The sequence below is a fragment of the Podarcis muralis genome, chromosome 6, assembly GCF_964188315.1.
Source record: "Podarcis muralis chromosome 6, rPodMur119.hap1.1, whole genome shotgun sequence".
Lineage (NCBI taxonomy): Eukaryota > Metazoa > Chordata > Lepidosauria > Squamata > Lacertidae > Podarcis > Podarcis muralis.
Window position 1 is genome coordinate 61,289,222 of NC_135660.1, and position 72,089 is coordinate 61,361,310.

The 72,089-nt window shown below is 43.3% G+C and overlaps 1 protein-coding gene across 1 annotated transcript; it reads left to right on the forward strand.

Moving 5' to 3' along the window:
* Nucleotides 1–10,052: 10,052 nt before the first annotated feature.
* On the forward strand, nucleotides 10,053–53,151 carry LOC114597355 (gamma-aminobutyric acid receptor subunit pi-like). The gene is made up of 10 exons (XM_028729854.2): nucleotides 10,053–10,242; nucleotides 22,616–22,706; nucleotides 26,117–26,220; nucleotides 30,765–30,832; nucleotides 31,228–31,445; nucleotides 33,129–33,211; nucleotides 42,901–43,038; nucleotides 46,259–46,411; nucleotides 48,614–48,807; nucleotides 52,425–53,151. The coding sequence occupies exons 2-10, from the start codon at nucleotides 22,651–22,653 to the stop codon at nucleotides 52,731–52,733; spliced, it is 1,323 nt and encodes a 440-aa protein (XP_028585687.1). The 5' UTR covers nucleotides 10,053–10,242; nucleotides 22,616–22,650; the 3' UTR covers nucleotides 52,734–53,151.
* The last annotated feature ends 18,938 nt before the right edge of the window (nucleotides 53,152–72,089 follow it).

Here is a 72,089-nt window from a genome sequence, read left to right on the forward strand (position 1 = left end):
GGTATCTGGTTGGCCACTGTGAGAACAGGACACTGGATTAAGTGCACCAAAGTGCAATTGCCTTCTGGCATTCTTATTTATATTATATTACTGTCTCCGTGCCACTTTGCTACCTTTAGGCTATATATATGTATTTGTGTGTTTATTTTACAAATGGTAACTCAAAGAAAATTACAACAATAAAATGATAAAATACACAGGTTAATTCTTCTGTTATTTAAAAAACCGCAGAACCTTTTGTACCGGCAGAACAAAACGAATATTTCAGCACAACATGCCATTCATGAAAATCCACCTGCTAGCTATTCTGTCCTGTTTTACAGGCCTTGTAAACCTGATGCCTGTTATCCGCAAAGATAGACGTTTCCGGGCTGAGCGGGGACTATTTTATAGTAAACGTAATTAAATGTAATGACTTCATTTCAGCTTAAGTTTCCCTCCCCGCTAACACACAGCTATATATAATCAAATAAGAGTCTTATTTAGTTGCAGCATCGATACAGACCATTGAGCAGACTCTTGCTAGTAAATGCCTCCCTAGCTGGCGCCTCTAGATTTGTTTCTGTATAAAAAGGATGTGCTCTATGGGGAGCTGGCTTCATACACCAGGCCTGTCGGCAGACCAACTCTGCATTACAAAGATGTCTGCAAATGTGCCAAGAAGGTGGCAAAATTAACCATGCCATGTTAGAATCCTTTGCAGAAGATGGCAGGGCCTGGGGACAGAAAGTCAGGTTGTGTATCCCTAGCAGTGACCAGAGGAGAAATAACCGCTGGAAGGAGTGCAGAAAGAAGAAATATCATGGTGCATCTGCAGCAGCACAACTGGACACCATCCTCTGCCCCAGCTGCAACAAAACATGTCTGTCCTGTATTGGTTTATACAGCCATATCTGATACTGTAACTCTCCAATAGTTTGACTTCACCAATGAACACACCACCCCATTATTCACAAGTGGTATGAGATTTCAGGGGTTGTAGGCGCACTATACCTGTGTTTCCTTCAGACAATGAGGCACAGCAGAGACTGTGGTGTCTGTATGATATATGGTTTATTTGCACATATATACAACACAGTATATTCCAAGAGAGGAACTTGCTTCTCGCAGAGGCATAACAAGTTTGGGTCTAAGAACAGAGAAATCAGCTATGCTCTCTGTCTCTTTGTTACAGCCTGTCACAGTCAGCCCACATGATACTCTTTGCCCTCCTTCCACTTCCTTGTCTACAATGGCCTCTGTCCACTGACACAAAACTAGAGGAGTTCTTCTACCAGAGGCAGATTTAGGACAGGGCAAGCAGTGCAGTCGCACTGGGCACATAGCTGAGGAGGGTGCCTTCTCAAAGCCCAATAAACATTTGCCTGACTTCAGGAAGGAGCCATGAGAAAGAAAAACAAGGGAGGCACGAGGGCTCTGACAGGCTCCTGGAGTCCTCCTGTCTCCTTCCCAAAGCCCAGCGCCTTGTTTACCAGGCTTGAGCCAGCGCTGGGAGGGCATCAAATAGCCTCACACAGGACCACATGTTACCAAGGCCGGCCCCTGCTTCTACCAACCAGTGTTTACAAACATGCATACATTAGGGGAAATGTGCATGAAAATGAATATATTAGTGAAAATGCCATAGAAAAAGGTATTGCTTGCAAAATGGCTTGCAAAATCTGGACATTAGTCAAGACTGCGCAATAAAAAGTGTGCTTATTGGAATAAATTTGCCCTAAAATACTGGTTGATTTTCATAAGGATTTTCATTCTACGTAGTGTAAGGTACACAGAACATTGCCAATACATCCAGCTCTACAGGCATATTTTAAAAAATTCAGGACTGTCAGTTTGGACCTAATCTTTGCTTGCGTAACAGAAATTGTTCAAGCAAACATCTATGAAAGCACCCTAATTATATATTTATAGCTCTTGGCCACCACAGGAATGTTGGCAGGGCAAGATTTTAGTAATTTCATCTTGGCAACTACCGTGCTTTTAATTGACAGGCATTATAGACATAAAATGTTAACTTTTCTGGTTAAAAATAAATAAAACACTTGTAATTTTCTGGGCACTTTGAAGCATTTGCAGTACTCTGGGGCCTTTAGATTGCATCCAGGATCCTATATATGTGGCTAGTAGAGACACTGTACTAGCAATGTGTTTCAAGCTGCTCTTCCCATGCACTATATAAGGCACACAGCACATACCACAAGATGCAGCAATTAGCACCAGCTTGGAAGGCTTTAAAAGTGCCAGTTGCTTGTTTGTCAAATTCAGCAACTTCTTCTTCAGCACCTGACATCCATCTTTGGACACTTGCGTCTTCAAGCAGAGGCGGGTTTAGGGTAGCAAGACCGGTTCAGCGGTACTGGGCATCGTGCTGCAGGGGGCACCACAACAATGCTGTAGAACGGAGCACAACAGGTGGGGCAGGGGCATATTTTAGCATTGCACAGGGTGCCACTGAAATTTGAGAGCCCAAAGTCCACCACTGCCTCAGGTTCTCTCCAGCATTCTCTGTTGTTATAAACCCTCCTGTTAGTTTTCGATCATCCATGCATCACGTGGGTGATCATTTATTTCATCAGCCTGAGTCATCTCTTGCCGCATGGTCTGTGTATGTCCATTTTAACTTAGCGGCCTTTCCCTACTGCATCCGTAACTTTTGATCTTCGTTGTCTCCAATGATTCGTCTTTCTGTCTTTTCAGGGTATTCCTAACATTAATTAATTAGTTAACCAGCAACAAATTAATAGAGAATAAAGCTATCAAGGGCTTGCTGTCATGACAGCTATATTACCTCCAATATCAGTGCTAGTGTTCCTTACTGGTTGCTGGGGAAACACAGAGTGTTATAGGCCTCAGGCCTGGGCTTTGGGCTCCCTATAGGCATCAATTTGGCCACTATGAGAACAGAAGTTTGGACTAGATGGGCCTTTCATCTGTTGCAGCAGGACTCTTCTTATGTTTTTAAGGCTCTTTTCAGGCAGTATGTGTTTGCTTGATTTATTTTCAGAAGCTCAAGGCACTAGAACAAAGTTGCAATTACTTTCTTTCTCCTCAGTAGTCATATTACCGTTTGTACACATACTTCAAAATCAGCAAGATAAATATTTTCTGCTCAGGCTGGCGGCATTCATCTCTCTTCAGAGTTCTCCCTTTGAAATTTGTAGCCTTCAGCAAGAGAGCTCTTTGCTTTTGCAACACTCCTGGCCTCAACAATAAATGGTTCATTCCTAAATTGAAACATAACTCAGGACTGTATTTCTACCCAAAGCGAAAGAAGTGGGAGGTTTATAAAAACAAGTCAGCAGGGATGCAATCCCATGCACACTTACCTGAGAGTAAATCCCATGACAATAGGATTTATATATCTGAGGGGGCATGTATAGAAAATCCTGTAGAAACCTTGTTGATCTTATAGTATATGCATAGCAAGGTCTTTATTCTACAGTATATAGCCACAAGTGCAAATAAAATGTTCTAACAGTGTGCAGAAGAGAGATGAGTGCAGTGTCTTTATTTTTAATGAATGCTGGGGAGAAAAAGTCTGCTTTGTTTTTAATTTATGACCAAGAATCAAGGTTCCACACAATGTAGGAATTGGGTCTTTATGCTGTCGCCTCTTCAGCACCTATTGAAGACCTTCCTCTTTCAACAAGCCTTTGATGTCAAGATCTTTCCCAGTTTGCATCTGTTCTAGAATTGTTTTTAAGAAGTTCAGTTAGAGGCCTTTCCAGACTGGTGATTTATTTTATTTTTTGCAGATAATTTCTGCAACATGTAATTGACTGAATCATTGTGCACCAGCAGTGGATTTATACTTGACTGTCCACATACCATTCCACTTTATTAGTTTCCTCAATGTTAGTGTATCAATGCCACCTGGAGGAGCACTCTATAGCCCAACAAAAGCAGGACAAGTTACTACCACTGCCCCATGTTTGTATAAGAGTTACAGGATTTCGGCAGAAACCTATGGGACACGTGCAGATTGGAAACAAAGCATTATGTCCACCCCAAAGTTTTTGCAGGTACAAAAAGTGTTGAAAATCTGATTCATGACCACAAGTCAAATGCACACAAAAGAGACACTTGGAGGGATTCTTAGTGAAACGCTGCACCTAGTGTTTTATGTGAGTAAGTGCCTTGATTTCAGTAGAAATGAAATATGACTAACTGGGTTCAGAATTACAACCACAATTAAGAATTCTTCACTCCTCAAGTAGCAAGTGACAGATAATTACTCTGTGGCATTGTTCACCCAGTGAGTGAGAATTCTTTACATATTTCATTCAGACAGACACTGAGAATAATACATTTTATTTCATCAGTTATTATGTGACTATAAATCAAATCAGCATGACATTGAAGACCACTGCAGACATTGATTTGCATTAACTTTTACTGGGGACTTTGGAAACTGGCTGTATCTATATCCAATCCTCTAGATGCCTTGTGTTTGGAGGATTATTTTTTTATTCAAGGTTAATCAGTCTGACTATCTTTTATCTTTATACCCTTGATTCTTTTTCTGGAAGGATATTAAATAAGGTTTCAGAATAATGGCGTATTTTAAATGAAGCCAAACAAAAATGTGAAGGCCCTTGGACTACTGCAACACACTCTACGTGGGGCTACCTTTGAAGGTGACCCGGAAACTACAACTAATCCAGAATGAGGCAGCTAGACTGGTGACTGGGAGTGGCTGCCAAGACCATATAACACCGGTTCTGAAAGACCTACATCGGCTTCCAGTATGTTTCTGAGCACAATTCAAAGTGTTGGTGCTGACCTTTAAAGCCGTAAACGGCCTCGGCCCAGTATACCTGAAGGAGCGTCTCCACCCCCATCGCTCAGCCCAGATGCTGAGGTCCAGTGTCAAGGGCCTTCTGGCAGCTCCCTCACTGTGAGATGTGAGGTTACAGGGAACCAGGCAGAGGGCCTTGTCGGTAGTGGTACCCTCCCTGTGGAATGCCCTCCCATCAGATGTCAAGGAAATAAACAACTATCTGACTTTTAGAAGACATCTGAAGGCAGCCCTGTTTAGGAAAGCTTTTAATGTTTGATGTTTTATTCTGTTTTTAATCTGTTGGGAGTTGCCCAGGGTGGCTGGGAAACCCAGCCAGATGGGTGTGGTATAAATAATATATCATATCATATCATATCATCATCATCAGAATAAGGTATATGATCTGATGGCCAAATTATATCTGCACACATTCTAGGTACCCTTTGTGACTGTCTGAAATTTGCTAATCACTAGGAACAAAGAAAGTTGCCTTATAGTCAGACTATTAATAGTGGGATAGGAGAGCTGAAGATAATGCCAATATATTCCGCACCTGGCAACCAAAGCACCCCTTTGGTTTCAGATAGTACATGAGTTGTTGTTGTTTAATCATTTAGTCATGTCCTACTCTTCGTGATCCCATGGACCAGAGCACGCCAGGCACTCCTGTCTTCCACTGCCTCCCGCAGTTTGGTCAAACTCATGTTGATGAGTCTAAAAAGCCCGGGACCAAATTTCCATGGCCCTCTGGGGCTATTGTGGCTCATTTACCAGAAATAATGTACCGTATTTTTTGCTCTATAAGACACACCAGACCACAAGACGCACCTAGTTTTTGGAGGAGGAAAACAAGAAAAAAAATATTCTGAATCTCAGAAGCCAGAACAGCAAGAGGGATCATTGTGCAGTGAAAGCAGCAATCCCTCTTGCTGTTCTGGCTTCTGTGATAGCTGCGCAGCCTGAATTCGCTCCATAAGACGCACACACATTTCCCCTTACTTTTTAGGAGAGAAAAAGTGAGTCTTATAGAGCAAAAAATATGGTATTTAACATTAACTCTGGAAGTGTATACTCGATTCTGACCAAACTAAGCCTTCTAGGGCAAAATATACATCATAAGATACTGTATGGTTCAATTCCAAGGGAAGTGGGATTCAGGTAGCAACCTCCCAACATCACGAATGTCTCATTCCTCAGGAAGCTATTCAAGAAAGTGACTATTTCAGACATTTTTATTATCTATTTTAATAATATTTCTGGTTCAGTATCCTACAGATTGTTACTGAAGGATGTAGCTTTCAGGCTACTGAATATTGTAATCATTCTCCAAAAGCAACTAATAATATAGACTGCGCTGCATATAAGAAAAAGAGCGTAGTTCAGGGATGAACAATCATATTGGAATATAAATCTTGTTAAGTACTAGAGCCTTCAGGAACCAGACTTTCATTTCCCTTACAATCTGCTATAACTTAAAATGAGGCTATACCAGCGCTTTTCTTCTTCTTCAGAAGTCTAAAAGCAGCACATCCCTTCAGTGCTGGGTTAGTTATGGTGGTGAAAGTTGGTAAATGATTGGTATAAGAACTCAAGAGTGGCTTATAAGAGCCATGTGGTCTGAGCTGCAGCAATCAGTTCAGACCTCCTCATGCATTGCAGTCCTCTGGTAGACTTGAAGGTGAACAAAGGCTTGATTTACTTAGTTTACTCAAGGTGAGGTGAGCCTGGCAGGACAGCTTACTCCATGGTCTTAACCCCTTCATGTATTAATTAGACCTGAGCATGCTGGTTATATGAGGCAGGCTATGCCATAGTTGTGAGCAGCAATCTGACCCACCGGAGAAAGTATGTTGTTTGATCCCCACCCCACCCTCATGCCTGCATCACTGCTAGGAGTTGTCTAGGAATGAACCAGTAAACACCAGTATCAGAATGGCTCCACCAATACACTCTTTCATATTCTCTCTCTCTCTCTTCTGCCCTATGTAAGTGTGATACATAGATGGATTAGGGAGTCAAAGGAACAGGTGAAGCTCCCCCCTACCCCCATAGACCACCCCAGAGGGCTAAAGGAAGCCATATTTCAATGGTGTCGAGCCTTTCTCCTCTCCTGCATCCAACATCCAACCTTTGTGAGGTTCCAAGAGAAAAAAAGACGCAAACACAGAATCATAGATAATCCATCGATAAACAAGTTAATCCACCCAGGACTGCAAGTGGGTCAGGGAGGGGATGCTAGTTGGTAATGCATTTTTTTTTAATGCTACTTTTGAAAAATGACATGACATACAGCTTTGCTCTATTTTGCTGGTAGCTGGGCCAAGCTCAATATCACTGGAGGGCTTTCTCCCCCCCTCCCAACCAGGGGGTGTCACAGCTGTCTTTTTCCTTGATGAATGACATGAACTTAGAGAGAGAGGAAAAGAGACTGTGCTGCAAGAACAAGCTCTTCCATGCACAGATAGAGCATACAATGTTTCATTCTGTTTATAATCGGATCAGCTGCAGCACGTATGGGATTTTACAGTTCTTAAATTTCTTCTGTTCACAGATGCAGCAGCAGCAACAACAAGGCTTTAGGCCAGCCTTCCCCAACCTGGTGCCTTCCAGATGTTTAGGACTACATTTCCCATGAGCCTCAGCAGACACAATCAATGGTCAGGCTGGTGGGAGTTGTAGTCTAAAACATCTGGGGGGGCACCAGCTTGGGAAAGCAGTTCTAGGAAGTGAAACCTAACACCATGTACAACAAGGGTACAGAACCTGTTACTCCAGGTGTTCTTGGACTTTTATTAGGGTACATTTGCATGTGGTGAATATTGCATTACTTTCCCGGATTATAATGCTAGCATGTCTGCCACGTTTTCTAACATTACTTTCACAGGACCTGTTGCAGTGGCTCTTTCACTGATGCCATTGAAAACATTGAGTGTGGCACAGCACCACAATGAACATCACTGGACAACGTCACTAATCAACCACGCTTTCTGCATGTGCGAGCTTCTGTTTCCTCACAAATCATCCACAAAAATGGCAGGAAAGAACTGTATGTCAACATAGCTCCCTAAATTTTGTCACTTTCATGATTTTCTGAGTTGGTAGGGTTGCAAATATATTATTTCTAGAACCAATTAACATGGAACCGAGCCCTAAACTTGCACTAGATTTTCAAAAGTGGCTTTTGCACCATGTGAGAGCTCAGATATAATACAGAAATTAACAGTGAAACACTGGGGAAATGAAATAAACTGTCATGTGAATGGAGCCTTAGCCCTAACCAGAAAGGCTAATGGTGAGGGAAGACAGGATTTGGGAGACCAGCAAAAACATCTTGAAGGTACCACAATTGGTACAAAAAGAATAATGTAAAAAAGCAGTGAATGAAATCTGTTCTGGAGAACTATTAAAGGGAAGGAGGAACCTATGGGAGTTGCTACCTCTAGAGCAGTGTTTCCCAACCGGTGTTCCGCGGCACACTACTGTGCCGTGAGACATCGGCTGGTGTGCCGTGGGAGGGAGGCGGGCGAGTCGGGCGGCGAGACGCGGGGCGGCGGCGGCGAGCAGCGGCTGCCCAGCGCGGGGCTCTCGCCGTCTGCCTGCCTGGCTGCCTGCCTGACGCGCAAACCCCCGGCGCAGGCGCCCCGCTTGTTGACACAGGAGGGGAGGGGGGAGAGGAAACGCTGCTGGTGTCGCTGCTCCTCGGCGGCGGCTCCTCCTCTCAGCCCGCCCTGCCTATATTTGCACCAATCCCCGCCCACTAAAGCATTCGCGCCTCCCAATGGGAAGCCTTGCCGGGCGGCGGGTGCTGCTGCCTGAGAGTTCTGAAGCCACGCCCACTTTCCCAGAGACTGGCGGTTCTGAGGGATCCAGGGCAGGGCCGGCGCGCGCGCGCTTCTTGCTGCCCGGGCGCTTGCTCTAATCCCGCCTTCCCTGGGAGGGAGGGATGGCGGTGGCCGCGAGCGTCCGGGGTGGGGCGCGCGCTGGCTCTCCCTGGCGGCCCCCGTGCCTGGCGTTCTATCAGTGCGCCTCCTCTCTCTTTCCCCACCCATCCTCCACGTGCTGCGCTCTAACCCGGAGTTAGAAGCAAATTAGAACACGCCCCCCGTGTGTGGTGTGTTTTTTGTGCTGCTCCTCTTTTTTTAGGGCTTTTTGGCGGCTTTTGGGACGGCGTCGAGGGGTGGCCGCCTCAGCTGCCGCCGTCCCTCAGTCCCTCGCTCTGCTGCCTCCTCCCACCCCGGCAAGGGGGAGGGAAAAAACTTTCACTTTTGTGCGTCCCTCCCGGCGTGACGCTGCGCGCTGACGTCACGGGGCGGGGCTTTAATGGTGGTGTGCCGCGAGATTTTTTTCCGGTAAACAGGTGTGCCGTTGCCCAAAAACGTTTGGGAAACACTGCTCTAGAGATCTGCATACGGGAGTAACTGGCATGCTGAATAGGGCAGCAATCAGCACCTAGCATCCATGGACAGCTCCCAGGGTCTCAGCAGGGTTCATTATTAATACCTGCCCCGGGCTCTCCTTACAAGCATTTTCTTCCAGCAGAGTGATCCACATCCTAAACCCTCTTCCCTACCTTTGGAATACAGGCGCCCAAATTGTGGAGGGTGTTTTTTTTGGGGGGGTGGTCCCTTCAGACCCCCCCAAATCATTGTTTGATTGCTTCCATAGATCCCCACTGCGGTTTATTTATTTTAAAACATTTATAAACCGCCTAAAATGTTTCAAATATCTAGGCGGTGTGCAAAGTAAAAGCAACAAACAATGCATTTAAATCTAAACACAGCATAAAACTAGCAGCGTATAAAAAAGCAAGGATTCAGGGAATTCATAGGGGGTTTTAAAAATGGTACTGTGTTGTGCGACAGTGTATACAAATATATCTTTACAAGAGGTCTCGCAGGGCTCCATGGGGCTCCTTCCGGGCGTTCAGGGGGGAGACCACAGGACAAGGACTGCAAGGGGGCGACGCCTCCACACTGAGGGAACCGGTCCCGGCCTGATCCTCTAAGAAAAGAGAGGGGGACTGTAGCACGGAGAACCACCAGCGAACTCCACGTCGTGCGCCTGTGCGCGTTCGCCGCTTGGCCGTCGGAGCACCCCGACCCCCCAAGTCTCCTCGCCTCTGTCCTCCGTCAGTTCCCAAGAGCTTGTGGCGCTGCTGCTGCTGCTGCTGCGTCCCAGCGGCGAGGTGGGACGAACAGAGCAGATGGACGGCGCGGTGTCCGTCCTCCTGCCTGGACGGCGCGGTGCCGCCCCTTGCCCGCCCCTTCCGCCATCTCCGCTCGCTCGCTGCGCGCACAGCGACACGAGGCGCTGGCCAGAGGCAGATCCCCGCGCGCGGAGCTGGCGCCGCTCCGTCGGAAAGTCGAAAGCGAAGCACCTGGAGCCGGATTCTCGCGGGCTGGGATTGTCCTGACTGTCCTTGCGGCAACAGCGCCAAGATGCCCAGGGCGTCCCTTCTGTAGGTGAGTGTGTCTCCCCCTCAACTCATCTCATCAACAGCGCATTCCTGCTGATGTTTGACTGGGTTGCTTGCCCCACTTTGCCATTAGTCGCCGATAAGTGCAGCCTAAATGCAACCTAAAAATACTTTCTGAACGCTTCCAGAGTTTGGAATTGTTTGCATGTTTGCTGTGGGCTCCCTCTCTTTGGTGGGGAAGGGAAAGAAGCGGGTTATGAAATAGGATCGCAACTTAATCCATTGCATTGAGTCCCACTGATTTCAGTGGGTAGGAATTGTAGCCTTACTTTCAATTAGCTGCAGGCAGAGCTCCATCCGTAGTAAGTTTGTAATTACCACGTTGCAGTTTTGTGATGGGGGTTATGTTTTCAGAAGAATAAAACAGCCAATTTAGAGACTGAGCTTTTTTAAAAATATAAAAACAACATGAAGCAGTATTGACGTTTCTTTTGAAAAGGGTGTAAGAAGGAATCCTTCTTCCAGAAATGCCCAATTGCTTTTTAAAACATAAATGCAGGTAGAAATTAGTGGCATGACAGTAGATCTAAAGAATATGCCAAATATATAAAATTATAAAATCTGATTATGAAGGTACATTAATGCCTTAAAAAAAGATTTTTGGTACCTTGAAAGAGGGGGAAAGTGGTGTCAATGTTCCTAGAGATCTTTAAATTTAAAAAATACTGTTAATGTATGTAGACATTATAAGCATTATACTACAATTAGAATTACGTATTGCAGTTTTGTTGTAGCTTTATCATAAGAATTTTGGCAAAGTTTGAATTCTGCAGCAGGAGTTTTGTCACTGATGTTGGATGAACTGCGACTTATACAGCATCGTTATATTACTTTCAAATACTCCAGGGGAGAGAAACCTAACCTAAATGAATAGATTCATTTACTTTTTTTTTAAAGAAAGAAGATACAATGTAGGAGTTTTGTTACACAAATACAACATAGTTTAAATGGAGTTCTGAAGCTGGTGAAACATTCATTTTTGTATTTTATGTTTTTATGTTTTTTTCTGCTAAAGTAGTTATTGTGGCTTTGATGGAAACAGTTGCTCATGTTGGCCAGGCGTGTAGAACCCTTTCTAATATTTAAAAGTTATCTCTTACAACAAAAGTGTATGCATGCCTACTGAGAAGTAAGCCCCACTGACTTCAGGGGGATCACTTCAGTGTGCACACCTTGATTTGCCACCATGAGAAGCCTTCAAGCTTTTGCTTATTTTTGGATGCTGCAGCATGTGTCTTCCAGTTCTTCCTTTTCATTCCAATGTACATAAAGTGTTGTTGCTGATAATAAATAGCAGTTGCTTGTGCTGTGCAGAGAAAGTAGAATCACACAGCTTAAAAATATAGTGGTACCTCTGGTTACGTACTTAATTCGTTCTGGAGGTCCGTTCTCAACCTGAAACTGTTCTTAACCTGAAGCACCACTTTAGCTAATGGGGCCTCCCGCTGCTGCTGCGTCACTGCTGCACAATTTCTGTTCTCATCCTGAAGCAAAGTTCTTAACCTGAGGTACTATTTCTGGGTTAGCGGAGTCTGTAACCTGAAGCGTATGTAACCTGAGGTACCACTGTAAATAGCAGTCACTTGTGCTGCATAGAGAAAGTAGAATCACACAGCTTAAAAAGTGGATTGGAGCCACTGTCCTCTGCCACATTGACTACATTAGTGCCTCGCCCCAAAGAAATGATCCACATGCAGTAATGCTGCATCTCCAACCAGGCCTCAAAGCAGCATATAAGATGGTGCAGAAAAGCAGTACAGAGACAAGGCTGAGGATACTCTGCATGCAAATAACATAATAAAACAAATCTATGCCAAAGTAGCTGCTAAACTCTTCGGTCTAAATACGTTATCTAAATAATAAAGTGCACCTGTAACCTTTTTTAGGTGTTCAAAAACGATCACTGATAATTGTGTGAGACGGGGAGGAACCTCACTGACTCCCCCACTCTTGTTGTGCTCCATGCTGGCCCCTCCCTGAGACTGCCAACAAATTGAGAGCTTGCTTACATTGGGGCTCAAACAGGCTTTCCCCATTGGCTGAAAACCTGAGCCTACTCTCCTCCCACACGTGCTCATTGTGTTTGTTTCTGAATGCCCAAATAGGGCTTTAATTTGTTTATTTTCAATAACTCATTCTGCTTCTGCTCGTCATGGGTTGGGTCAAAGAGTTATTCAAAGCACTGAATTGCCTTTGATAGAGTGTGAGGCTCTTAATCTCAGGGTCATGGGTTCGAGCCCAACGATTGGCAAAAAGATTCCTGCATCAAAGGACTAGATGACCCTCGTGGTCCCTTCCAACTCTACAATTCTATGACTCTAACCCTCATTGGTTGAGAACATAGCAACTGGACTACTCACAAAGGCTGGCTGCTCAGGACACATCTTGCCAGTCTTGCCATCAGCACTTCCTGTCTGTTCCTTGGCACAATTCAAAGTGCTGATTTTAACCATTAGGAGCCCATACAGCTCAGGAACTGGGTAAATATGCACCCAGATACAGTGGTACCTCGGGTTAAGAACTTAATTCATTCCGGAGGTCCGTTCTTAACCTGAAGCACCACTTTAGTTAATGGGGCCTCCTGCTGCTGCCGCGCCGCCGGAGCACAATTTCTGTTCTCATCCTGAAGCAAAGTTCTTAACCTGAAGCACTATTTCTGGGTTAGCGGAGTCTGTAACCTGAAGCGTATGTAACCTGAGGTACCACTGTAATATGCTTATCAGCTGAGATCAGCAGCAGAGGGTGGTCTCTGATTCAACACAACCCGCCACCCAAGATTAAGTGAATGGTGACTAGGGACAGGGACTTTTCTGTGGTGACAACACAACTTTGAAATGCTTTCCCCAACCCTGCTTGTTTGTTCTCTACCTTAGTGATGAGTTGCCACAGCAGCGTTGAGAACAGATAGTGTCCCTTCCAAAAATTATTTGCATTGGTGGTGGTGGTGGTATTCTTTTCATAAGCTTGTGTCTCACTCTTCTTTCAAAAAACTTGGGGTAGCATACACAAGGTTATCCCATGCTATATTCTAGACCAGTGGTTCTCATCCTGTAGGTCCCCAGATGTTGTTGGACTACAACTCCCATCATCCCTGAGCTCTGGCCTTACTAGCTAGAGGTGGCGGGAGTTGTAGTTTAACAACATGTGGGGACCCACAGGTTGAGAAAGGCTGCTCTAGACGGTGCTGTGAGGCAGTCTAGCCTCAGAGACAGTGACAGATCTGAGTGCCAGCTTCCTTAGGTGACAGGCACAACCACCAGCTTGCAAACCAGATGCAGCCTACCAAGCCCTTCCCATTCTGTTACCAGCCTCTTCTAACATCCTAGACCCCCTGCCTCACCCCGTAGTCCTTGCTTCTCAGCTATTTCTCATAGATCAGCTGAACAGTGTGTGTGTGTGAGAGAGAGAGAGAGAGGAGAGAGAGAGAGAGAGAGAGATTGCAAGGAAGTGTGGTTCCAAACCCATGCACTGTGGGCTGTGATTGGCTGGATTGGTCTTGCCCTGCTTTCCACCCACTGTGGATGTATGGGTGTGTGTGAATGGATCTTTATGAATGAGCAGTGTGGGGGATGTATGTGAATGGAAATTTTATGTAGTAGGGTAGGAGAAATGGAAAAAAACCCAACACAAATCTGGCAACCAATGTGCTCCTTTGGTTTCAGATAGTATATCAGTAGATAAATTATTATTATTATTATTATTATTATTATTATTATTATTAATACCCCGCCCTCCCCAGCCAAGGCCGGGCTCAGGGCAGCTAACAAGCAATAATAAAAACAAGTTGAATGAATACAACTTAAAAACAAGATTAAAATACAACAATTAAAATATTGAAACATTAAAATATTAAAATGCAGCCTCATCACAGGAGTAGAAAGGAAAAAGGAAAAAGAAAGACGGGGAGGGAATCAAATTGGCTCCAAGCCAAAGGCCAGGCGGAACAACTCTGTCTTACAGGCCCTGTGGAAAGAAATCAGATCCTGCAGGGCCCTGGTCTCATGAGGCAGAGCGTTCCCCCAGGCTAATTTAATTTGAAGCTAATTTAACTTCCTTAGGGCCTGGGACCACTAGGGTGTTGCTATTTATGGACCTTGAGGCTCTCCGTGGGGCATACCAGGAGAGGCGATCCCATAGGTACGAGGGTCCTAGGCCGTGAAGGGCTTTCTAGATGAATCTAGAAAGCCCGGACACAAATTTTCACGGCCCTCTAGCAGCTATGGTGACTCATTTACCAGATGTAATATATTTAGAGTTAACTCTGGAAATATATACTTGATTCTGACCAAACTAAGCAACCTTGAGCAAAATATACACCAGGAGGCTTAGTTTGTGCTGCGTTGATCATGCACGGTTCCTGACTATAGGGAGGGTGTGAATACACATACAAGCCCCTTTCAGAGTGACCGGGTCATCAAGGTCCTGCACCTTCAACCTGCTTAGAACTTAAAAAACAACAACCTCAAGACAAGTAGGGATACAAAGTAACAATTTACACATTGATGTATGATCCATATAAATAAAATACCAGGAAGAACCATGTACATAAATAATATATGGAAAAAACAGCCATTTGTGATTTTGCAATAGACTAAATTAATAATAATAATAATTTATACCCTGCCCATCTGGCTGGGTTTCCCCAGCCACTCTGGGCGGCTTCCAACAAAAGACTAAAAATACATTAAAACATCAGTTATTAAAAACTTCCCAAAAGTAAAATAACTGCAAACAACATGCAGTAGCATGCTGGCTATATAAAGAATATGATCTAAAGCAGATGTCCCCAGTCTTTTTGTGCCCAGGGACACATTGGTATAATCAAGAGAGACTCTTGTAGGCAACACAGAATACCCATTTTATAGCAGAAAAACTGGCGATGCTCAGAACTCAGAACTCCCCACAAACCAGAAAAAACACCTGCAACTCTCTCCACCAGAAAAAGCACAGAAAAAAAATCAGGTAACACTTCTTCCACTAACAGACAAATCTTTCCAACCAACTCCTCCCTGCCCAAAACCACCAAAATATCAATTTAAAAATAAAGTCAAATATTTGGGAAGGACAGGGGGACCTTGGCTGGGCCCCAAATCAGGTATTAATGCCCAGATGTGCCACTCTGGGGACCATAGAACTAAACAATGGTTAGATTACTACCAGCAGTAAAGCAACTAATTCTATATGTCTCTACTTCAAGCTATCTCCAAATAATACACAGTCAATCCATCAGATCCATCTCAGGACAGAATAGGAGTGCACTATATGGCGCTGTGGGTTAAACCACAGAGCCTAGACTTGCCGATCAGGAGGTCGGCGGTTCGAATCCCCATAACGGGGTGAGCTCCCGTTGCTCGGTCCCTGCTCCTGCCAACCTAGCAGTTTGAAAGCACGTCAAAGTGCAAATAGATAAATAGGTACTGCTCCAGCAGGAAGGTAAACGGCGTTTCTGTGCACTGCTCTGGTTCACCAGAAGCAGCTTAGTCATGCTGGCCACATGACCTGGAAGCTGTACGCCTTCTCCCTCAGCCAATAAAGTGAGATGAGTGCCGCAACCCCAGAGTTGGTCACGACTGGACCTAATGGTCAGGGGTCCCTTTCCCTTTACCTATACCATGTATTCTATCATGGTATGGATATGATGCATCATTCTGATATTGAGGAAGAAAGCTCAATTTCTCATTAAATGCATCATTGTTGCCTCCTTTTTAAACTCTTTTCTTTAAGCTCCTTTCTTAAGCCCCACCCCTTAAAGATTTTTTTTCTGCAAACCTTGGGATTTCTTCCCAAATCCTCTTGTGTGGGGATGATGCCATTTTGCCTACTGGCATTCGGAGAATGAGTCTGCTGTTGATATCGATGTAAAGATGTGAAGCTGTTGTAACACAAACCATGAGGGCTTAAAATATTCCAATCAACAAGGTTGTAAACGAAAATGCACCATTGCCATGTTGCCCGATCAGCTGGTGTGTGCTAGCGGATACACAGAATGTCGGCTTTTGAGACTTTCACCGGGGAGGTTTCTGCTCAAATTGTACCTCACCCATGAAAACACACTGGCAGGCCTTGGGCAAGTTATGTCTCTCAACAACAGCTCCTCATCTTCTCCTTTAGGCTGTCAAACATCTGTTTTGGAGACACATTTATGACACAGTTTAGCCAAGCCTTCATCTGGCTTCTAGCACATATCAGTATGAGTCAATATTGCAATATACAAACATATACAAGGTTTCCTTAAAATTACTCTTTGATTGAGAACATAAGATTTTATTAATAGATGCAAGCTGAATGTGAGGCTGCTTTGCTTTTTTTTTAATTGCTTCATTAGGGTTTGCAGTGTGAAGCTAAAACCTATAGCCCAAAATGCTAATCCACCTTACAAATACCTCTCCATTTTCTTTTCCATCAGCTACAGTCAGATGTTAACATAAACAGCGTAGGCGTTTGAAAGCAATATAATCTTCCTAAGTGGAAAATGCCAACACAGTGGTTGCATTTGCATGACACAGTAAACCACAAACCATGGTTTACAGTAGACAAGCAATTCACACCCACTTCGCTCCTTGTTGGGTCAAGCCAGCATCCTGTTTTCACAGTGGCAGACTGGATGCCTATGGGAAATAGTCTTCATTGCAAAAAATGAAAAAAAAGATGGCCCACTGACTGCAAAATTAAGGCATCCCACACCCAAATACCGCATTTTTTCGCTCCATAAACTGCATCTTTTTCTTCCTAAAAAGTAAGGGGAAATGTCTCTGCGTCTTATGGAGTGCATGTGTGGTCCCTGGAGCTGAATTGCCCAGGGACAAAAAGCAGATCATGCTCTTTTTTTGAAAGAGGGAAGTGGGTGTTGAAACAAAGCCACTAATCATCAAGCGATTGGGAGCAAGATAAGGGACGCTAGCAATAAAGGAGGCTGCCTGGGAGGGGGGAGGTAAAGAACGAACTTGCAAGGAGAGAAGACAAGAAGACTAAAGCAATAATGAGAGAAATTAGAAGAAAAGGAGGAGCAAAAAACTTCTACAGCTAAGGAAAAGACACTAATGCAAACGAGGGAAGGGAGTGTTGAAAGGAAGCAGCTGATCGGTAAGCAATCGGGGAGGGAGATAAGGGATACTAGTGATAAAGGAGGCTGCCTGGGAGGGGGAGGTAAAAGCCCATGGATCCTCAGGATTTTTACATTGGGTCACCCCAAATTCATCATCAGATCACATAGCATGTCCATGGCTACAGCCTGCACCAAAAACATCATGCACCCACTGTTGCCTGGGGCTGCAATGGCACAAAAATGTGCTTACAAAGCACAGATCCACATGGATTCTCAGGATTTTTGCATTGGGCTATCCAAAACTCACCGTCAAATCACATGTCTGTGGCCACAGCATGAACCACAAAAATCATACATACACTGTTTCTAAAACTAGGTGCGTCTTATGGTCAGGCGCGTCTTATGGAGTGAAAAATACGGTACCTAGGAATAAGCTCCATTGACCTCTATTGGACTTGCTTCTGAGTAGGCATGCATTATCAAGGAAATAGGAGGAAAACCATGTTAAGAATTGCAATGGATGGACAATGATGGAGATGCATCCCTAATAAATAGACCACAACAGATTCCACCAGCCTCTGCTTTCCCTGGCTGGACCAAAAGAGTGCACGATTTGCTTTGTATTGTTCAGATGGTTTTCTGAAATGTCATAGGATTATTATCTCTCTAGGACCCAGCTTCTAGGTAATGTTGCATACAACAGAGCACTGGAGTGTGCTTAAAACCCGATAAAAAAATAAATAAAACAAAAACCCTTTATTTTATTCATTTATTTATTACTATACCACCCTTCATCCAAGGATCACAGGGTGGTTTACAGTAGAAAAGCACAAAAATATGTAACATAGTAACAAACAAAAACAATACCCCTCACCCCAGTTTAAAAAGCCATAGATTATTTAATTAGCTAGAGGACTGGGAGAAGAGGAATATTTTCCCCCAGGTGCCGAAGATATGTAATGAAGGTGCCAGGTGAGCCTTACTGGGGGAGAGCATTCTGCAAATGAGGAGTCACCACAGAAAATGCCCTTCTGTTGCCACCCTCTGGATCTCTAATGGAGGAGGCACATGGAGGGCCTCAGGTGATGATTGCAGGGTCCAGGTCTGTTCATTTTAAGTAGTAATATTACAAGTAGTAGTAAAACAAAGTGCCTGGTGCTCTAGTAATATATGCTAGCTTTTGAAGGCTTAGGAAGTAATCAAATCCCATGAACCCTCTCACTGACCAGAGTTTTGAATAAGTGGATCTCCAGTGGAGATGGGGCTCTGTTGGCGCAAGTCCTCCATCCCAGCTAAGTCAGGGCTCAGGCAGCTGAGGCAAAGGTGGCCGAGCCAAGGCCAGCATAAGTCCCCAAAATGTGGTGTTCCTGAAGAGTGGTGACACCAGGATGGGACAGAGGGAAACTTACCTCTATTCCAAACTCCATTCAGCAATAGCTTGTGACCTAGCAACCCAAGGGAAGTTATAATGACCAAAATGGTGGTGTAAGTCAGATTCTATTGCAAAGCCTTATTTTCCCTCTGCCAGGCTAGCCCCACTCCTGAACAGAGTTTGGAATAGGGATAAATTACATAATTTAGCCCAGCATAAATTGCAGTGGCTTCCTGTAGCTTAGATTGCTGTGTTAACTACACATTATATACACCTGTAACAAAGGTTTGATGGTTCCTTCTGTATGTGAAGGAGCCATCAAACCTTTGTGTGAATGGGTTCCATCCTTGCCTCAGGATTCAAAAAGCCTTGTGCCATCCATGTTACACACACACATTTCCGTTCTATGCTATGGTAGTGGAGGCAGAAGCATTCATTTAAGTCCAATAACTTCATATTTCTTCAGAGGGAAGCATGAATATTTTTGTTCTCTGGAAATAGCACAGCAACTGTTGCCGAGGACAGACATTCCTTTCTAAAGGACCATCCAGTATTTTGAATTCATCAAACATTCAGCAAGCTCTAGCCTAGATCCTTTTGGTCAAGCGCGCAGGTCACAAGGGATACCATTCTATCCCAGAGGAGATGCTTAAGGATGTGGCAAGCGCTCTCTGGACATAACAAGGAATTATACAAGCTGGGCCTCCATCTAAACAGAACTGCTCCGTCTTCTCCCCCTCCCCCCATTTATGTCTCAGCTGTCTTCCTGTGCTGTGCTTTTGATAGGCAAGATCTCAAATGCTGTTGGAAATTAGAAGTTGGCTGAGTGGCATGCCAGGAGCAAACTTGTCAGCCAAATGAAGGCAGGAAAACTACAGCTAATAACTGAAAGCGGACATGACCCCTGGCTTGCTCTCATCAATTGGTTATCTTCAAAGAGTGAATCCGGCAGCTGGACCTGGAAGTCCCGTAGCATTAGCCTCCTGGGCTTATTTCCCATCTCTTCAAATAAGTGCTCTTAGTTTTGCTACAGCAGAGATAACCCACATGCCGCCGCCCTCCAGAGGTTATTGGACTACAACTCCCATCTCCCCTGGCTATTAGCTATGCTGGCTGGGGCTGATAGGAGTTGTAGCCCACTGCATCTAAACTGCTCCATGTTGGCTACCCCTGTGCTAGACACTCCAAGCCCTATCTGTCTGTATTATCTGAATTATCTATGGTAAGTAGATAATTCAGATAGGGGTCTGTAATTCTGCTGAACTGGCTGTATGGGACTCCGCCCTCTGCCCATTAGCTGATGCCACTGAGTGATGCCGGGTGATAGGCAGGTGGGTGTGGTTTGTTGGGAATTGGCCTCATGGGCCAAACTGGACCCCCTAGCAGACCAAGATTGGCACACAGGCTGGAGATTCCTCACCCCGATTAAGATGTTGCTCCCAACATCCTTACATTAGCTATGCTAGTCTGCTGTAGAGCTGTGGCAGACTTTGGGCTCTCAAATTTCAGCAGCACCTTGTGCGATGCTTAAATTCTGTGCCCTCCACCTCTTGCACTCCACTCTACAACATTGTTGTGGTGCCCTCTGTGAATCCAGGGACTAGGGCAGCTGAACTGGTCATGGTACCCTAAAACCGCCTCTGTGTAGAGGAAATGGAGGCAGTGCTCCAAACACCTCATAATCACCTGCTTTTTTATTTTTTTTGGAGAACTCTAGATTTTTAGAATAAAAAATAAAACCTACATGAAAATAAGACGGCATGGACCTGTTTTTGCATGAAAGAGAAGCTGAAATGGGATGGAAGTAGGCTGTTTTGTTCATCTCTATTCAACAACACTATTCACAAAAGCTGTTACTTGCTTGAAAAATCTTGCTCTGATATTCTGGTGCTTTTCCTTTTAACACTTTTGGTTGCTTGAACTTCACCATGTCCATGAGGTAATTTTTTTAAAAAAAATTAAATGGTCTCAGGAAGTGACCACACATCATAACATGCTGTGCCTTTCTGGGGAATCGTATGGTGTGTGTGTGTGTGAATGCCTCCCCCCCCCCCCAATGATGAAGAACAATTTATGAATTGTTCTGAATAAAATAAACTTGTAGAAAGCTGACAGGAGCTGGAGAACACCAGGACAACTCCTCCCTCAGGGTAATTATTTCATAGCTCAGAGTGGGGACAGGGCCTAGGTTGCCAGCAAGCACACAGAAAATTATGGCAGCTGATCAGTTGGACTAGGGATGCACACACATCATACATTTAAAGCGAACTCCCCCCCCCCCCCCCAGAGAATCCTGGGGACTCTAGTTTATTAAGGGAAGTGGTTACTGTTAGGCAACAAAGGTGTTCAAGGAGTATTGGTGAAGGATTAGGGAGAGAAGGTAAATAAATGCTTCGTATTGTGTTTCCACTGGTCCCCATATCTGCCCCCTCCCTTGGGAAGAGTTTGTGAAGAACTAAATTTGCTATTCCATGCATGTTTTCTTCAGAGCAAGCCCCATTAAACTGAACACAGCTTACTTCTGACTGAAAATGCATAGGATTAGCTCCTTGTCAAATAGACAATGTTCTTTGGCTAGCTAATAAGGCAAAAATGTAAAAGTGGCTAGAACAGGGACTTCTTACACCTGAGGGTGAAATTGTTGGTCTTCCGATGAAAAAGGCAATTGTCAGTAAAATCAAGTCCTTATCTGGAGGACTGCAAGTTAATCAAGGTCACACTAGGGCTTTTTTATTTTTTTATTTAAAGAAAGAAGCTATTGAGGTAGAGCTATAGATGTTGGTCAAGTAGCTTCCGTGGCTCCAAAAGGGAATTAGACAAATTTATGAAGCATAGATCTATTGGAAGGCATTATCTAGGATAGGGAAATTAAAGCTTCATGTACAGAGGCAGCATATACCTGCAAAACAGACGTTGTGGACAAATGAGAGGTCTGTTGCCTAACTAACCAAGTGGGGGATTTTGGACTAGATCAGGGAAGGAATCTGACACTCCAGGTGCTATTGGACTATTCTGTGTTACATTTTATTGCTTATCATCTGAAAAGATGGTGTTTCAGGTTTTTGGGTGTTTTTTTTAAGTTGCCCTGAGGATATTTCATTAAGGGACAACAGAGAATCAGCCTGGAGTCTCCCAACTGCAGGAGTGTCAGGGCGGTTAGAGTCCAGGGGTCAGCAAACTTTTTCAGCAGGGGGCTGGTCCACTGTCCCTCAGACCCTGTGGGGGGCCAGACTATATTTTTTTTTTGGGGGGGGGGAAGAACAAATTCCTTTGCCCCACAAATAACCCAGAGATGCATTTTAAATAAAAGCACACATTCTACTCATGTAAAAACACGGTGATTCCCGGACCGTCCGTGGGCCGGATTTAGAAGGCGATTGGGCCGGATCCAGCCCCCGGGCCTTAGTTTGCCTACCCATGGGTTAGACAAAACAGCAGCCATTCTCACTACTATTGGTGGAGAAAGGAAGAAAGAGAGAAAGAGAGAAAGAGAGAAAGAGAGAGAGAGAGAGAGAGAGAGAGAAAGAGAGAGAGAGAAGCCTACTAGAGAGGGAAAGCTGTGACTCCAGTAGAAAACTTTTTTCAAGCCTAGTTGCAGTGAGAGGAGAGAGCAAGGAGGGGATAATGCATTTCAGGTGGGGAGGGCCACATATGGCCAACATTCCAGCTGTTTCCCACCCCTGCTTTAAAGTTCAACTTAAATAAAAGGGAATTGCTTTCGTTTAGGACCGAAGTGTAAAACACAAACCTGCAAAATTGGATTAAGCTAATCCCCTCTGAACTCTGTCAGGATTAAGTAATGTTACTATCTGCAATTTCCCCAGTGATCCTTTTTTATTTTCTTTTTTGAAGTCACCCTTGGTAGCCTCATGTAACCTGTTAAGACTCTCTGTGTTCTTCACAGTGCTCTGCGAGTAAGGCTTTTGCTTCGTTTGCTTTTAGGAAAGAAAAAGATTTTATTTTTGGAGCCAGCTCCAATGATGTACACCTCGAGCTGGGGTTTCAAAGCCCTTTCCCTAATGATATTATGCAGGTAAGAGACGGCGCTTGTTGCATTCTTCCTCTGTGCATGCAGAATCATTTGGGGTGGGAGCAAAAGGTTATTGGGGCATTTCAAGACAATGAAACTTGCTGCCTGTCTCTACAGCTTCTTTGATCAGGCCTGCCCCCTCAGATTCTCTTGCTCCTCCTTTGACTCCCATTACCCACCTGCCCCTCCCATCAAGATCCTCATTTTCACCCACTACAGGCAGATGCGGAGGTGGGGAAGCAGAGGAAGAGAAGTCATGTCAGGATCCTCCCTTGGGGCTTTCCAAGAGAGAGGGGGGAGGTGCTTCCCCAGGTTTCTACCTTGCAACTGTATTATTCACTAATAGAATAGGGAGGGAAAGGTGGTCAGGAAATCCCATTACAATCAGACCCCGGGTTACAGACACTTCTGCGTTTTTTTTGGGTTATGGACCTGCCGAAACCCGGAAGTACCAGAACAGGTTACTTCCGCATTTCGACGGCCGTGCATGCGCAGAAGCGCTAAATCATGCTTTGCGCATGTGCAGAAGTGCCTAATCGCAACCCACGCGTGCGCAGACGTGCCACTGTGGGTTGCGAACATGCATCCTGCATGGATCACGTTCGCAACCTGAGCTTCTACTGTCTTTTCACTAGTCAAACTAATAAGCGATTCCCTCTTTTGCACAGCTGATGTCTCCATTAACAGAGGGACAGTAGTTTTTGTGTCTACCCATCATGGACTGTGCCAGTGCCAGTTATTAGTCATGGTGTCTATATGCTGCTCTGGTTCGCCAGAAGCGGCTTAGTCATGCTGGCCACATGACCCGGAAGCTGTACGCCAGCTCCCTCAGCCAGTAAAGCGAGATGAGCACCGCAACCCCAGAGTCGGCCACGACTGGACCTAACAGTCAGGGGTCCCTTTACCTTTACCATTTGTTGGGAAAGACTGAGGGCACAAGGAGAAGGGGACGACAGGATGAGATGGTTGGACAGTGTTCTCGAAGCTACTAAAATGAGTTTGACCAAACTGCGGGAGGCAGTGGAAGACAGGAGTGCCTGGCGTGCTCTGTTCCATGGGGTCATGAAGAGTTGGACACGACTAAACAACAACCAGTTGTTAGGGAGGGACTATGGAGAAAGCTGTTAATTGTTCACGTCCCACTTGTGGGATTCCCATAGACATCTGGTTGGCCACTGTGGGAAACAGACTAGGTGAAGCTTTGGTCTGGTTCAGTGGGGCTCTTATTATGCCCAGTAGTGTTTGGTGGAGCAGCGAAGGAGGGGTTGCATTGCATACCTGGTTTCTGTATGGCAAGCATCACTGCTGCTGTCATGGACTGGTTGGACACAGAGGAGTGGTGGGGAGAACCAGCTAGGGAAACCCCAGGGGGGAAAGACTCAGAGCCCAGGGAGTGGTGGTGGGACAACGATGAGTGGTCAGAGGGAGAAGAGGTGGTGTCAGAAGCTGAAGAAGTAACAGGGCTTAGTGAGCTGGGAGAGTCTGTGGCAGAGGGGAGTCCAGAATCAGAGGCTGGAGAGGAGGGAGGCCAAGAGACAGAGATGAGTTAGGCTGGTGAAGAGTCACAGGTGTCTCCTCTTCCTGCTGCGACAAGCTGCCCTCCCCCCATCTCCAGAAGATGGCTGAAATGGGCAGAGCAGTGGCAGGCTTCATGCAGGCGCAGTCTCTGATTGCTTGGGGAAAGCCCTGAAGAGAAGAGGATATAGATGGCTATGGGGAGCTGAGGACTTTCAGTCTTGGCAACTGATCCACACTGGTTGCCTTTGGTATCATTCTGTTCCTGTCCTTTATAACTAAACTCTACGCATCTAATGTTAATGATTGCAGATTTCCTGTTCTCTGACTTCAGCTAAATGTGCCTTTGCTTGAATATACTATGCTAGTCGCTATAGAAACATGCAAAGAAAAGTGGTTCCTGCCTAAAGAATTTTACTACCTAATTTGGAAACAATCAAATCTGTTCAGTCATGCGTTCCATGGCAGGGCATGGTGCACGCATGTTAAGTTTCTTTGCGAGTGAATGAAATGTTTGCAGAGCAGGATTGTGTTTCAAGGTATTGCTCCCTAGCTGTCTGCTTTCATAAACTATGCAGGATTTTATCACATTTGAATTTTTATCCTCAGATACCTGTCAACAATAATTGCATCTGATTTGTATGTTGTGATAGGGAACATCATCCCTGCACAGGCAACTGTGGAGGTGGGTTTTTCAGGGGGCGTACTCAATAGACAGACCAGCAGATCAAGTGGATTATGGGATTAAGTTTCATATTATTTGTGCAGCAGGTTGCAAAGGTGATATCTTTATTGCATGAGAACCAATTGGATCCACTGGCCTGCCTAAGTTCAGTGCAAAGAGGACACAGAGGTATATTTGCACTTCCTGTATCATAATTCAGATTTTGATATATATGTGATAAAATCATCAGTACACATACAGGTTCACATGCATATGGATTATTCCCTCAAATATACACATGGATACTATGTCATTGAAATAAACATCAGGGCTCTTAGAGATAACTTTTGGATATTCATTTGCTTTAACTAAATATAGTCAGAACAAACCGTAGATATCTGGGTTTGAACGTAATATAGCTACTGGTTCTAAGTGCAAGTAGAATCTTTCGTTCTCTTCCTATTATACAGTAAGGCAGGGTTTCCCAAGCCTGGGTCTGCCATCATCCCTAGCTAGTAGGATCAGTGGGTCAGGGATGATGGGAATTGTAGTCCAAAACCAGCTGGAGACCCAAGTTTGGGCAACACTGAACTAAGGAGTGTATGAGGCCTAGTTTTGCCACAGCTCATACCTGATCACTATAGTAACTTGTCTGTACCAGGACAAAATTCATTGTTGTTCTGGAAATGGAAACTATAGATCAGCTTGGTGCTCTTCTGACATTTTGGCATACAACTCTCTAATCATTGCTGGCCATTGACCATGCTGGCTGGGGCTAATGGGAACTGTAGAGCAAAACATCTGGAGGACACCAGGTTGGGGTGCAGAGAACAGCTGTGGCATGCAAAAATATTTTCTGATGTATTTTATCCCTTGGGGAAATTTGACTAAGCAGATTTCATGGTATATAAAAATAAACTTCATTTTATCAGATGGGAAAAAGCCTACCTATTATTATGTATCTTGCAGAAATGGTAAGCAAACACTGAACACTTTAGAAATTCATTCAGCTATCAGGGCAGTTGTACCAAATTTGGGCCAGATATAAAACCGGCAGATTCTGCTCCTTGGGGGATTAAAGCTTTATTAAGTCTGTCATTTTGGGAAATGCTTTTGCTGCATGTAGACATTATGAGATGGAAAAGCAACACAACTTCTGTGTTAGAAATTTGGCACAATGTTTCGTCTGTGACAATAGCCTGAGAATAAACTCCCTGTTCTTTTTCCTGGTTAGATTAACACAAGTTTCCCCAGCTGAAGAAAAGGGTGAAATTCTTCCTCCAACCATACAGAAAATAATGAAAGGATATAACAAGTATCTGCGACCATTTTTTGACAGTAAGTAGAAAAAAAAGTTTTGATGGGAATAGGCTCTTCTGAGAGTTAGACAACAACTGAAAAATGAGAAATGAAACTGCAATTAAAGCCTTTTCAGTCCTGTATCTTTGGCAGCATCGTGTCATTTTAAAAGGTTGTTCTATCTCCCAAGCTGCAGGGTTTAGAAGGAACCTGAAGGGTTAGCTCTGTCCCTGTGATACCGAACTATGATCTGCCATATCTAACAGAAGTGACAGACCGGCCTGTATAGTCAAGATTCTTATTTATAATGGCCCAAAAGCAAAGTGCAGAAGGAATTGAGGAGCCTGTGGTGCAAAGAACACATTCGCTAACTAAGAAGATCCAGATATCAGAAGGAATCCAGCCATGTGCTAGAAGGGAAATGTGTTGTCTGCTATCGTCCGTACTATATAGACTGTTTTAGTGTTAACTTATGACCTCTACAGCCCTGTCATAACAGTGACATGTTTCATAATTTAGATCTCTAGGGAACACCACCGGCTCCTTGTGCACTTTCAAGTGATACCAGAGTGCCTAGTAAAAATAATAGTTGGAAATGCTGAAGAACCAGAGGTTGTTTTTTCCCCTGTTTGCTGAAAAAGAACCCACTTCTCTGCGTGTATTTAAACCATAAAAAGACTGAGGAGAAAGTATCCAGTTTGCTTCTTCAGCTGTACAGCAGCAGCATCAAACAACAACAAAATCCTTGCTATATGCTCCAAATTATGCATTATGCATAATTATAAATAATGATCAAATTTCATATAGGTATATTAGATGCTGGGGAGTAATACAGTTTTATACCATCTACCCAGTTAATAATTTAGAATGGTATGTTTACTTTAAAGTGGGTTGCTGAACATCATTTACAACTACTGAGGGATGCACAGGGCTCCACGTTAAACCCCTCCTTTTAAATAATTGTGAAATGAGTTAGACTAAAGCAGAGACAGATGTTTTAGTGCTGATTTTCCTCCCCCCCTGTTGACCTGGGAGACAGATGCTTTGAATACAGAGAATGAAATATGGAACAACAAAACACACCACAGTTTGAACAGGTTGCATCTCAGGGTATGCTGAATTTCAAGATTTGGCTGGCTTTGCTGCCAAAGCAGAATCTACAGCAGAATCCCTGGTTTCGTGGGAAATTTGGATGTGAAACTGTTGGCTCTTCACCTTCAGTTTTTTAAACAAGAAGTTAAAAGTGTGGGTTGCAGAAGCAGATGACTGCATTAGAATGCTCAGTTCTAAACATCCTACCACCATTGCCTAATATTTTATTGAACTATTTGAAGAAGCTGATGATGTGTAATGGCATAAAACAGAATTCTGGGGCATTTAAACACAATCTTCACTTTGCATTGGAAGTAACCTTAGTGTGGTGTAGTGCCTAGTAAAATAGGTTAAATTTCTAGTTGAGCTTCAATGCATTCTATGCATCCTTGTCTCTCATCAAATGATATTTCATTGCAAAACTGTTTTATTCATTAGATTGAATAAAAGTAATAATTTCCACTTTATACATATTAATCCAGTATTCATTGCAAAATAAAGCATTCACATCTATCGTAAGATATTTAACCTTTATTGGTTTAGCCCTCTGGCCTTCCAAAGATGGGAAAAGGGAATAGTTTTCTATTGCCATCTACTGGAGAGAGGCAAGAATAAATTCAAAAACTTCCCGTAATGATGCAGTAGGTAAGCTCAAGGATCTTGGGATCAATCTTTTTTACAATTTGGTCAAATTTTACCAGTTTACCATTAGAGGAATAAATCTCGCATATGTTATCTGGTTATTTTATTACAACACATTTAATCATTTTATCAATCAGATACAACAAAGAGTCTTGAAGACTTACAACCGTTATTATGCATTTAAGGTGCCACAAAACTCTCTGGTTGTGGCACTCAGGTTGGTAGCTTGCTTTTATTTTCAGAAAGGTAACCAATTTATACTAGCTGCTATTCAAATTTTTCAAGCTAAAGTGTCATCCCAGATACTTTTTGGGATCCCAATATGGATACAAGCATATAATAGTGATTTAGATAAGGTAAAGCCAAGTTTCTTGAGATGTATCCTGGAGCTTCCAAGTCCAATCAAGTAAGGGGCAATGTGTGCAGAACTAGGTACACACACAATGGAATATTGGGTGTAGGCTATCACTATAAAATACTGTGGTTGCGTTGCCATTTCCATTGCCAACCTTTGAATCTGCTCTCTGACTTCAGGATTCTTATAAATCCGGATGGTTTCAGCTCTTACATAGCAAAATCAGATCTATCGGTATTGACTTGGAACTCTTGCATAATTCAAGTGAGCAATCAATTTATTGCAATATTCAAATCCGATTGACACTAAAAAAAACATCAAGCCAGCTGTAAATAAAATTTGCTCCCCCAAGTTCTATGGTTTAAATACGCCAGACAACAGGGTCACTTATATTTCAAAAATAATAATTGCAGTCCAACGTAGGGCCTTTATGTTAGCCCAACTGAACGTTTCCCCCTCGGCTTCTGTCAAGGGCAGATATTTAAGCATCTCCAGAAACGATAGACATTGCGGATGTTCTTTGAATGTGCCAGACACAGGAGAACGTATTCTTTTCTACTGTCCATTGTACAACCAGCTACGCAAATGCAAGCTATCTCCTTTTTGGGGTAGTCTAACATCACGGCACAATGAAAATATCAGATTCTATCTGTATGACATTAACCTGGAAGTAACTGCAAGGGTGGCTGAGTTTTTATCAGTAGTATCTCTTAGAGTGGTGAATGGCACTATTTAGCAGGAAGAAATTCCAATGAAAATCCTCATTGTTACATATTTTTACATGACTGTTTATTTGTATATATTTTAAATTTTTATATATGGATGTTTTATGATAGCCTATATTTGTAATGCCTAATAAAGGTTTGGTGAAGAAGATGATTATGTATTTAAGGTGCAACAAGACTCTCTGGTTACGACTGGAAATAATGCTAAATGTGGTTTATTGTTATGGGAATGAGCCCAGGTAAGTCTCTGCCATGCAAGCCTCCCCTTTCCTTCTCTCCAAGAAAGAGATTGGAACTTTTCACCCTAAACGGTGGTTGATCTTAGTCAGTGGTGTGAGATCAGTGGACTAGAGGGACTAGGCTAGTCCCCCTGGTGCTTCCTTCCCAAAGCCCAGGAAACTTCTGCCCAGCTTAGAGAAGGAGGTGCGATGTTCACACCCCCTTGCAAGCTGGCACCTCTGGCCCTAATTGTTCCCCTACGAAAAAATTCACCATATGCCACTGATCTTAGCTATGGTTTACTAGAATAAACCAGCTTCATAAACCAAGGTTTGAAGTTGGATTGTTTCATTAAAACAACTTAAAGCTAACCAAAGTTTGTCCATATCTGGACAAAAGGGCAAATTGTTATTTGTAAAAAAGAAAGGAAGCTTTCAGTGTCCTCCTAGTGGTCATGCTGAAGGAAGAAGGAAGGAGAACCCAAAGTTTGCCTGAGCTCATTGCCATAGTGATAAACTGCAGTTTATCATTACATTCAAATGAGGCCTCTCTTGTTTTTGCTGCAACTGACTTGCATGACTACTTACCTGGAAATTTCATCTATTGAGATGCAAAGTCCATTTGGCTTCACTAAATGCAGCAACTGTTTTTTCCTTTAAATATTGGAAATTTTCAAACAGTATCCACTCCTCCTGTCTTAAGGTGAATTGCTGGGACTAAATTTGAAAAGACCTCTTCTGTAATAAGACTAAACTCTGAAGAATAACTCCTCAGACACATTTGCAAGTTGTTCACATGCCAAACCCAGAAGCAATTGCACCATCAATGGACATCTGGATGAAGCAGAAGGATGCAAGTCACTGAGCGAAGGGAACCCTCATTGCAGTTTTGTCAATTTTATATCATTCCCAAAACTGCAGAAAAGTGGGCAGCATTTCTTTGAACTACTTAAATAACAGCAGGGTTGCTGAAGCTTTCAGAAACATGGAAGGATGCATATACCGAGTGTTTTACACAGAGTAGACCCACACTGAAATTAATGAACAGGATTAAATTAATTATTTCTGGATTGAATCAAACAGACCCCCTCCCTCCAAGTCATTATATGATTTTAGTATTAAACATCTTTGCTAAATTAACATCAGTATTTTTTTTTAAAAAAATACATTTGGCCTTAATGTGCAATTTTTGATGTGCATTCTTATTTCCAAATGGATACATTGCACTGTATTTCTGTGATATAGGGATTTGTGCACTGTTTCCTATCCAGGAAGCCCTACCCAGTGAAACTGCTAACGCTGGCTAAACAACTCCAAAATGTGCTCAATTGTCTTCACATGTTTGCTCCGAAACCACCTCTGTGAGTCTCCTGTGAGACTAATCTTTCTCCCTCAGAAAAAGTGACCTTGGAAGTCCTGCTTTTAGCTCCAGTCTGATGTAATCTGCCACAGCATAGTGATGAACTCTCAGTACCGAAACAAAGACCACAACCTCTTACTATAGACTGAATATTAATTTTATTGTGTGTTATGTTTGTGCATCTATTTCAGATGGTCCTGTCTCCGTAGGAATGAGTATGGATATAGCAAGCATTGACACAATATCGGAAATAAACATGGTATAGTAGTATTTTCTTTTCTTTTCTTACTTCATATTGTATTAAGTATAACAGAAAACTCTTTCGTTCTCCTTTTGCTTCCAGCATCTCTGCTAGACTTTCAGAATAAGGAACCAATATCATTTAAAAAAACAAAACAAAACACCTCACTAAAACACTTTGGGGCAACATGGCCATTTTAATTCATACTGCTAAGCTTGAATCCAGTGCTGTGCGAGAACAGCATTTCACTCACAAAAGGCATGTAGCGAGTTGTCATTGAGAACCTATCCCTTTTGAAACTGCTATGAGTTAATAATAGTTGTTTCCATACATATAGCAGATCAAACAAAAGGGGTATGTGTGCTATAATGTATTTAGTTAGCTGTCTGTTTTAAACTGTGCTCTCTTCCCAGGATTACACAGCTACCATATTCCTAAGACAACGATGGACTGATGAACGCCTTTGTTTTGAGGGTAACAAGAGCTTAAGCTTAGATGGCCGCCTTGTGGAGATGCTTTGGGTACCAGACACCTTTATAGTGGACTCAAAAAAGTCTTTTCTTCATGATATCACAGTTGAAAACCGTCTAATAAGAATATATCCCAATGGAACAGTCCTTTATGCCATAAGGTATGCTCATTGCCCAAAGAGTGCTTTTTCAAAGAGCCCTCTGAGATTGATTAGAATGAATTGTGACCTCTTTTCAAGTTCAGATGTTCACTGCCTCATCAGTAAATCCTCTGGCACCATCTTTTTAAAAGGAAGAAAACAGGGATTGCTTCATGCTGCATATGTGAAGCCAACAATATGGGGTTACATAGTCAGTGTGATGATGATTGACAATGTCACATGGCCAGTAAGATCTGACTAGCTGATAATGTCATGAAGGCAGTTCATAGCGAGGACTGTGTTGCCTTGACATCCTTCTCACTTTGATGGCCAGAGCAGATGAACTGAAATATTATAAACTATTTTCAAAATTTGTTTCTGTACAATTGGGGTAACCTTTTTCAGGATATAAAAAGGGAAGAGAAGCAATTCCAACTGAAGCGCTTAATCTATATCTATCTATCTATCTATCTATCTATCTATCTATCTATCTATCTATCATCTATCTATCTATCTATCATCTATCATCTATCATCTATCATCTATCATCTATCATCTATCATCTATCATCTATCTATCTATCTATCTATCTATCTATCATCTATCTATGTAGTAAATCCCAATCCAACTAATTAAAAAATACATTTACTAGAGACAAAAAGCAAAGCAACATAGAAAGGGAAATGAAGACAGGGATAAACAGGAAAATATGCTGTTGTTTCAATTGCGCAAACACAAGCAGTTACAGTATATCAGCCTTTCCCAACCTGGTGCCCTCCTGATGTTTTAAACTACAGTTCTCATCATTCCCGGGCATTCTCCACACTTGCTGGGTCTCCTGAGGCTGTAATCCAAAACTTTTGGTGAGCACCAAGTTGGGAGAAGCTGCAGTAGGGTGCTGAGACAAAGGGAGATGATGGTGACTGTACTGTAATTTTGCATGGTTTCTATTTTATTTATTCCATTTATATACCACCTTTCACTTCCAAGGAGCTCAAGGTGGTGGGCATGGTTCTCCCCCTCCCCATTCGATCCCCCACAACAACCCTGTGAGGCAGGTTAGACTGAGAAGGAGTGACGGGCCCAAGGTCACCTAATGATTTGAAACCTGGTCTCCCAGGCCAGAGACCAGCACTCAAACAATTGTGAGACATTGTGCCCAAGAGACAGGGTCTTCAGCAGTAGTGCCATCATTATGAAATGCCCTCCCAGTGAAGATCTATCAGGTTTCCTCCATATGTGAGTTGAATACATTTTTATTCTGGGTGAAGCCTCCCAGAGTCCCTGGGGTAACCCAGGCAGCATGCATTATTTTTATCATCATCATCATCATCATCATCATCATCACTACTACAAACCTTTGATGTTAAATATTTCTTCCATTTTTGGGGCTGCTGCTTACGCCTTTTAACTTACAATACTGCCGTTTTCTTACCGTCATGCACTGCCTTTGTTTTTAACCATTTTTGTTTTCCACCGTCTCATTTTTGCTAAGATTCAGAATGAAGTGGGGTGTAAAGGAGCTAATAATTTCACATCTTTATTCCCTAGCTGTCTTTTGACAAAAAACATCAGCCAATCTTTCCCCCCTAGCCATATGTTTTGCCTTTTTTTAAAAAGCTCAAATAAGTAGGATAATTTGTTTCTATTTTCAGTGCTCAGTATGATGCATGGATGGTAACCATCTGTACTTTGCTTTTAAAGGATAACTACAACAGTTGCCTGTAGTATGGATTTGACTAAATACCCTATGGACAAACAGACGTGCACCTTGCAACTGGAAAGCTGTAAGTGATTTTATTACCTCTAACAAAGAGAGGGGCAGGGGGCAGGGAAGGGAGCCCGTTTGCAGGGACACTGGAGAGAGAGTGCTACAGAGGAAGCTCCCAGGTAGTGCTAGGCTGCAATCCTAAGCCCACTTACCTGAGAGAAAGCACCATTGAATTCAATAGGACGGTGTTGTGGGCTAGCTGGATGCAGAGGCGTGGTGGAAAGCAGCAGATGGGGAACCCCGAGGGGAAAGATGTCTCAGAGCCAGGGGATTAGTGGTGGAATGACACAGAGGGAGAAGAGGGAGCAGACTGGGAGGAGGTGATGTCCGAAGTGGAAGAGGCAACAGGGTTTAGTCGGGCAGAGTGGTTTAAAATCGGAAGCCGAAGTGGAGGCTGAAGAGGAGTGGGGGCAAGCTGCTGAAGAAGCCATGGAGTCCCCCCGCTCCTGCTGTGACCAGCTCCCCTGGTCTCCAAGGCCATGGAGAGGATGGAAGAGGGTGGAGGAAAGAGAGACAAGGTGAAGGAGCCTCAGGTGGATGGGGGAAGGAGTCTTGGAGAGTGGTGGGGAGGCGGGACTTTCAGTCCTCAGAAATGCCTTATTGGGGCAAGATCTACAGGGAAGAGTTGCTGCGATCACTAGGTCTGCAGAGTTTGGGTTTCTTTGGGTTAACTTCGCTGGTGCTGGGTGTTTTATTGCTGGCCTGCTCCTTGACAGCAGGATTTCAGCAGCTCTAGAATAATTAGTTGAGGCAGGATTTAGAAGTTAAAACCTCTGCAGCTGAGGCTCAGCGTTCAAAAATATGCCTCTGAGTACCAGTTGCCAGAGAGAAACAGTGGGAGAGAACTCCTGTGCTCAGGTCCTGCTGGTGGGCTTTCATTGGCCAATGTGAGAGCAGAATGCTGGACTAGACAGGCCTTTGGTCTGCTCCAGCAGGGCTCTGCTCTTCTCTTAATGAGTGGCAGCCATGTAGGGCTCCCACCCACTGAAATATTTCCATGTCAGTGCAAAGCCTCCACAGGAGCAGATGTGGAAAGTATCCGGTGAGATCTAAGCAAGCGGCATGATTGCCTCTAGCATACAGAAGTACTTCAGCTGGACCTCTGACCACACAGAAGAGGTTGCTCAGCTGCACAGTAATAAAACATGCATTGGGCCGGAGAATCTGTGCGTATATAGAAAATGTACTTGTTTCTTTCCTGTTGCTGGGTGCCTTGATAATTCCAACATTTCAAATGAAAACTACTGTATCTCACTAGCCTGATGTTTTATGGTTTCTAACCCATGTAGGTTCTGAAGAGGCTGAGATAGGGTTGGATAGACTCATCAGTATCTGGTTCATACCAGTTTTGCATGGGGACAGGACTAACTATAATCTAATGTACTGATGCACGGTGGCAAAAATTTCTGATGCTACCATTCTGCAGCCAAAACAAGCCAGAGTTTGGCTTCTTGTGATTTCTGAACCCGGGCTCATGCTTTGCTTCCTCCCCCCCCCAAAAAACATGAGCAGCAAGGTAAGGACAAATATTAGCTACCACTTGTGGGTTTGTATGAAGCAAAGCAAAGCAAAGCAAAGCAAAGCAAAGCAAAGCAAACTATGAGCTCAGGTTTGGAGCACATGACAAGCCAGACCCTGGCTTGCTTTGTCTGCAGCAAGATCCAGAAGCGACACCATGGGAGCTTTGGGGCAGTATGCAGAAGCTCAGTCACCTTAAACGTGAGTTTGTTACAAACTAGGATTTCGTATGGCATGCAAGCAAAGCCACGGAAGTGCTCTTCAGCCTTCCTGTTCTGTCATCTGGCCAGCTTGAGAAGAGGCTTCCCGGTTTGTTAGATCAGTTTTCTATGATACCAAAACAGGGACACTATGGTTTAAGCACTGCCTACAGTCCTGGTTTCCAAACAATACATTAAAACCATAGTTTGGCTTCTAGGCACACTTAAACCACAAGTTTCTGGTTTAGATTCTATGGGAAACTTTAAGTCATTGCATAAGAGAGGAGGAGGGAGTGTTTGAGCTCATTGCTTGTAGTGGTTAAGAGCGGTAGATTCGTAATCTGGTGAACTGGGTTCATGTCTCCGCTCCTCCACATGCAGCTGCTGGGTGACCTTGGGCTAGCCACACTTCTCTGAAGTCTCTCAGCCTCACTCACCTCACAGAGTGTTTGTTGTGGGGGAGGAAGGGAAAGGAGATTGTTGGTCGCTTTGAGACTCCATCGGGTAGTGATAAAGCAGGATATCAAATCCAAACTCCTCCTCCTCTTCTTTCTGTTCTAACAAAGCACAGACAGTTGGGAGCCATGGTATAACGCCTCAACCAGGCCTTAGAATGTCTCAAGAAATGTTGTAGACAAATAAGACTGAATAAATATTTAAATCAGAAGAGCAATTCCTTGCTCGGTTTCATACAGAATTCTTTGGCATATTTTCATACACATAAGGTAGATTTGTGTATCTGACTGCATACCCTCCAACACTTCTCCTATTCCATAACAACAAACAAACAACATTTATACCCCACCCATCTGACTGGGTTGCCCCAGCCACTCGGGTGGTTCAGGGAGGTCAGACAACTATATCCTCCAACATTTCTCAATTGAAAATAGGGATGTTCTAAGGAAAAGCAACACATCCTGGGATGAAATCAGGAACTGGGCCAGCTTCTGTAAATCTAGGACTGTCCCTGGAAAACAGACGCTTGGAGGGTCTGTGATTGGCAAGGCCAGTGCTCACATTTCAGCCTTTACAGTCAGGTAAAGTTATTACAAATGCAGTTCTTGACTGCCACTCTTTGCACAGCCAGGCTGCCTAAATCCCATTAATAAATCTGTGCAGGATTATAGCCACAAAGGCAAATTCTCTCCACCTCTCCAAATAGTCTCAGTTCAAGACTTCTGACCATTTAAAATATCGGTGCTTCAAGCTACATTTCTCTTCTTCTATAAAGCTGTGCCCTAGTCTTGTACAGCAATCTATGTTTTCCATGTCTTCTGTCTGAAAGCATCTGAATGTGCCGGCTTAGTCTTAACTTCTGACACCATTCATGCAAGCAAAACTCAATTGCACAATTATTCACAAAGTGGGCCACACATTCATTTTCTAAAACTGAGCAAATATTTGTTGACTTTATTCTAGCAGAATTGGCCCTATTATAGCTGTTAGAACCTCCAAACCAACATTAGATGCCTCCAGGGAACATGAAGTTTATAGGGGAAATAAAATGATCCTGATGTTCCCCCTTAAAATAAAAAGCTGTGGTATTGCCTAGTTTGATAAACATAGCCTAGTGGGGGATAAAATAAATGTCCAGAATAAAAAATGCTTCCAGTGTTAGAGAGGTGGATAAAATACAGTTTCTGTTGTGTAGGTTACATGCTCAGTTATGACTAGACTACATCATTGTAAGCTACTGCTCACAGATGACCCGGCCAAATATTCACTCTGAATCAGGATCCCATATATTCTAAATTTCTCTTAACTTACTGTATTTCGTGATGAATTGGAATCTTTAGTCATAATATTGAAAGAGAAAAACGTTTTTAAAGGCTTTTTTTAATTCTAAGTTGAGTCATGGTGGGAACAAGTCTCAAAAAAAGTGTGTGCCAGGGGAGTGGCAAGGGCATTGCAAGGGTGGGTCAGAGGGAAACTTATTCCAAACTTTGTTTAGCTTGGTCATGTGACCTAGTAACTCAGCAGAATTTATAATAGTCAAAAGAGTGCTGCAAGCCAAACACTATTTATTTGCTGCCCCTCATCCTAAGGTCCTAGGACAGGTTACAGCATTAAAACGCAGTATTAAAAACAAGTCAAAACAAATGTTTTGTGTCCGCCCCCCCCCCCCCCGCACTCGGGCTGGCTCAGCCAGCATTAACCGTGCTCCTGAGCGGAGTTTGGAACAGGGGTAAATTACACTAGCATAATTTATCCCAATGTAAATTATGCTGGCTTCCTAAAATTTGGATTGATTTTGTTATTCAGTGAGGCTTGCATAGAAACAGTGTTTGATGGATTGCGCCATATTCAGTTTGCAATCTTTTTTTTATACTATTAAGTGATGTACTGTGTATTTACATACACCATTCGCCCCCCCCCCCCAATTTAAAAAGTATTTTTATACAGCTTTACAAGGCGAAATGACAACCCCCCTCAAGGTGGTTTACAGGGAGGTGGTGGAGAACTCCATAATAGAATTTAAAATATAGAGAACAATGAACTGAAATTAGTAGCATAAATAAAAATCCATCCCCAGGTGAGAACTGTAGTAATAAACAGTAAAAAAAAAAATTGTGGAAAGAGTTACAATTATGACTTTAAAGAGATACAAATCAACAAAGCCCTGTATTTATGCATTTCCCCCAGGAAGCAAAATAGATAAATAAATCCTTATGCACCTGAAAACAAAGGGTTTCTGAATGATACCATCTGCCATTCAACAAGCACACAAGTGTCTCTGGAATGAATGAAGGAAAAACATAGCAATGCAATAAAAATGGATCACATGACATTTGTCGCTCACTTTCTAGGGTAGGGGAATCAAGATCAGAAATGACTGAGCAATCTATAATGATCCAGTCCATATCTGTGTGGCACTTCTACCCTTCTTGGTTCAGTTTGAACAGTTGTTGGATAAATAGTGCTGTCTTCTCAAAATAAGCTGCAAATAATCAGTGTGCCCTTGTCAAAACAGTCAATATGAATACGCAAAGGTTTCTAGCACCAAAAAAAGGCAAACAAACCCTTGTTAACTGGAAATAATGTGTACATCTGGAGGAAAACAAGTAGTATTGCCAAAGGACTCTCAATTAGAAGCAGATTATAACAGGCTTTTGGAAAAGGGGAATGGCAACATTTGTAGCCGCTGAGTGCAGGATTTAGCAAACAGCCTCAGGTTTGCAGACTTGATTGCAGTAATGGCCGCTATGACAGCCGGTTCCTAGAATGGCAGCAATAAACTAGAATAACCTCTACGGAAATTTCACACAATTTCATATTGCCTTAATATGCGCATAAGGACTGAACCTAGTTGAAAGGAACAGTTGTGTGGGCTGTTTTGGGAAGGATTAAATGCACCCTCTTAATTCTTCCCTTGCCATGTTGATCACACCTGTATTGCAGGTGTGACCTTCTCTTCCTTCCTTTCAGGATCTACGCTATAGAGACAATTACTGAGGCATCCTCAGGGACAATTTTTTTAAAAAATATGCACATTTATACTATCAATAACTATAACACTCTTGATTACAAGATCTGTTGCAGGTGTAACAGATTTGTAACACACACAAATTATAATTATCCCTGCAAAAGCCTCAATAGTATACCATTCATCTTCTTTAGATACTAGAAGCAATGGAATAGGTATCATTGCAATCAGTGTCCAGATGGCATCATTCTCTCCATACCTTTCACACTGGATTTGTAGAGAGAGAGAGAGTTCTCTTTCTTCCTTAAGCAGCAGGTAAGGCAGTGGTGATAGAATAGAACATGGAAGGGAAAGCCACCAGTGTGTGTGTGCATAAATAAAATACACACTTGACAGTGTGCCCACACAAACAGGTGCAGAAAAATATTCTCCCACCCCTTTTCATTTCTAAATATTTAGTTAACCTGAAACAGGCTTTTAAGGTATAAAAATAAGATGGGTCTGAAATTCCACCAGTGTGAAGAGAAAGAAACTAGGAAGCCCTTCTAACAGCAGCAACAAAAATCACCGAGTATGTTCTGCTCCAAAATACTCCTTCCTCCAAAATACTCCCTGGGCCTACCTGTCCACAAGTCAGTATGTCCAGTCCAAAGTCCAAAGCCCGGGGGTCAACCATACAAGCAAAGCCCAAAGTCCAGGAAATGCAGTCCAGGCTCAATCCAAGTAGGGAAGTCTGAGGTCCCCCACTCAGGAGACCTCCCAGAGTCAAATTCAAAGCATAGTCCTGCAGAGGCCCAGGAGCATCCAGGCCAAAGTCCATCAACAAGGGCAGTTGAGCAGACACAGCACCTCAGCTCTGCTTCCTTTTCATACTTTGCAGGCTGATTGAAGCATCTGGGGTTGATGAGGCATGTGACCCTCACCTGCTCAGAGTCTACTCCAGCTGAGAAATCACATCCCTCCTTCCAGAGCCAACGAGCTCCACCTGGCCAGCTAGGGAGCTGGGCAATGGGCCCTTGCCTGCCTCAGCCTCCTAGAGCACCACTCCTGCTGTTCACTATCCCTCAGAGGCCACCATGTTCATGGGGGCAGGGGGCCCTCTGGCTCTGAGGATGGGTCCTGCCGCTCTGGTTACTGTATACTGTCCTACATGCCCTCACCATCTGTCACCCTGTGAGTACTGCCTTCTCCATTCCCAGCTTGCCCTGGTGTGTCCTAGTCCCGGCTACCCCCCTCGCCAGGATCCTCTTCCTCCTCACTGCCATCCTGCCAGTTCATGACATTCTAGAACTTAAAGGCCATACACATTAAACAGCAGGAGATTCCCATGCAGACACAACCTTAGCTGGAAGGAAAGCTTCTGACACCAATTATCTGAACTGGGTTTATGGCACAGAATGTGCATGGACATGCTGGCTTCTCAGAGATCAGAGTTGTCAGAATATCTTCAGTGTAGCTTCTGTGAAGGACGAGCAAACGGTTGGTTTAGCAGCGATTAACAGGTGGAAAGGATGGAAGTAGCCAGGGGACAGACCAACATGGAAGAGGTTCAGCATAATCTACACTGGCTTGGTCAGGTCCACAGAATGGAAGATGGCAGGATTTCCTTCAAGGATGTGCTCCACAGGGAGCTGGCTTCAAGCACCAGGCCTGTTGGCAGATCAACTCTGCATTCCAAAGATGTCTGCAAACATGACACAAAGGTTGGCAACATCAACCTCACTGTGTGGAAATCCCTTGTAGATGACTGCAGTGCCTGGAGACAGTCAGGTCATGCATCCATAGCAGCGACCAGAGGAGGAATGACCACTGAGAGGAGTGCAGAGAGGAGAAATGCTGTGGTGCATCTGCAGTGGGACAACCAGATGCCTTCATCTGCCCTGGCTGTAACAAAACATGTCTCTCCTGTATCGGTCTCTGCAGCCACAACAGGTGCTATAACCTTCCAACAGTTTGACTGCACTGACAAAGGCACACTCCTCCATTGTCTCCTGACACAGACGTATGCCAACAACAATCCTCGGGGCAAGAGATGATGGCAATGATTTCCCCACCCTTCACCCTAAGGTCCCTGGCTGGGATACAACAATTAAAACAGAACCTTAACAATACTATGGCACAGGGAACAGGCAGAGAAATGGGAAGCTGATAGAAGGGGTGATATAAATATAAAAATATTTTAGAAGTTTGCCTGGCCAAATAGCCACTTAAATTCTGGAAACTTTGTGAAGGAATGGAATGCTATTCCTAAGTCTGCTCTAATAACTCATTTATTTAAAATGGGCAGAGGAAATAGGATAATGAGGCAAGGAGGAGATATTGAGAGAGGGAGCCATGGAACAGGGGCTTAATTTGGAGCGCAGGGTCACCAGTAAGCTAATGGCACACAGTTCTAGCTCTCCATTCCATTGGAATCAGAAGAGACTGTGGAGATGTTGGAGTTTGGCAGCAGTGATTGACTGGATGGGGTGAATATACTGAGGCTGAACCCTGAAAAGATGGAAGTGCTGGGGCGGGGAAATGAGGTTTGGCTATCCCATGTACTGATTTGCACCAACTAGCCAATTCTTTGGATTCTAGTAGCCTGACACCTGTCTCCTGCCTTTTCCAAGGGGAGTTCTGAAAAGAAGGAATTTCACATTGCTTGTGTGCCTAAAATCGCCTTTGCAGCCACAAAGGGAATTAATAAAAATACAAATCAGTATTTATTTTCGCAGCAGAATATCCTGTAAATCCCCTCATTATTCAGCTTTCCCTTGCTCTTTAGAATGCAGAGGGGGCTTACTGAAGCCAAATGGATGAGTAGCGCTCTCTTTAGTCTTCCGGGGCTTCAGGGAAATTCTTTGCTCTCCTTTGGCTATTTGCACAGTTGGGCGGGCTGAAACTGAAACATTTTATAATCTGTTTGATGTGACACTTCAAGCTGTTTCGCACATCAGCGTAAATGTCATTGTGCTGCAGACCTCAATATACATCGCAGGACACCAAGCAGCAGTATTGATATTCGTGTTCATAACTAACATTTGCTGCAGCAACCGTTTGTATATACACTGCAGGGAAATGTGTGAAGACTGGGCAGTATTTTCAGAGGCCAATATAACAATATGACCTCCTTTGCAGTTGCCCGAATGGATAGCTTTCAGTGGGAAGTATTCCACTGTGAGCTTTACAGGATCAACTCTCACATCACAATGGGGGAAGAATTTCCGTTTAGTTCACGTTTACAGGTGAACTTACATGAGTCACACTTTCTGAAACAATGCAGAACTGAAACAGAGCCATCTTTTGAAAGTTGTGCCTCTCCAAATTTTGCAATGCAGTTCTCAAGCCAAGTAATGTGTTCAAGTCTATATATACTGGGGTAAGGTGTGTGTATAAATGCATGCATTAGTGAAAATAACATACAAAACCACATTCTATTTTTTTTTGGGGGGGGGGGAACACTTTGCAAAAATGTGTATACGAGGCATTCCCACTAAAATGCTGATGAATTTTCATCAGGATATATATATATATATATATATATATATATATATATATATTCTAAAAAGTTGTACTCTGATGTAGAAATGTGGAGAACCAAATTTAAGATTGGGAAAGTGAGAAACTAAGAGAAACCAAAATGGACGTACTTGCCCAGCCCTTCGCTCACAACATAGTGTTTGCATTGTCAGCACAGGAGCCTACCTTTCTTCACTTCACAAAGTTACTAGCAGAGCAATCCTATATTCAGGATTTGACAGAAGTCATGATTTGCCCCCAGAACTCAAGGCATGCCTCCAGCATAAAACATACACTGATAACACCAGCAGAACACCCCCCCCCCCGTGTAGCTGTTTTGTTGGTGAAGAGACACTAGCATTCTAGCCGATCAGTGGCGTAGCGTGGGTTGTCAGCACCCGGGGCAAGGCAAGTAATTTGCGCCCCCTAACCCGTGGATTTGCGCCCCCTAACCTGTGGATTTGCCCTAACCCCAGATGTTGCGCCTGGTGCAGCCGGCCCCCCCTGCACCCCCCACGCTACGCCACTGTAGCCAATTCATATGGGAGGGGGATTTTTAGATTTACCCTTTCTTACCGTGCAGAGTGCCAGCCTGTATGATTTTACACGTATTAAAAAGAAGTGTAAACCGACCTCTGGATCTGTGCATTTTAAGTTTAGTTATATTATTACTAAGTGAATGTTGCATTCATATGCGAATTTAGACAGATAGCCACACAAGCTTTTTCAGATGGTCTTTAAATGAAATATCTCCATTTAAGGTGAGGGATGGAGGAGTTTAAGCTGTGAAGATGAATTTTGGATTTAAAAATGGAAACAATTTGTTGTGCAGCTGTGTGAAGCATGGAATATTTAGAAGCTGAGGTCTATTTCTTGATTTTTGTTTTCCTGTTGTGTATTTCCTAGGCATTTACTAAAATCCTAAAGTCTAGGATTCTCTGGGAAACCAGTAAATGAAGTGAAATTAACAGAAGCTTTGCCAGAAAATAGAAGACATATACATATATGGACACAAACACATTTTCTATATTTAGTAAAATTCCTCTCTTCTTCTATTCCCAGGGGGTTATAATATAAATGATGTCATGTTTTACTGGACAAGGGGAAATGATTCTGTTAAAGGCTTAGAAACCCTTCGATTGGCGCAATACACAGTAGAAGACCACTATACCTCTAGTTCTGAAGCTGTCTATGAAACAGGTAGGTAACTCTTCAAGAGTTCATTTACAGTCATAAAATCCTACTTACTTCCTGACCTTTCTGTCTTTCCAGTTCACTTCAATAAAGCTAGCTGGGAATGGTCTGAAGGCAGATGATGATGCTTACTTTCTTTCTCATATTCTATACCTTAAAAAAGAAGAAGAAGAAGAACCCAGAATGGCCAACAGCATATAAAACACAGCAATTAACAGATGTCACAGCATTAAAACAGAATAAAAATATAATAGTAAAATACATGAAATAGTGAGATGCTCCTGCTGAAACTAAGCAGATTTGGATCTGGCCAATGTCTGGATGGTAGACTGGATGGGAATCCTTTATATGCCACCTTGAGTTTATTAAAGAAATTTAGGATGATGATGATGATGAATTTAAAAAACTTGGCTGTGCTGCTGGACCTTGACTGCTTGACTAAAAACCTTTATTGTATACCAAGTCTTCTGAATCCTATGCAAGCCCACTCAGGTGTCCTGCTGAGTTCAAGGGGGCTTACTCCCAAGTAAATGTATACAGGATTACAGTCTCTGTTAGCAGAGAACATCTGTACAAAACTTTCAAGCCAAGAAGAATAGCCTCCCAAAAAACCAAAAAACCCCAAACCAGTAAAACTAATTGAAATAAATTAAGCACATTAAACAATAGAAGCTAAACATGTCTTTAAAGCTCATTTAAATGCTGAAATTGGTGAGATTCGGCAGGCAGCTGATTCTATCCTCTGGGGGCCACCACCAAGAATGTTCTCCCTGCAGGGCCTGCTACTCTGGCAGATGATGGAACCATTAATAGGTTCTCTGAGCTGCATCTTCTGCAAATCCTGGTTCTCATAGTTGAAGGCTTTCAGGTCCACTCCCCCCCCCCCCCCCCCGATTGCATGCCTCAGTGTGATAAGAACAGTCCGAAGCACTGAATTATTATTATTATTTTCCTTCTGGATGCTGCACACATTTGCTCTTCCACAGAAGACAGAGCTTCTTTTACATACCATCCCAGCTATTACATTTGTGATTCACAACTCAATAAGATGCTTCTGCATTTAAGTTTCAATCAACGTGCATTGTGCCATTTTTATTTTATATTCTGGTTTCTGCTCAGATCGTATAAATCTTTTGCCTTCCACTAAAGATTTTTATTTGAGAGCATCATTGACTAAGGAAACATCATGACTTGAAGTCCTAACTCACATTAAAACAGCAAATGCCTATAAATAGGTATAAAAATACAGATCTCCACTAGCAGACTTCATGTTCAGACAGTATCTTGCTTCTTACATAAGTGGCATCTGCTTGCTTTCCTCACTGCTTCCGCTGCTGGCTAGCCATCGTGCTCAAAGAAGGCTAATGATTCCATATTGCTGCTCTGCCCAGAGAGAACGCAGAACCTGTTTGCTCATCAGAAAATAAAATACATGTTCACTTCTGAATGTTTCAGGGAGAGAATATGTAAACAACGCAAAGAAAAGCAAAGTGCAGGCCATTGTTCTCATTTATATAGGATTATATTTTCTAGCAATAAATGAAGTATAGCCAGGATTTAAAATATATATATAAGGATGTGCAAATAATATCAATTCATTTCATTGTTTCCTTTGGTGGCTTGATTAATTTCCATGCTTCCCCCCCCAGCCATTTTCTTCACTGTGTGCCTGATTGGAATGGGGGGGGGGGAGGTTTTATTTATTTATTTATTTAAATCATTTCCCATTAATTTCAGTAGGCAAATCTTATTTCACATTTGTTTTTTACAATCAGATGAAATTTGCAGGGTGGTAGTCCTTCCTTGAGCAGACATAGGCCCCAGAGGAGCAACTTGTACTTGCTTTGCTGTATCTCCAGGCTTTTAGGCAGCTTACAGGGGCATAGGAAGGGTGGGTGCCGTCTGCCCTGGGTGTCATCCCTGAGGGGGTGACAAAATGGCACACCGCGGGGGGGGGCACTTATTGTAGGCCTGGCCCAAGCCACATGTCTTTCCTGGGAGTTATGCGGTGCCCAAAATGGCAGCATGGGGCTTGCGTCTGCCAGGCAGACTCTGTGGGCAGCTCACTGCGGCATTCCCCTGTGTCAGGGCTGAGTCAGTACATTCGAGTTCCCCGGATGTGGGAGAGAACTTCAGGGTAGAAGAAGAGGACGCTGTGCCTGAGGGAGAGGGAGCTGGAGGAGCTAGCGAAGGAAGGGCAGTGTCTTCAGAGGGAGAGAGACAGGAAGAGGCTGAAAGCGAGCCAACAGCTCCACAGGGACAGCAAGGGTTAAGTTCTGGATCAGAGACTGGCAAGAGATTTAGATGGCTCTTACAAGGCTCTGGACAAGAGGAGACTTGAAAGGCGGGATAAATTCCCGCATTTTGTGAGGTGTTGGCGGCATAAGAAGATACCTCTACCAGTGCATGAACTGAGTGACTCTGATGAATGATAATGAACTCTTGATGACCATTGTAAATATTGTAAATAAAGACCATTACAGTGGTACCTTGGGAAAAGAACTTAATTCGTTCTGGAGGTCCGTTCTTAACCTGAAACTGTTCTTAACACTTTAGCTAATGGGGCCTCCCGCTGCTGCTGCTGCGCAGCCACCATGCAATTTCTGTTCTCATCCTGAAGCAAAGTTCTTAATCTTGAGGTACTATTTCTGGGTTAGCATAGTCTGTAACCTGAAGCGTATGTAACCCGAGGTACCACTGTAAAACGCCAGAAGTCTCTGGAGAGGATTGTTTGTGAGGAGAGGTACGCGCCGCCCTGACAACCTGGGTGGATCACCGTGACACCCCTGGCAGCGTAGCCAAGTTGTGGTTAAGGAGGAGACCATCTCAGGTTTGGAAGACACGCTAAGCCAAACTTTGGGTTAGCTGCCATGTTTCACCCACCTGAAAAGCATGGGGAGAAGCAAAGTGAATTCTGCCTCCTCTTCAGAGGCCAGCCAATTCACACATATGCACTAAGCCATGGTTTGGCTTAGAGTGATGGGCAAACACTAAATAGAAATTAGATATAAGTATGACGGGTGAACTAGCAAGTTGGTAATTGTGTGCTTTAAAAAATTGCGAAGCTTTAAAATAATGTGTTCTGTGTGCTTCTTACCTTGTTTTCTTAATGCTGGTCATAATAATAAAGATTTGATCTGAAGCTTTATTTAAACTTGCACATGAAGAAGAAATTGTCAAGAAATCTAAATGACTTATTGCATCTCTCTCTTTATTCACTACACAGGGCACTATCCAAAGTTAGTCTTCCATTTTGAGCTCAAGAGGAACATTCTGTATTTTATCCTTGAAACATATGTACCATCCAGCTTGCTGGTTGTCCTCTCCTGGGTGTCATTCTGGATAAGCCAGTCCTCAGTGCCAGCCAGAATCTGCATAGGTGAGCTACAATAATAAGACACAGATGCACTGCCCATCCCCTGGCTAGGCCATGGTGTTTTAACATGGAGGAAGCTGCTGCATTTTTGTTCCTCCACCACCTATGTAATGCAGTAAACCTTGAACCATGGGATCTGTGTTCCAGCTCCTCTGTACATTAACCAGACAAGTCCTAGAAACTGGGAAGGGCAGATGCAGTGAGCCTAAGGAGCCTCATGTTACTCAGCCAGTGCTGGAATGAACTTCTAGAGTCACTCTGCAAGTGTAACAAGTGAAACAGCGGAAACATTGGTTCTGTTAGGTGTTTTATTCTTGGGTAAAAGTAACATGTGTGGAAGAGTGGCTCCACCACTACTGTTCCCACCACCCTCCATGAGCTGGAAGAAGGACCATTGCAGAGAGGAGCCTGCTGTTCTTGTGTAAGCTCCTCATGCTATTTAGAAACCTGAAAAAGCAAGGCTCTGTGTCATTAGAATGCAAGAAGAACCCACCAGTAGTCCATTGAGTTCAGCATCCTGTGGACAGCCTGCAACCTGGAGTCAAGCTCAAGAGCACTCACCCCTCCTGTGGTTTCCCTCAGCTGGCACTCAAACTCATACTGCCACTGTGTAGGTGTAGGTAAACCATAGCCATCCGGATCAGCAGCCATCTATACAGCCTTATCTTCCATGAATTTGTCTAATCCTCTTTTCAAGCCATCCAAGTTGGTGTCCATCACTGCCTATAACGTGTGGGGGATATTACTCCAACTCATGGGGGGCTGTGGGGACAGTGTTGGGGGAAGGGAGAGCTTGCATGCACAGCCTCCCTCCCTCACTGCAGGCTGATTTTACCCGGAAGTAGACTGCTTGTGTGGGGCTATTGTGGTGCACGTATCTCCTATGCATTCTGCAATGCTCACTTCATGGGGATGCAGGACTTCAGTGTCCCTCTTCCGGCATTCAGTACAAGTGAGCTAGCCCTGTCCACTGGGTACCAATGCCCTAGCTACTGACCAACCTCACCAAGTCCCCAAGCTGACACATGATCTGCATCAGTATGAAGCATGGGCAGATGAAGCATTCCTTTCGCCTTGGAGGGAGCTCTGCATGTCCTTATGTACATAGCTCCCTTTCAAACTGGTAATGATCAGATGTGGCTCATGCACTGGTGGGAAAGGTGGCAACAACAAAATATGGAAATAGACCGAGTTAGGTCTGTCTAAGAGCATTGACTCTTAATTCACATTGGCTCTCCAGGATCAGAGAGAGAGAGATTTTACAGCCACCTGCTATCAAAGATTCTTTAACCAGAGAATTCAAGGGTTGAACTTGGGGCTTTCTACATGGAAAAACATGTGCTCACCAAGCCTGTCTACATGTTATGGTGGCTCATGTGAAAAGAAGTGCGGTATAGTGGTCAGTGTCAGACTAGGACTTCGGAGAGCAGGGTTCAATCCCCACTTGGCATGAAGCTCACTGGGTGGCTTTGTATTCCCTTTCACCACCAAAATTAATTCACAATGTCATACATCGTTTCTCCAAGACTAACTTAGAGAGTAATTCAGACATCTCTTACCCTCACTTCTTACCTTTTTTTTACTCTGCTCCTTTTTGACCATGGTGCAGAACTTTACCGTAAACTTTATAAAAGGTAAAGGTAAAGGTACCCCTGCCCGTACGGGCCAGTCTTGCCAGACTCTGGGGTTGTGCGCCCATCTCACTTAAGAGGCCGGGGGCCAGCGCTGTCCGGAGACACTTCCGGGTCACGTGGCCAGCGTGACGAAGCTGCTCTGGCGAGCCAGCGCAGCACACGGAAACGCCGTTTACCTTCCCACCAGTAAGCGGTCCCTATTTATCTACTTGCACCCGGGGGTGCTTTCGAACTGCTAGGTTGGCAGGCGCTGGGACCGAACGACGGGAGCGCACCCCGCCGCGGGGATTCGAACCGCCGACCTTGCGATCGGCAAGTCCTAGGCACTGAGGCTTTTACCCACAGCGCCACCCGCGTCCCGTAAACTTTATCCAAAGTATTAATAACACCTCAAAATTTTCATACGTTAAACATTTTCTGCATTTTCTTCCAAATGAGGTGGGTCAAAATGAGATGACAGAAGACCTCACTGTCAAGTAAATATTGAGCAGTTTCTGCTCAGAGGCAGCAGGAGATGGTGTTGCTGCTAATCATGGAAGATCACCTCTGATTTCTCGTTTTGTTTCTGTAGGTGTTACAACTGTGCTCACCATGACAACTCTTATGATGGGAGCCAGGACATCACTTCCTAATGCTAATTGCTTCATCAAGGCAATTGATGTCTACCTGGGTATTTGCTTTAGTTTTATCTTTGGCGCATTACTGGAGTACGCAGTAGCTCACTTCTGCACCCTTAATCGATCTGGAATGAAGAAACTCACAAAGGTATTTGTTTTGTTTTAATTCCTCCATTTACTGATTTCCATAGCCTCTCTTCAAACCCTCCTGTCCATTGCTTCCTCTGCTATGAAAGCATATCATGATTCCAACTTTTAGCAGCTCTTTACAACATACATTCCCTGCCTGCTGTAGCATGACCAGGTTTTGCCTTGCTTCTGCTATTATTCACTGCAGATTGGTTCCCAATTTCTTTCCGGTCTCAATTCAAAGTGGTGACCATCACTTTGAAATCCTATATGGCTTGGACCCAGCACTTTTAAAAGAATGCTAGGTGGGATCATCAGGGTAAGCTCTGCCCTGTAAACCATCAGCAGTTGGTGGGTATAAAGGACCAATTGCCTTTCAATGCTCAGAAAGACCTTGAAAGATTGTCTTTATGATTAATATTGTCTCATCTCCTGATCAGAGAGCTTTTTATGTGCTGCTGCTAATGATAGCTGATGTCTGGTATTAATTTGTGTTATTTATTTATTGCTCATTATTGCATTGAGGCCCTTTCTGTGCCCCCAAAGCGGTGTAAAAATGCTGAAATAAATATATCCCCTATCATGGTCTTATTGTGACTATTGTGTGGTTCAGGAGCACAATGGTCTTGATCCAGCATGAAACAGAATGGCATGGTAGAACAGAGTGTCATTTCAGACTGTGGTGGGACATCACATTTCTGAATGTTTCTTGATGTAAAAAAAAAAGGTTTTGTAGATGAAAAACCAGCACAGCAGGGCTTAGACTCAGGTAGAATATCTCTCCCCAGTTTGTTACTGGCAGGAAGCTCAGTGCAATGAAAACTGGCACCACCCTTCCTGAACTGCCTTGGTTCATTGTTTTGCACAGGTAGATCAGGTGTTGGTGACAGCAACCTCTGTGTTTGCCACATGGCACCTCCAGGTCTCCTGGTGAATCCTTTGGGGCTTTGTGGGGGATACTTTTCTAAGCGAACTAGCAGACATGGTAGACAAGTGTGCTTACAGGCACACGTCTGGTCTTACAGGTCTTTACTGAGAGAACTACAGCTGACAAGTAACAATGTTGATTGCCCTGTAAAGTTTGAATGGGCCCTGAGAGGTTTGAATATACACTGTTCTGCTACCAGTAAGGACTTTAGCACTGTTATGTGCCACCGTGCAATGTGAAATGCCATCGTGCCTTTATGTTGTGCTTCAGTCATCCAGAGCGAAAGAAGGTAGAAAGGAAAGAAAGAGAAACATGTATTCAGTGCTACACGAATCCTCAAATGTCCCAAGGACCTGAACTGAGAAATATATTCTAGCTGCTAGCAATTCATTGGCCTGCACCATCCAAAATCTTACAGCGGACAAAAAGAAGAATGGGAAAATGTTTGTAAGAAGTGTAGAGCCCTTACCGACAAGTCACATTCCCATCCCTGATAAATGTTGTGGCGCTCTCTAGTAGGCAGTACAATATAGAAAATCATGAGAATGGATAACTTCCCACCAAAGCGACCTCTTTTCTCCATCCTGTGGACTGTTGGATTTGAACAAACACATCCATTAATAGACGCAAGAGGCAGCAGCAGATGCAATTTCCAGTAGGTTTCAGCTGTTGTGCAGTTGCTTTCCATAGATCCTGCAACGGATTTTTATATCCTTTTATATTGCCATCTGCTTGCTATTCTCTCCTTAGGAGCAGGAACGGAGAGCAGAGTAAATAGCATTACTATTTAAAAATACGCTCCAAAGTTGAGCTCCCTTTTGATATGCAAGGTTGGTTTTCGTAATGTGAAACAGTTTAATTTCCCCCCTTCTCTCTCTCAGAGCCCCTCAGCAGTCCTTTAAATGTCCCCTGATACTCTAGATTTTGTATAGCAGATAGGTATTCGTCATTCTATTATAGATTCTCTTTCTTCTCTTCGCTAGGGCAATAGGATAAGTAAACTTGTGCTAGAAACGCGTCTTGTTAAGGTTCCTTAGAGAAGAGCATATTCTAACATACAGACACTAAGCTGATAACTTGCCATGCCAGATGCTGGATTTCACACATGGTTTAGCTTCCTCTTAGGGAACATAAAGGAGCTAAAAGCAATCTGATAAAGCATCAGCCACCTGCAAACAAGTTTCAGAAAACCAGAAAAGAAAAAAGAATGTGTGTTTAGCATCCTTTCCCGCTGCGCAATAAACCTGCTGCTTAATAAAAAATTTTTTTATTAAAAAAAAAAATCATTTCAGCATAAAAACCCCCAGATACCTCCAACTGAAAAAAAGCACTCTAAAAAAGAAAAACAGCCCAGGTAGATGCGTCCATAAAAGTTTATAGATGATCATCTGTACCATTTCTGTTTACAATGAGTGATAAGGAGGTTGCTTCCCTTAGCATTTTGTATTTTTATTTTCTAAGTAACGGCGCCAGTGTCTAAGCAATGTAAACATTATTGTTTATGCCGTAATGGAAAGTCGCAAGTGAAGCTGATCCACTTTAATGTTGAGAAGATTAGTGAATAAAATGCAGAATTAAATAGCCAAGGGCAGATCTGGCCAGATCGAAAACCTAGTTGCCATGACTAAGATGAGATTCCCAGAACATCAAAGGTCATTGTAGATGTGAATTGTTTCCTTCATGTCAAATACAAAGAAAAGACCCCCCTTTTTTTGGTAAAGCACATGTAGATTTGCCTTTTTCATCAATGTGCATGGAGAAGTCCTTGTGGGGAAGGTTCAAACCCAGCTTATTTGTCCTTATCCACTCTACCGCTGTGCCCAGAAAACCTGCTGAGTTGAAGTGTAGTTTTTTTTCTTAAGAAGCCTAAGAAAACATTTAAACAAACACAGTGGAATGTTGTCAGTGGACTGCCATCTGAATAGGGAAGGGAGGCAGGGGGGCCGTTGGGATACAGAGAGCCCTCCGAAACTCTTGAGGAGCAGTTCCTCTTCCAGCGGTGAGAAAAGCCACACCTCCAGTGAGGAAGAGAGGGAAGGGGCCAGCCAAGCGAAGAGAGGGCTCGAGGATGCTGCTAAGAGCCCCAGCACCTCACCTCGCCAGGCTGGCCAGGAGGGAGGCACGCCACTTCCGTCGCCCAGCTTGCACAGAGGGGTGAAAAGCAAGGAGGGGAGGAGGAGACTTGGGGTGCTGAAGTTCTTATGTTGGGGGAGAAGCCGGAAGGGGCCACTCCTGGATTCTGCAAGTCACTGAGACGGACATGAACTTGGTAGATCTGCACTGTAAATAGTTTAAACAATAAAACCTGTAAAAGACTCACAAGCAACCACCACAGCATCTGACAAATGTGAATGGTTTTCATTTACTTTCCCCCACAATTATAATCTTTAAGCTTCAAGTCCCAAAGAGTCTAAAGAGTGAAGAAGAAAAAAATACATATGTAAGAGAATGAATTTAAGATGACCTAGAAATCATTCTGCCCCAAAACAAATGTCATTCATGTTCCATTCAGCTGGCAAATATGGGCACTAGTTTCAGGTGTAGTTCAGCGCTTGAATTCAATGAACTTTATTAAACTGAACTAGTTTTGTTCCAAGCACTGGTATATCTGTAGCCCTTAGATAAAATGGATTGTTGACTGATATTTAAAGGATGTGTGTTATGGAACTGATGAACAAGTGGTTTTGTCCAATTGTGATTCTTACCAGGAGGAGGATGACGAGGCTGAAGAGGAGATCAATGGAGTTCTGTCAGCAATTGCCAACAGTTGCAAGGCTGATAAGATTAACAAGGCTGAGGCAGACAAGCTCACCAAAGCCTCTAGAGGCAGAAAAGAGGAGAAAAGCAAACACAGCCGGTGTCACTCACCAATGGCAGTGATGAAGAGACTCTTCTGTATATTTGACTGCTTTCATGTTAAAAACCCATACCACATAGACAATTATGCCCGGCTTTCCTTCCCATTATCATTTATCATAATAAATGTTTTTTACTGGGTTTATTATTTGTATTTCTAAGCTTTTGAAAACCTCTCATGGAATGGTGTGGCAAGTGTAGCAAAGGGGAACAGGTGCACAGAGTTATGTCAGGGAAAAGATTTTACTCTGCAGGGCATTACAATATCAAAAGAAGACTGTCATTTTATTGAGTAGTTTTTCTGTTGAGTTTCTGGTTAAATTACTGTCCACCTGTTAAGACTACTGTAGTATAAAAATCTATTGCTGGTCATCTGTTAAATGACTGTATTTTTAAAATTGACCTCATTTTTAGCATGCATTTTCCTATTGTTCGTAACATTTACTGAATGGCACAACACTTTTTTTAACTACCTGTAAAGCTTTGTAAAATTGAAATTGGCATAACACTAGTGTGAGGCTGTGATGATTAATATGTTTGAAAATTAAAACAAGAAGGAAGTGTTATCCTGCCCCCATGCCACCTGGTTAGTTTCAATATCTTATTGCCTTTGGCATTGTCAATAATGCATAGACTTTCAAGGATGTTATGTAACAAAGCTCTATCAGTGCCAATTAAATGTTTTCACAAAACAGTAAAAATCACTATGTTAAAGTTTGAACTTATGAATGCAACCAGCAGAATACGGAATTCCACACTAAATCCTTGTAGAAAACTACTCCAGGTTTCAAGAGACTCATTTTTAATGAATATTTGGAAGAATTCTGTGATGGCTTTTGGCGGAGAAGACACTAAAAATGGATGCCTTTCCCAGATGTAGTCTCCACAAGGCTTAAGCTCGCATCTTTTCTTTACTGGGATTTTAAGTCTGGTGGTCTCAGTCCCCATGCTTGCAGGCCCAGTTCACATGTCAAAGTAAACAATAGTTAACAATTTACCATGGCTGTTTTCCCCTCCACATTAGCAACCAGAGGTAGCAAACCACAATCCCTGGATCATTGTTATATTCAGCTTGGTGGTCACTGTTTGCTTTGCTCAAGAAAACCATCATAGGTAAGCCAAGAACAAGCCTTGGCATATCATGGAGCAAAAAAACCCAACAACCACTAGGCCAAGACTCAGGACCGCAATACCTCAAGGGCTGCCTCTGTCCATACAGCACTCAAGACACCACCACCATTGTTTTCTGTAACCTTGAAATGCCCACCCTATCAAGTGGAAGAAAATATTAGAATAATTATTGGCACATTTGTTGGGCCCCTTCCTTTTATACACTATTGATGGAGGCAATTGACTGTTCTGACTTCTTGGTTGGATGTGTGGGTGGCTTTAGATGGGAAAACCTCTCTATTTAGGACAACTCTGGAGGAAGGCTGTTATACAACCTGGCATGTCCTCCAAAACAATTTAGATGGAGCAGTTAACAAAGTAAACATTGTCACAATGTTGATAGGATTACTAAGAAACTGTTGTTCTCTCTCTCTCTCTCTCTCTCTCTCTCTCTCTCTCTCCATACACACATGTATATATTCAGACCATGGCATCTCTTGAACCAGAAATACTTTTCAACATTATTTGAAAAGATATACATTATCAGATCGAGTGATTTAAATTGCAATCCTGTATTCACTTATATGGGAATAAGTTCCATGGAATTCAACGAGACTTACTTACAAGTAGGTTTGAATAGGGTAGCAGTTTTACTGTGCATTGCCTTTATTGATTTTCAAGGGGTCCCCCCCTTAATAATAAATATTTGCTTTTTAGATCACCAGTATGTCTTTGGAAGGAAGTAGGAAGCACTACCAACTAAATTCATGCCCTGAAATGAAGAGGGTCAAAAATGGGTGCATTGGTGCATCCTATAATTTTAACTACCTATTATTTTAACTACCATTATATAATTAGTAGTAATAAAGTTTCAGGTAATTAATAGAATTTCACATATTGGCTTTCTATCCTTCTCCAAGAAAGCCAATGGAGGCTGCTGGTAAAATGCTTATTTAACCCTAGCATCTTACTGACTCTGGTCCGCAAAATGCTATGATGTATTTGTTCACCTTTTAAGTTTCCTCAAGACTTTGCTGCAACAGGCTTTAAAAATTGTTATTTTAAAAACTTATTATTATATGTATAAATCCACCTTTCCTGCCAGGAGCTCAAGGTGACATAACACTGGTTCTCAACCCTCCATTTTAGTCTTACAATAACCCTGTGAGATAGTATTGTCATCTTAATTCTGCTTGTGCATTTCCAATAACCTGCCTAAAAAAAAATCCAGCACTGAGTGTTTTCTTACACACCTTACATTAGTGCAGTACATCACATGAATTCTAAAAACTTGCAAGAGATCTTGTCAAACAGGGGTGTTAAAGGAATATATAGTTATAGCAGGTTGCCTGGAAAGACCTGTTAAAGAACAAGTTAATAATTTTAAATACTTTTCAGAGTTACTTTTCAGTCCACTCTGTTCCAATCACTTCATACTCAAAATATTACAGCAGATACACTGAATATTCTAGCTGTGTTATTGAGGTAACCGGGTTAATTATTAATATATTTTTTGATAAGCTTAGCACATTGCTATCCCTAAAAAGGCAACACTTGTAGGATCAGCTTAACACCAGGAGACAATTCAAGCCATCTTGTGGGGTTTCCCATGAAGAATGTCTTGCTGTGAACAGCAGAAAATCTGCTTGGCTAATTAAACGGGTTGTTCCATGAATTAATTATTGCAGTATCGTCGGTGAATAATTGAAAGATGATCTCCTTACTGTGCTGCATGGGGATGATATAATAGTTGTGTTCTTATCTGCAAAGAAATGTAAGAATTTGTGTCACCACTTTTACAAGGAAATCTGATGGATCCAGTATAAAGAGGGCTGTTGCATGTGCTAATTTTTCTCCTATGGAGAATGCCTTGTGTGTGAGAAGGCTGTGTCTGCACCATTCCATCTATAGACTGGGCTTCGTACCCAGGGAAAATCATGCATGGCTGCTCATGTTTCAATCACTCTCTTTTTCTGATACCAGTATAAATATCCTGTGTTAGAAAAAGCAATATGTGGCATAATATACTAATCAAAGGAACCAGATTCCTACACATTCACATGTACAGAAGGCATGGCGTACTGACAGGTGGACTACAAATGTATGGTTCAATGAAGCAGAGCTGTATGTAAAGCCGAAACAAAAAAGAAAAGTTGTTTCTGATGGACTGTAGTTTATAAATCTTATGTCACAATAAATCTGCTTATTTAAGGTGCCATAATACACTCTATTGTGTTTTGAAGGAAAAATCTATACCAATGAATCTAGATCAACAGCACGATGCGAAAGCACAGGCATACAATCAATATCAGCTGTAGCTTAGGCACATAAAGATAGAGATGGGCAGAGCGTTGCTATTTCATGGTGACTAGAATAAGAAATGTAGCCAGAATGAGATTAAGCTAGAAAAGGTTAAAGGTTAAAGTAAAGGACCCCTGGATGGTTCAGTCCAGTCAAAGGCGACTATGGGGTTGCAGCGCTCATCTCGCTTTTAGGCCGAGGGAGTCGGCGTTTCTCCACAGACAGCTTTCCGGGTCATGTGGCCAGCATGACTAAACTGCTTCTGGGACACCATGATGAGTGCCAGAGTGCACGGAAATGCCGTTAACCTTCCCGCCACAGCAATACCCATTTATCTACTTGCTCTGGTATGCTTTCGAATTGCTAGGTTGGCAGAAGCTGGGACAGAGCAACAGGAGCTCACTCCATCGCAGGGATTCAAACCACCGACCTTCTGGTCAGCAAGCCCAAGAGGCTCAGTGCTTTAGATCACAGATAGGGAAAGAGGAGCCAAATGGGAGCCCACATGTACTGCTGGGTGGCAGAAGATTGGGCAGCGTGTTTTTGTCTGAAACAAGCAGAACAAGGGAAGTGTCAAGGAAGTGACAATTTGAACTGTCTTCTGAAATGTGTTGTTGTTTTTTAATAGTCATGTTAATGTTTTTATTCATAAGCTACCCTGACAGCTTTGGCTGAAGAGCAGCTAATAAATAATGTAAACAAACTAAATAAATAAAGTAGAATTTCACATTCAGCTTCGGCTGAATTTTCACTGAGGTGGTTAAAAAACTAAATATATGGGCAGCAATACTTCAGACTCCCAAGTTGTTGAATGTTCCTTCACACATACACGAATCCCTCACATAGAAAATCAGCATGTTAATGAGGGAGGTATTAGGCAAGCCTTCTTACTGACAGCTAGTCTTCTAAATGGATTTTTTTTTTAAAAAAAATGGACAGGCATTCAATGGAACATGACTATTAATCTCAGGGTCTGGGTTCGAGCCCCATGTTGGCCAAAAGATTCCTGCATTGCAAGGAGTTGGACTAGAGGAATCTTGTGGTCCCTTCCAATTCTACAGTTCTATGAATCTATATGAACACATCTCCCCTTGCTGCATTAAGTGGTATAATCCAGTCTCTCGAGTACCAGTGCATTGTGAATTGGGTGCCTGTCTGTCCCCCGTCCCCCAATGGCAAGACTTTTGGGGAAAACACACCTAATAAATAATGATGTTTCATCAATATTTGCCTCAAAAAGAAACAACAATTTTCTCTCGAGAGCAGAAGAGGGCGCTCTCGGATCAACTGTTGCTATGTAGATGTGGTTTGTTTTCATCCTGGTTATTACATCCTTGAATGTTTTCTTCTTGCTATGTATTAGATTTAGCAAGTTGCCTCCTTTTCCTATACTAAACGTTGCAACCTCTCTTTTCAGTCTACATTGTGAGTGAAAGATTTGTTTTGACTGAATTAGTTCCTTATCTGTGCATTGCTGCCAGAGTCCTGAGGAAAACTCGCTTATTTTATACCCACCAATGAATCTGGCTTTGTCATGATCACAACCAATTTGTGTATTTGCTTTTCACAAAGATTCCTTTGTGCTGTTAAGGGTAGGAAGTGAGCAGCACAAGTATTGGAGACAAAGAGGGTTTTGAGGGGACAGGCCTCCCCACCCACAGCAATTAAATTTGCTTTTATGTTTGCACAAGCAACAATAGAAGTTGATTAACATCCATCTAATGATGAAACAGCATAGCATTTTAAAAATAATCCCAGCATAGCAACCTGGAACAAAATCAATATCTGGTATTAAAATATACCAAATCATTAATATTATGTAAAATGATAGCATAGCTAAAGGGGGGATTCATATAGTGGTTGACACTTAATACTAAGGCTAAGCAAATGTGGAAAGTGCTCATTCTGAGTTTTTAATATGCCACAGACTGAAGCTCATCCGCCCATCATTGTTATTGCTTTTGAAAACTTCCATTTTGCTCCAATGTCTTCCCCAGCTCCCTGTTGTTCTACAGCCACAAGATGGTGTTATATATCCTAGAGATTTTTTGGCTTGATATCTCTCAGAGACCACCGCCTCCCAAGAGCCCTATTACAAATTAGAAGGTCCACTGCCTCTTAAGCAGTGCTTTTTTCCTTTTCCTTTTTTAAAAAAGTTTCGAGGTACTCTCATTTTCCTACTCATATTAAAATACTGCCCCTCAATGAGGCCAAACTTAGATTCACAAAATGTTTGGGGGTATGCATCTCCCTGCGTCCCCCCAGGAAAAAGCACTGCTCTTAAGTATACCACCTTTAAAAAAGTACAAGCTAAAACAGCTTACAGAATAATTGTGAGGCTTACCTGTGTGTGCTGACCAGAGTTCTGATGGGAAATGTTGAGCTCTTCCACTGCTTTAATCACTGACACAGTACTGTAAATATTGTTTCACACACCCCAGTCTCTGAATGTTAAGAGACTTCAGCGTTCCCAGCATATATTTTAAGGATTAGTTTCCTTGAAATTGAGGATTTTGGCATTTCTGTGATGTGTTTGTTTACACATAAATACAGACTGAGCATAAGGCTAAAGGTATAGATATGCCTTTGCCTTTGCCAATCCAGTTGTAGACTATAAATCCCATGAGCTCTGCTGGCTGGGGTTGATGGGAGTTGTAGTACGAAACATCTGAATCACACTAGATGCTTAATCACTCCACCAAATCCTGGTCCCTATCAGATTTCTAGGGGACCCACCAAAGCCATGGCTTCTGCCTTTTTCAGACCCCACTTTCAGAGCTTGCCAGTTTATTGCTCTCTTTCACACAGGTAACACCCCCTCCAGCCAGGGGAAGGAAGGGGAAGAAAGGCATGTCCCCTATTTAGTTCATGTGGCAACAAATCACCTGTACTTGGCCACCTATTTAGTTATGCAACAGCCCTCCCTGCTGCACAAACAAATTTGCCAGGCTAAGCTAATCAACCTTTATCAGTCTCTTTTCACAAAGAGGTATGGCAAAAATTGATTTATTCTAAGCCCAATCTCATTTCAATGTACAACATATTAAAATGGCTGCTGTATGGAAAACACACAGGGCTTGTTCATTCCAAATTGGAGATGTCAGCAAAGGTAACAGCTACATGGTGTGAGGGGACGGGGACAACTCAGCTGGGATATAGGTCCAGAAGCAACAACTACAAATGGGAAGCAGGAAGCTCTGCCCGTAAGCAACCAAATCTCACCCTAAACCCCAAAGTCCTCAGCTGTTCCTCCATACAGTTAAATAATTATTCCTCCATGACATTCCTGGCTTTTTCCATCCACAAATACACTGATCAAATGTCCAGCCAATGCCTGTGATTCTCATTCCTTAGCCCCTCACCTAACAAAGCCCTTTTATTCACTGCCTTACTCCTGAGAATAAGGTTCCTTTAAATATATAACTGATCTGGCCAGGCAGCCCATATCCCTAACTTCAGGTATAGTTAGAGAAAGATACTCTGCATATGTTTAACAGCATTTCATTAGCATCCCATATGCAGGCACCGAGAGCTCCACTGCTAATCCTTGACCTTCATTAAGCTCCGAGGAGTTCCTCTGAAATCGTAATGCAACTCAGGTTGTTGTGCTGTTGGCTGCTTAAAATATATCGTTGCCCTCTCAGCAATATTTTGCTTGGCCTCCTATTTCTATGGGCAAAGAGTACAGAAATCACAAACATATTCAACATCTTGTCTCCATCAAGATTTTACAGCCACATCATTAACGCTAGGCTTTTCCTGTTTTGCACTCACTGGCATGCTCCGAGCATCTGATATGCCCTTTCTACCCAGAAGGCGCTGCAAGTTTGGCCACCCAGTCATGGGCTGCCTCTTCATTCTATGTCATGCTTTTAAGAATCACACACTTTGGAGTCCTACTGGAACAGCCAGCATGTCTCTTTCCTCTTTGCCAGCTGTTGCTTTGCAGCTGCCGTGCACCATAATCACCCAGATCATCTTTATTTAGTGGAGTCGGACTCCCCTCTAGAGACCTTAAGTTTGCTGCAATGTTCCACAGGAATGAGCTAAGAAAACTGGGGAGAGACAAAAACACTATTCAAGTGGCAAACAGTAAACATTGTTAGGACAAGTGTTATACGGCCAAATCAAATTTGTATATGCAATTTAACCTTCAACTTACACAGCTTCATTTCTCTCCCCAGTGGATGTAAGCATTTTGTTTGCAAGAATATACCAGCGCCAGCCTCTCTCTGCACAATCCTTGAGTAGTGCTTTTTTTGCCTGGTTGGAAAGTTTCCTTGAATTGTGATTACGCCTTTTTCTTTCTTTTCTTTGCTTAACTGGCTGGAGAGGTTTAGAAATCTGACTAAATCTGAATTTAGCATTAAAGACTCCCATGAACCCAATGAGGAAGATGTCCGTTGCATGTCTCTGCATGATGCATTGCTCTCGTGTTGTGAATGTGTCAAAGTTCTTGATATGAATTGCAAAGGTGAATTTTCCTTTCAAGATGTGCAAATCAAAAGCTTTGCAAGCCCTTATTAGCGACCATTGAACAACTTAATCCAGTGCTACCTACTCTGAATGATAGTGGGCGGTAACTTCCAGCCCTGCTACCTTAGATCTTTTCGATGGGAGAAAGAGTCTGGAGATGCCAGTGCTAAAACCAGGCACATCTGTGCTTGCAGGCGACAACCCTGATCAGAACTGCAGCTTGGAACGTCTTCCTGGCCATGAGGTATTCAGGCTCAGGAGTAACCTAGTGTGTTGGTCCCAGGGGGGTTACTGTGCGGCGAGGTCCGTGTCCAGTTTGGGGTCGATGGTGTGGTGCGTAGGCTGTCCATCAAGGCAGAAGCAGGGTCCAAGGCAAGGAGTCGGGCAAGGTCAGGAACTCTGGCAGAAGAGCAGGACAGGGTGCAAGCAGGAACAGGTTTCCAACAATGTTGCTCCCACAACCTGGGACTGGGGCTGACTGGCTTTTATCTGCCCAGAGGCATAGGGCGGCCCCGGTCCACAGGTGACTCGCCTCTCCTGGCCTGGAGGCGAGCACTCCTCCTGCAGGAACTTAGTTCCCTCCGCCTCTCTGCCCTGAGCCTCTGCAACTCAGGAGAGGCTGGAAAGTTACCAGACCCAGAGGCAAGCTCCTCTTCCCCTGACGGGGCTGAGAGTGCAGCACCTGCAGGCAATGGGTCCTCCATCACCTCAGGGGCCAGAGCAGACTCAGCTGGTGCCTGCACCTGAGGATCCAGCACAGGTGAGGACCCTTCAGGCTCAGGCCCCAGCCCCGGCTCAGCTGGTTCTGGAGGCAGGGACTCCTGTGCAGGCTGGGATTCCTCAGGTTCAGCCTCTGAGTCCGAATCCCAGGCCATAACACCCAGCCAATGGGGCCTCCTAGACAAGGGGGTAGCGACATAGCTAGCTGCTCAGATGCCGGGTACGGTGCGCGCATCCTGCAGCCAGGGGTGGGGCTAGCTGCTCCTGGGGGTGGAGCACACTGTGTGGAGCCTCTCTGCTGCCTCTCCCTGAGCTGTAGGATGGCCGAGGGAGAGGTGGAGGGCAGACACAGGTCTCACGCTGCCATTTCAGGCAGTGCAGAGCCTGCAGGTTCCCAAGTCACCACGTCACCCCCAGGAGAGACACGTGGCTTGGGCACATTGGAGACCCTGTGGTGTGGCACCCAGTGCCAGCCATGTTTCATTATGTTTGTTGACTGAACTAAAAAGTTTTGTGAGCCCAATTTTTTAAAAAAATGTTTTTTAAAAACTCATATTTTTGTCATTTTGTCACCCCCCTCAGTGACGACACCTGGGGTGGACTGCATCCCCCCCACCCTCTTCCTCTGCCCCTGCAAGGGAGCTCCCTCCTCTTTAAGCTAGGACCTTGCATTGGTAGCAAGGTCTTCCTGGTTCTAGTGTGGCCCTCAGGGCTGACTCCTGGCCTTGACTCAGCCTTTATAGAGACCAGGGACTGAGCTGAACTGATATATATATGTGACATGTGTGCTCTACCAGCCGTGGAATATGGTTCCTCCCCAAATGTATGCTTGGTCTGGTCTCTGAGTACATCATTCATTGTTTCCCAGCGTTACCTTAGAAATCCAGCCAGCCTAGTTTCTCAAAGGATTATAATAATTTTAGTCATCATATCTATTGTGTTATGCCTCGAAGAAATCTGGCAGAAGCATAATGAGAAGCCCGCAAAATGCCATTTATGTGCTGCCATTTTCTAATTAATAGAGAAGCTGCAATGTTGCCTTAGGAAGAAACACAGCATCAGAGGTGAAGTGAATGAATTTTCCTGTAACAATTCTTCACAGATTAGCGAGTAGAAATAGCCAAATGAAGGAGGCTAGCTATAATTGGCTGTTTGTTATGCTTCCTTTATTATGGCTTTGCTAGAGGTTTAAACAGCCCTTATCTAAGTTAACAGTTTTAATTTTTGCCCATTCACTAAACTCTATGTGTATTTTGGTTGGGTTTTTGTAATTATGTGATACAGTAATTCTTTATTCAATATTCATACCATGGAGGACTAAAATGCACGAGCCATTGTTTAACCCACTTTTTGAAATGTCCCCAATATTTCCAGTTGTGCTCTCTTCCATGCCTTTGACAGCTGCCTATCATGAAGAATCTAAACAGATTTAGGTTTTTCACATCATGGGGATGGTTGCTGGAGTTTGCCAAGAGCCTACATCCTCTACTCTGGCTGCTCTTCTGAAACGTAAGTATGTCTGGGCAGGTTATGATTACTTGGCAGATACTTGGATATTCTTTCCATTTCAAGACTGAGCTCTGGTGTGGAAAATAGGTTCTAGGGTTCAGTTGTTTTTCTGAGGGGAAAAAATTACCAATTAACCAGTTTGTCTGCCACGTAGGCCTTCTTGCCTTTCTTTCAAAAAAATCCCAGGTCCAATCCTTGTCATCCCCAGGTAAGGCTGTGGAAGGCTCTTGTCTGAAGCCCAGAAGAACCACTGCCAACTACTGTAGACAATATTGAGCTAGATGCACCAAATGTCTTCCTAGGCATAGAGCAGATTCCTATGATGCATTGCAGGGAATGGTACTAGATAACCCTTGTGGTCCTTTCCAACTCTACAATCCCATGATCCTGTGAGGTGGTGGAATGTCTCCTTCTAGTAGTATGAAGATTATATTGAAGCAGGGATTCAAGCAATATTTGTTTTTGTTTTTAAAGTACTTCTTTACTACAACCCATGATGGGGAATCCATCCCAGAGTGATAGGAAGCATGGAATCTCTGACTTCAGAGGTTGAACCTCAGAGAAGGAGATGCATTGTTGGATCCCTTCTCCACACCACTTACCAACATCATATGGGCAGGAGAAAAAGCTTTGATCTGAAGGATCTAATGCATGGGTAGGCAAACTAAGGCCTGGGGGCTGGATCCGGCCCAATTGCCTTCTAAATCTGGCCTGCAGATGGTCTGGGAATCAGCGTGTTTTTACATGATTAGAATATGTGCTTTTATTTAAAATGCATCTCTGGGTTATTTGTGGAGCATATTTTTTTCAAAATATAGTCCGGCCCCCCACAAGGTTTGAGGGACAGTGGACCGGCCCCCTGCTGAAAACGTTTGCTGACGGCTGATCTAATGCCTTCACAGTCACCCAAACACACCCTCAAACCAGGGAGCAAACCACACCAACCCTGGAGCTCGTTAAATTTATTCCTATTTCTTTCCTTCCTATTCTTCCCACATTCCTGGAAAAATGTGGAAAAGGACTCCCCCCCCCCTCACTTCTGCCCTGCAGGTGAAAGCTTGGAAGGATGCTATATGTGGTTGTTGGACCACCTTCGAATCTCCCCCCAGCTCCCTCGACTTCAGATTACATTCTTATGAATGAATTCTACTCCAGTGTAGTCTAGTCTACTTTCCCTACTCTTGGCCCACCCTTCATCACATCAACACGATCCCATAGTAGTTTCCAACAATGCACAAAATGCAACACGACATAAAATACAACCATGAGTAGAAACAGCCCAATTCATAAAACAAACAATTGTGCAACAGCAGGAGAACAATAAAACTAAAAGCTTGCTCTTCGTTATTCAAAGTGCCTGGATGAATAATATTATTTTTGCTTGCCGGCAGAAGCTCACCAGAATCTTCTCCAGCTGACCTTCCAGTGGAAGGGCATTCCAGAGTCAGAGAGCCACCACGAAGAAGGCCCTCTCATTCCTCACTGTAAGATTGGGCCTGTTAGAGACTAGTGTCTTTCCTCAATGGCACCTGTGCTTCTTCTTGTTGTGTTCCTACTAATGGCAGGGGAACTTATTTTTCATAATGTCTGTAATAGTAAAAATGGTAACAAAATGACTTGTCATCTAGAGCTGGATTTTGACACAGTCCCTCTTCTTTTATTTATACAAGATATATAACATAGTTCAGAATATAGCGGCTGTTCCTTATGATCTCCGGGAGTGCTGTTGAAGATATCAAGAGAATAAGGTTGAACTCACAAAGTTAAGGGAAATGGGGGATGATGCGAAAAGAGAAAAGATTAAAAACTAAAGAACAAGGGAAAACACACCAAAACTTCTGGGGTCAAGAACTTTATTTTATTTATTTATGTTCCAGCTGTTTTATTATGTTTCCCTGGCAGGCATCCCACAGTGCTGAGAATTTGGGGGGAGAAGGTTGACAGAATGATGGTGCAGTGGGGACTTCAGTCTTATTGATTTATACCATTACAGTTGGGTACGTTTCGTGGTTAATGGATCATGCATTTTTAAAATGACATCTTTCCCTCTGAATTTCAATGGTTGGTTTGGGATCGGATACGTTTAAAGGGTAAAAGTGTGTAAGGAACGTCAAAGAGAGTACGCAGGCAAGGAATGAAAACAGCCTACTTTCCCAGTCTGGATAGAATAACTGTACGGCAGTGTTGCCAACCTGGAATCTAACAATGCTTTTCTGCCAAGTCTGTGAAGCCAAGAAAATACCATTCTAGGCTTCGCAAAGTACTAGGAGAAGTAAAAGAATATTTATTCCTTGGGAATTATCTTTTTCTGTACTGTTTTCATACATCCCCTCTCCCATTTAAAATTGGTGGCTGTATGTTCTGGATACCTGGTCGACTTTATTGCTAATGGGTTGTTTAATTTATGTATATTGTCATTTTTACACCACCCCCATAGTGGTACTCAAGTTTATATGCTGGTTTAAAACGTACAATAAAATAGTACTAAAACAGGTCCAGACAATCAATTTCACCTGATGCAGCTATGAGAATATGAGTACAGAAACATATGTTCATTTCTAGCTGAAGGAGAAATGGTCACTGCAAACATGCTGGTTTATCATCTGATTATCTACCAGGGCTCTGTTGCCAAAGCCCCAGTCAGAAAACTGGTGAGAGTGCTGACTCAGTGTTTGGAAAACTGAGTGTGAGGTGCCTAGGAATGGCCCCTTCCCATTCCCCTTACTGTTACTGAATATCTGACTTGGTCTCTATACAGGTACATGTAACTAGATTATGTAATATTGACATTTATCGAACCCGGGTTTGTACAAACTCAAACACCACATTGGGCTTCTCTTTCTGGGTAGATTCATGAACTGTATTGCCCCTCACAATGAACCTGTGGCCTGGTTTCAAAACGCACTGTTATTTCTGTTTAGGAGCACACAAACTTTTACTGTGAAAGGACACTGACACTTACCGGCCAGAATATAATCCTGAACACACACACACACACACACACACACACACACACACACACACACACACACACAACTCAACTGCCCCTCTTGCCACCACCAAAGATTTACATGCCTGGTCCATTTTGAATTTACTTCCCTAATGCACCATTTAACACAAAGTGTACCCACGGGAAACTTCCCTAACCTCCTCTTTATTGCTTTTTAATTCCTTCTGTGCACAAACACATAGATCATGATACTGAGCGAACCGTTGCAGGCACCCAACTGGTTCAGAAACACTTCCCCTGTGTCTTTCTTTTAACTGGCTTTATTTCTAGCCAAAGAGATATTAGTCAACTTACTTACATCCTGAAATGATTTCTCTTCCTTCCCTCTGTGCTAAAAAAAACAAAATAACATAATGATTTATAGTATTCTTACTGTAGAACACCCCATAGCATGGTCTTCTTCTAAAGAAATGATGTGTTTTTCTTCAAATGGTAATTTGCTTGGGAAATTAAGACTGGGGTGTGTGTGTATTTTGCTAGTGCTGTTGACGGACGCTGGGCATCTCACACTCGGGTTAGCTATGCATGTCTAACCGATGCCAATGCATCAGTTTTCCAGCAGTTAGAGAAGCATATGCTGCTTTTCTCTTGCTATATCAATTCCATGCTTAAATACGTTCAGACTAGCAGGTTTCTCAAGGATGCAACACTTCAATTAACTTGTTGGGAGCAAGCTTATGGGATTTCCAAATGCTGAGCAATAATGCAGTGACATTTGCAGCAGGGCTGGGACATCCCAAACAGCCTACTTCAAACGGTTATGGAGGCATGTTTCAAAAACATTACTCCCATGGCACCATGTTGTACAGAACATGTGCAGGCTTAATAAATTGGTGGGTGTTTCTAGCAAATATTTAATCGCAGTCTGTTCTAGCACTCTGTGATTCAGTATGGACTGATAAGGGAGCATAGGCACGTCACTTTTTACAGTTCTGAGTAATCTGTCGCTCTGAATGACATCTCTTGTAACATCAATGTTGCACAGTCCGTTGTCTCATTAGCTGGCAGTGGTCTACAGGTGGAGTCCTAGCCATAATTTTGTTGCCATGCTCTATTGTGCATAACCAATTCTTTCACAGCCTTTTGATGAGCATCATTGGTTCCTCTAAAAGTGAAAGCAACAGAACCAAATAAACCTTAATATTGGCTGACAGCAGGTCTGAGATATGATGAGTCAACTACACTCAGAACTGTAGGCATATTATGCATGAATTCTGTACAGAACGTCATAGCCACCCACCTACTGACTCATCACAGGAAGATCATTGGTCCATGCTAGGACTGAATGGATATAAAATGTCAACAGATATCATGCAGACCTCATAAAAACAAAGGATTAAATCCTAATTTAAGATAAGGAAGTTAATGGAAGGGAAGTTTCCTGTCCCTTTCTCCACTTCCTGCAGCTACATGATACCCTCACCAAAAGCCTCTCTTAAAGACAAGAGACCTTCTCAACAATGTGGGATGAGGCAGGGAGGGGTGGGGGGCTGTTAGGGGCATGGGCTGTTGCATAAAATAATAATAATAATAATAATAATAATAATAATAATAATAATAATAATAATAATTTGTACCCCGCCCATCTGGCTGGGTTTCCCCAGCCACTCTGGGCGGCTTCCACAAAGACGAAAAATGCACTAATACGTATTTGACATCTGATGGGAGGGCATCCCACAGGGCGGGCGCCACTACCAAGAAGGCCCTCTGCCTGGTTCCCTATAGCTTTGCTTCTTGCAATGAGGGAACTGCCAGAAGGCCCTCGGTGCTGGACCTCAGTGTTAGGGCTAAATGATGGGGGTGGAGACGCTCCTTCAGGTATACTGGACCGAGGCCGTTTAGGGCTTTAAAGGTCAACACCAACACGTTGAATTGTGCTCGGAAACGTACTGGGAGCCAATGTAGGTCTTTCAAGACCGGTGTTATGTGGTCTCAGCGGCCGCCCCCAGTCACCAGTCTGGCTGCCGCATTCTGGATTAGTTGTAGATTCTGGGTCACCTTCAAAGGTAGCCCCACGTAGAGCGCATTGCAGTAGTCCAAGCGGGAGATAACTAGAGCATGCACCGCTCTGGCGAGACAGTCCGCGGGCAGGTAGGGTCTCAGCCTGCGTACCAGGTGGTACGCAGGATTCATACTTGAATCCTAAGAAAGTTCATGTGAAGAAGAAATCCCATCCCACCCACAGCAGCCTACCACCCCCATTTCAACAAGTTTAGGACAGCCCTTCAAACTCTTGAAGGATGCCTTTCAGGAGGAAGCAGGAAACATCTCTTCTCATTTTGGACAAACTGTGGTCCGAAGAGACCAGGATGACAGCCTTGAACCTGGTGCATGAGGATGTCAGGGAGCCAGGCAGCAATGAATCACATGGAGTAAGTGAAGTGGACTAACTCTTTACTAGTAGAAACAAAACCTGCTCAGGGGGGGCAGGCGTAGTGAGCACAGCAGCTCTTCTCAGTAGGTCCTGCCCCTATGAAGCAGCTGTGGAGGCTGAAGGTCTCCACCTCCCACAGCTGCCTAAATCTCCTCCTCCCCTGGGTTCTTCCCAAGCAATCTGAGACTGTGTCTGCGTGCCTGTCTTTGCTCCTACCTCTTCATGTCCTGGGAGACCAGTGGGGAGCAGAGCTTGTCACAGCAGGAGGGGAAAACACCCAGGCTTTTTCACCAGCCTGACACATCTCTGCCTCTTGGCTTCTCTCCTCTCTTACTTCTGCCTCCGATTCTGATTCTGGACAACTCTCCACCGCAGGCTCTGCCTGCTCACTAAACCCTGTTACCTCTCGGTTTCCGACACTTCCTTCTCCTAGGCTTCTCCCTCTGACCATTCATCATTGTACCACCACCTATCCCTTGGGCTCTGAGCCTTCTTCCTTTGGGGGTTCCCCAGCTGGTGCCTCCCACCATTCCTCTGGGTCCATGAGAGAGGAGCAGCAGTGTGTTATCAGCTAAACACTCATTCCCAGTTTAATAAAATATAGTGTATTAATCCTGCACTGTTCTGTATGAACCAGCCATGTGAGCATTATGCAGCCTCCCCCAAGCATCTTGCAGCTTTTAATCACAACAGAGCATGAATACACACACAAGAGAAATGGCAACTCGAGAAACAGTTACAGATACTTTGGCCTTTTAAAACATTCACTCACATTGGCAGTTGTTTCTTTTAATTACTGAAGGTAGAGTGGTAGCATTGGAAGGCCACTGACCTGAATCTAACGTCCCATTGAACTTCAATGTATTGTTAAGGATGTTCAAATTTGTGGAGCTTCAGTCAGAATTTCCAGGTGTATGTTTTTCCATATACGGTATATGTATTCATTTTGGCTTCTTTGTACAAATCATATTTGGTGGTGCTCCCTCCCCCCCCCCCCGAGCTGAAGTGTTGGATGGTTTATAACAAATATTACCAAGTGATCCTTTGATATTAAGCTGGCTACACAAGTTTTGATCCTTAGGGATATTATATGTTACAAGGCTGCTGTTTCATTTTGATTTTATTGGATTTCTGTAGGAGTTTCTCAAAAGCCTTGAATTATGAATTTATCACTCCAGACTCGCTTTTCATATAGAGAATAATATATATTAAAGCAAAGCAGATGGTCCAGATACTGCTACATCGTGCACTGAGACAAGTACACTAAGGCTTATTTAAAAATGCATGTATTCACAGCAGGAAGGCAGGGAGGAAATAGTTGCCAATTGTTGAATTAATAGTGGCGGCAGGGCAAGGGGGAAGAGGAGACAATAACCTACCCATAATGGAAGCGCAGACCTTTGTGTTTAGTTAACCTCCCTTCTACGCCAACCCTGTGCTTCCCAAAGGGAAGCCAAATATGCAGATCAGACCATTAGAGGCAACAAATATTCAACCTGTGTTCCGTGTGTCTGATCACTAGATGGAGATCTAAGATATGAAATTGTGGGTGTGTAGGGTGGGTTTTTTATTTTTACAGACAATTATTTGGCTTTGTATTTCCATTTGTTTCTATGTCATGGTATTTATTTATAAAGGAGCGTATAGTCTTAAAGTACTGCAGTTTCATTTCTCTTTTTTTGTTAAGAAGATCAGGTAGATTGGACTGTTCTACATGAATGAACTCACCTTGGTTTGAGATTAATTTTGCACCTAGCTCTAATTACCGTAATTACAGGTATGGTGCCAGAAACTAATCATATTCAGAATGAACCGCAGTCTTTTTACATTAAGAGACATTATGAAATCCTTATGCTCTATTTGTATTTTAATTGCAACAATTATATGCGGTTTTATTCACAGACGGTGTATGGGAACTGAATGATGTATGACACTATAAGGAGGCATTAGAAAGATGATGATTTTTTCAATCAAGTCATGCCTATCTTTTATATGGTACATGAAAGACAAATAATAGAAGGTGGGGGGGGGGGACACAGAACCTAGCTCAATGGTTGAAAATATGCTCACCTCCAGAAGGTTCTGGGTTCAATCCCTGGCATCTTTTGTTAAAAAGATCTGGAAGAAGGAGATGGGAAGGGATCTTTCCCCTTAACCCTTAATTGCCACTGTCAGCCAGAGTAGACAATACTGGACTAAATATGGAAATCTTATGACCAGGCATAAGGCAGCTTTCTATCTCCCTGTCTTAAACCAACCTAAAGATTATGATTGAGGATTCACTTTCGTTTTGCTTTAATGCAGAGTCCTGTCCTTGAAAATTATTCAAATGTGTTGTCATGGACAAATGAGGCATTACTGCCCATCGCTGCTTCTGTGCAAGACAAAAGGCTAAAGGAAGATTCAATCAACATAAGTTTATCAAATTGAAGTGGGTTTTTTTTATATATATATATATATATATATATATATATATATATATATATGGTGTTCTCAGATTAGGAAAGAAGTTCCAAAGATGATTGTGTGGATTGCTGCTGTTCCCTAGCTTTATATTGATAACTAATTTGAGTGAGTTGCTTACAATGCAATCCTATGTATGTCTGCTTGGAAGTAGTTCTGTTGAGTTCAATGTGAATTACTCCTAGGTGAGCTCCCATTGATCGGTCCCTGCTCCTGCCAACCTAGCAATTCGAAAGCATGAAGTGCAAGTAAATAAATAACCGCTCCAGCGGGGAGGTAAACAGCGTTTCCGTGTGCTGCTCTGGTTCACCAGATACGGCTTAGTCATGCTGGCCACATGACCCAGAAGCTGTACGCCGGCTCCCTCGGCCAATAAAGCGAGATGAGCACCGCAACCCCAGAGTCGACCGCGACTGGACCTAACGGTCAGGGGTCCCTTTACCTTTAAGTATGTATCAGCCTTAGACTGATCGTTTGGGGCCGGATTCACAAATTTAATGTGGGCAATGGATGTGTGAAACTTTGTGGCATCAAGTAGTGACTTCCATGTGTCAATTAAGTGGGCTTTAAAAAAAACAAAAGAAAACAAAAAGAATTCAGAATAACAGCTAGGGGAGGGTTGAGATGTGTTCCACAGGGGTTAGATTTAACTCTTTGCTCCTGCCCCACAGTCCTGATGAAAATTCCCCTCTGAATCACACTCTTAATGTCAGGATGGAACTGGAAAATTTTTAGTGTGATCACAGCATGCTATGGGTAACAATGCACTGCAAGCCCATTTAAAAAATATAATGTGTATTTTAAACTACTGTTTCTATTAACATGTGGGATATTTTTAGGCTGACTTGTCTGTAACTTCTGGCTTTTACTGATAAAATCTATATTAAAACTATGTTCTATGAAAACCGCTTAGAGGGGTCTTGACAATTAAGTGGTATACCTTTTTTATTTTTAAATAATAATAAAGGAATGGAAGCTACACAAAGATGAACAGCTCCCAGTGGCTCGCACGCCATGTGTTGTCTAGCAGGCTAATTAGAAGCAGATTGCAGGCAGAGTTTGAAGGGTGGAAGGCAACTGTTGCACAGCCAGAAATACATAATTTTCCCACAGAGTCGTTCACTGCAGCATTCCAGAACCAGATTTAATTCTACAGTTTCTTAATACCACTATTCACAATTCCCCCTTTTTACTGTTATTATTAAATGAACGCAGGGAGGAAAGGTCATGGTTCCTCACAGCGAAAAAAGTTGTGGCAGTTGCCACAATTCCTCGGTTGTCACAGTTATTGGGTTACCAACTTTATGTCAGCCACAAGACAGTAGATGCCTCCCCGATTCCTCTTGAGCAGAGCTCCACCAACCTTACCTGCATCAGCTGAATCAAGTCAGATGCAACAGCAGAATGTCCTGGTAAAGGTAAAAGGTAAAGGACCCCTGGACGGTTAAGTCCAGTCAAAAGCGACTATGGGGTTGTGCCGCTCATCTTGCTTTCAAGCCGAGGGAGCCAGTGTTTGCCCACTGACAGCTTTCCAGGTCATGTAGCCAGCATGAC

Bases quoted from the DNA above. Each gene is read 5' to 3' on its own strand.
- LOC114597355 (XM_028729854.2), top strand. From the start codon at position 22,651: ATGATGTACACCTCGAGCTGGGGTTTCAAAGCCCTTTCCCTAATGATA. The intron at 22,707-26,116 runs GTAAGAGACGGC...TTTCCTGGTTAG, and splicing joins TCCCTAATGATATTATGCAG to ATTAACACAAGTTTCCCCAG. The intron at 43,039-46,258 runs GTAGGTAACTCT...TTCACTACACAG, and splicing joins TGAAGCTGTCTATGAAACAG to GGCACTATCCAAAGTTAGTC.